The sequence below is a fragment of the Panthera tigris genome, chromosome C2 (genome assembly GCF_018350195.1).
Source record: "Panthera tigris isolate Pti1 chromosome C2, P.tigris_Pti1_mat1.1, whole genome shotgun sequence".
NCBI classification, from domain to species: domain Eukaryota; kingdom Metazoa; phylum Chordata; class Mammalia; order Carnivora; family Felidae; genus Panthera; species Panthera tigris.
In genome coordinates, this window is record NC_056668.1 from 108,859,377 (window position 1) to 108,931,465 (window position 72,089).

Here is a 72,089-nt window from a genome sequence, read left to right on the forward strand (position 1 = left end):
ATCCAAAGCAGGCTCCAGGCTCTGAGCTATCAGCACAGAGCATGACATGGAGCTCAAACTCAGGAACTGTGAGATCATTAACAGAGCCAAAGTCGGCTATTTAACTGACTGAGCCACCCAGGCGCCCCTGGTTGTAATTTTTTATGCCATTTTACGGTTTTCTAATAAAAAGAATGAATGAGCTTTTTAAAAACCTCAATTTGCTTGAATTTCTGCATTCTACTACTTACCCTCTAACATGATTAAGAAATAAAATGTTGTGGAATATTTTTCCATGCTTTATAAAACACATTACCTCAATATAAGCAACATCAACATATTACAAAATAAACAGCCAATAGATACTTAGTCCATAATGTGACACAACTATTGAAAAGTTCAATTACGACATATTATATTGTATATAGCATCTATAAGGACATGTTTTCTTGTCCATTGACTGGATACAGATGCTGTATTCTTTGGTTTGTTGCTGATCTACATGGCACAAGTATCTTTTGCGTAGGCAAAAAAAGCTTTTTTTTAACCTGTACTTTAAAAAGAAAAAAAATCCCCAAACTTTAATTTGTGGATTTGAGAAAACCCTAGAAATAAAGTCAATCTCAAATGTAGGATATTTCCAGAAGATTTTTAAGAATGTTCTCTCTGGATGGCTCTAAGTTCAGTAGACACTAGAGACTTAATCAACTGAAAAATAACACCTTAGCTGTACATTAAAGAAAAGAGAGGAAAGAAACTCAGTTATTATGCTTTTCAATGTTCTGATATTCTCAGACATTTGTTGTGTGTTCCTGAAAGATATCTGCACATTCTATAAGAAAAAGCAATAATACTCAATTCCATTCCCTTGAGATTAGAATTGGATCTTAATTATTTTATTTTTCAGAACTTAAAATCAATTCCCCCAGGCATGGGGCATTAATATATGGAATCATATGCTATTTGCTGAAAGTGAATTTCACAGTTAATGGAATCAAACAGACATGCATACTCTGGAAAACAGTGTGGAGGTTCCTCAAAAAATTAAAAATAGACCATATGACCCAGCAATAACATACTGGGAATTTATCCAAAGGATACAGGAGTGCTGATTCATAGGGGCATATGTACTCCAGTGTTTATAGCAGCACTATCAACAATAGCCAAATTATGGAAAGAGCCCAAATACCCATCAACTGATGAATGGATAAAGAGGATGTGATATATATACAATGGAATACTACTCAGCAATGAAAAAAGAATGAAATCCTGCCATTTGTAACAATGTGGATGGAAATGGAGGGTATTATGCTAAGTGAAATAAGCCAATCAGAGAAAGACAGATATTACATGTTTTCACTCGTATGTTGAAGTTGAGAAACTTAACAGAAGACCATGGGAGAAGAGAAAGAAAAAAAAATAGTTACAAAGAGAAAGGGAGGCAAATCATAAGTGATCTTAAATACAGAGAAGAAACTGAGGGTTGATGGGGGTAGGGGGATGGGTAAAATGGATGATGGGCATTGAGGAGGGCACTTGTTGGGATGAGCACTGAGTGTTGTATGTAAGGGATGAATCATGGAAATCTACTCCCGAAGCCAAGAGCACACTATATACACTGTATATTAGCTAACTTGACAATAAATTATATATATATATATATATATATATATATACACACACATATATATATATATATATATAAACATATATATATATATATATACAGAGAGAGAGAGACATTAAAATATAAACAGACATGGCATGAAGAAGGGTAAATCCACAAAATCCACAAGTAAGCAGTATGGAATTTCCCATTTGAGGACATGGAAAGAAATGACTAGGACATTAGACCATCAGATAGATACTTAACAAATGGTAGACTAAGTACTTACTACTAAGAAAAAGGGGAGAACCATGATTTTGGAAGGCACTACAAATAAACAGTTGAGCGTAGTGAAACTAAGGCATGTACTTTTTTTATCAGTGGTACAAAGGGAAAATGGATAGTGTTTCAAAAAGGTTTACATGCATTCATAGATGAAAATATTGAAATCAGTTGCCAAAAGAAAACATGGTTAGAATAAAACTGGACTGTTGGCTGTGAGATCTACACTTAATGTTAATAAATGCTTAATAAATGCCTAGTGCTACTGTTTACCTATACTAGTTAAAATCATCCTGTCAGTAAATATTGGAGATAAAATTTATTATTATCTCTATTTTGTAGAGAAGGAAGTGGAAGCACAGAGAGGTTAGAGATTCTCCCAAGGCAAGGTCTCCAGTATTTAGGAGAGCCAAGATTAAAACCTCCATCTAGAATAGTTGCAGAGCCATTGTAAGAAAAGATGGATGGAAGAAACTTGATAATTCAACATTTTCCTGAAGTTCAGTGGTCTTTTTTTCCCCCAAAGAATCTCTTCAATCTTATGGCCCCTTAATATGAACTGACTAATGTACATATGTACTCTTTCTTTCCATCAAGGTGCAGTTGAGCTCTTAGTGCATGGGTACCAGGAGAAGTGATCCCACCCCTCTGAACTTGACCCACTTCAATAGATGGGGATCCACCAGGGTTATACAGATCATGTAAAAATGTCAAAAATTCCAGCTCTATCTAAACATACCTCTGCCACAGAGGACCTGCAGAGAGCACAAGATATGAGAGATGGTGCTGTCTGTGACATATGAATTGTTCATGTGAACAGAAAAGAAGATAAATGCAAACTCAAACACTAAGGTCAGTTTTATATATTCTCTGTGATAACCACTGATAAAGGATGCAAGATGTTATAGACCAGGAATAGCATTCTTCAGGGGAACAAAGAGGAGAAGAATGCAATCCAACTTAGGTTCAAAATATCCACTCTGACTCTGATTCTGTTGAGTTCACCTCCTCATTCCCTCAGTCACTTGCCCCCTTTGAAGTTTCTCCAACAAGGTACTTTTTTGAGAAGATGACATTAAGGTTATCTGTGAACCACTGAACAGAACCTAATGTGGTTGTATTTTATGTTTTATTGCATAAATCCAATTTATAAAATTATGGTTATATTATACACTTTCATCTGATGAGCCATCATTGGCTGATCTAGTCTGATTATAACTAATCACACTTGCTGCTTCTATTCCAAATGACTAGTGCTGGCTTTGTAACACAATACAGTGCTGTGATCATCCTGAAACCACATTCATTATTAATCAAGGATGGTCATATGCCTGAATGACTCTATTCCAAAAACATAAATAATCTATCAAGATTTGCCAAGGAGTGATTTTGCTTCCTTCACTATTGGAATTATTTATTTTAAGATTTTTTTAGAAGCATGCAATTTCCTTCATTTTAATAAAGATCACTTATTCTTCCTCATGAGCCACCATTTTATAAATAACCTTCCTTAATGGTTAAAAAATGGACCTAACACAGCTCATCTTCTTCCTCTGTACTGAGTGTTATGTGCAATTTATGTCTCTAAATGATTGAAAAATGGGAAAGAACCTCATCTGTGGGCAGACTAATCAAGAGTTAGTGTAGTGTATGTGCTTACATATACTACTGAAATGATCAAGGGGCAGACGAGATGCTGTCCATTATTATAATTGTCTTTCTGACTTAGAATGAGGCTTTAATGTGAGTTAAAGTAAAAAAAGTATTTCCCTAGTAAAGTAAATATGGTCCCAAAGGACTGTAATTTTGGAATGTCAGACTGAAATCTACATTGTAGGTACAGATGTGGTTTCTGGCAACTACAAGTCGCATTGCAGGCAAACTTTCCTCTTCCAGAAAAAGTGCTGTGAAGTCTTTTCAGCTAACAGTTTATAAACAAACAATAATGAAGGATCTGAGCCTCTTTAGGGCATTTTAGAATCACATATTCTTTGAAGGAAAAAAGCCTAAGGAGATGTTTAGTGAAGAAATGAGTTAAAAGAACATAACAAAATTTTTGCATGATTTTATTTATGAAAAGAAATAGAAACTGAATAAAACCAACTACTTTTAAGTCATCTGTGGAAACAGCACCTGAAGGGAAATTCCTGCTCTACACATCACTTGGGAAAATGCTGGTTATTGTTTTTAGTTACTGTTTTATTTTGTTAAATTCACCATATTTTTTTCATAAAAATTTCTTTTCAAAGAAAGAATCTGAACTCTCTAATCACCTCATACTCTCTTGAAATAGAAAGTCAGGAGAATACTAACAATTATGATAGTATAAATAATAATATATGATTTATAAAACAAAAAAGTAACTTTCTTCTCTAAAAACATCAAGTTAACTAATGTATGTATCATAATTAATGCTAGCATTTTAATTTATTTTTTTATTATTTATTTTTTTAGTTTCCAGTGCTATTCTCCTTTTTTTTATATTAAATATAGTTTATTGTCAAATTGGTTTCCATACAACACCCAGTGCTCAATGCAACAGGTGTCCTCCTCAATGCCCATCACCCACTTTCCCCTCTCCCCCACCCCCCCATCAACCCTCAGTTTGTTCTCAGTATCTAAGAGTCTCTTATGGTTTGCCTCCTCCCTCTCTGTAACTTTTTCTTTCTCCCCTTCCCCTCCCCCATGGCCTTCTGTTAAGTTTCTCAGGATCCACATATGAGTGAAAACATATGATATCTGTCTTTCTCTGTATGGCTTATTTCACTTAGCATAATACTCTCTGGTTCCATCCATGTTGCTACAAATGGCCAGATTTCATTCTTTCTCATTGCCAAGTAGTATTCCATTGTATATATAAACCACATCTTCTTTATCCATTCATCAGTTGATGGACATTTAGGCTCTTTCCATAATTTGGCTATGGTTGAAAGTGCTGCTGTAAACATTGGGGTACATGGGCCCCTATGCATCAGCACTCCTGTATCCCTTAGGTAAATTCCTAGTAGTGCTACTGCTGGGTCATAGGGTAGATTTATTTTTAATTTTTTGAGGAACCTCCACACTGTCTTCCAGAATGGCTGCACCAGTTTGCAATCCCACCAACAGTGCAAGAGGGTTCCCATTTCTCCACATTCTCTCCAGCATCTATAGTCTCCTGATTTGTTTATTTTAGCCACTCTGACTGGCATGAGGTGATATCTCAGTGTGGTTTTGATTTGTATTTCCCTGATGAGGAGTGATGTTGAGCATCTTTTCATGTGCCTGTTGGCTATCTGGATGTCTTCTTTAGAGAAGCGTCTATTCATGTTTTCTGCCCATTTCTTCACTGGATTATTTGTTTTTCGGGTGTGGAGTTTGGTCAGTTCTTTATAGATTTTGGATACTAGCCCTTTGTCTGATATGTCACTTGCAAATATCTTTTCCCATTCCATCGGTTGCCTTTTAGTTTTGTTGACTGTTTCCTTTGCAGTGCAGAAGCTTTTTATCTTGATGAGGTGCCAATAGTTCATTTTTGCTTTTAATTTTCTTGCCTTTGGAGATGTGTAGAGTAAGAAATTGCTGCAGCTGAGGTCAGAGAGGTTTTTTCCTGCTTTCTCCTCTAGGGTTTTGATGGTTTCCTGTCTCACATTCAGGTCCTTCATCCATTTTGAGTTTATTTTTGTGAATGGTGTAAGAAAGTGGTCTAGTTTCATTCTTCTGCATGTTGCTGTCCAGCTCTCCCAGCACAAATTATTAAAGAGACTGTCTTTTTTCCATTAGATATTCTTTCCTGCTTTGGCAAAGATTAGTTGGCCATACTTTTGTGGGTCCAATTCTGGAGTCTCTGTTCTATTCCATTGGTCTATGTGTCTGCTTTTGTGCCAACACCATACTGTCTTGATGATTACAGCTTTGTAGTATACGCTAAAGTCTGGGATTGTGATACCTCCCACTTTGGTCTTCTTCTTCAGTATTACTTTGGCTATTCGGGTCTTTTGTGATTCCATACAAATTTTAGGATTGCTTGTTCTAGCTTCGAGAATGCTGGTGCAATCTTGATTGGGATTAATGCTAGCATTTTTATAAACTCCTTTTGGAGAAATTGAAGAATTCTGGTAAACAAATTATGAAGCAAAAATCTCTCCAAAATAATACATGTGCTATAAAATATGTGAAGTATTACAAAGGGCTAGTTACAAAACCTGTTTTGAAATAGTCATATTACTTCATTACAAATGCATGTTATTCTACTATTTGGGGAAAGTCCATTCAAAAGATTTAAAATCACTACTCTTCCAATCCTATTATCACTAAAGTAACTTTTACATTAGTTGAAAATAAGAAAACTAACATCTGCCATTTCTCTCTAAAACAAGAAGATGTCCACAGGAAGGACTGGAACAGGATACAACTGTCATAAGCACACCATATATTGACTGATGTATCTATCAGGTGTGCAGATATTTAATTTTGCTTCTCTCTATATGGACTTGATTTCTATTTTGAGTCCCCGTCTCTACCTGAAGGTAGAAAGACTAATGTAGCTGCTTATAATAAACTATTCAAATTTACTGTTCTCTTAGTCATTTAAATCTGAAACTCAGTCATGGAGGATTTTTCCTGAGGCTGATTCTCTGCTGAAAGTGTATTCAGTGGTTTGAAATTAACGGGTGACAGGTACACATATGAAATGTGTCTTAAATTTCCCCACAATGGGATCCATGAAGAGGCAACATCTACCACCTGGCCTGCAGCTCACAGTCCACGTGCCAGGTGACAGTCCATCTACCACCTCCCAGAATCCTTTTTACCTTCCAGTGCTAACTGCCAAATGTAGGCCACCTTTGGTCTCCCCAGAAAATATTTGGATATTCAACTACTTCTTTAGTGGATGTGGACTCTCTGAGGCTGTACTCAGACCTCCATCTATGCTTTCATACAGCCAGTTCTACTCTATTACCCACGCAGTAAAAGGAAAACAAGGAGGAACCAGAACGCTTATCCCTTTAATGCCCAGATCCATGCATTGTTATTACTCTTTATTTTAGTCCCAAGGAGGAGGATGGGGCAGCCCACACCTTCCCAGCTCAGAGGACATTCATATATTTGAGATACAAGGGAAAAAAACAGTTTTGCCAGATCCCATCTTCATTCAAATCTTTCCTGGACTATTCATTTTGATATTCTAAGCCAATAATGTGGCTTCTTCTAGTTTCTAATTTTGTACTCTTTCCAGGACATTGAGGCTCCCATCTATGAGCTCACATGAAGAGGACCACCAGGTGAAGGCAAAGGGAAAAAACAGAATGCTGCACAATTACATTTCACTGCATTATCATACAGCAGCAACCTACAAGATATGCCACCTGTTTGTCAACTGTACCAGCTTCCTTCTTTTCTACCTGCTCATGAGTCAGTTTCCCTAAGGCTGTCAGATAAAGAATCAGATACCAAGTCACTGGTAGTTAAAGAACACACTGAAGTGAATTCCCTAAATACATAGAGCCCTCTGATCAACTTCTTGGTCTTTTAAAAAAAATATTTTTAATTTTTAAAAATTGTTATTTATTTACTTATTTATTTATTCATTCATTCATTCACTCATTCATTCATTTAAGAGAGAAACAGAGTATGAGCAGGAAAGGAGCAGAGAGAGATGGAGACACAGAATCCAAAGCAAGCTTCAGGCTCTGAACTGTTAGCACAGAGCCCTATGCAGGACTGGAACCCACAAATTGTGAGATCATGACCTGAGCAGAAGTCAGAGCACTGTCTGAGCCACTCATGCATCCCAATCAACTTCTTTTTAATAGGTCTCCTGTAACCTACAAACCTGAGAGCTTTCACTGGGATGGGTCCCAGCCCTAACCTTCCATGGACTGGCTCAGGCTTATGCTGCCATTGTAGTTCTATGTGTTGGCAAGTGAGCAAGCAGAGAAATGAGCTACTGGCTGAACTCTAGGTTCTGGAGAAGGCTTAAATGGACTGCAATGTGTCTGTGGCGAGATCATGAGCAGGTAGGGTTTCAATGAGCTAGGTAGGCAGGAAACAAGATCAAATGCCAGAACTTTCTTTATCTCTTTCCATTTCACTGATCAGAAAGAATCTCTCAGGATAAACAAACAAACAAACAAAAATAAGAAAAGAGAGCACCCAAAATGAGTGCCAGTTGCTTGGTAGCCATGCAATGTTCACATATACTCATCAGCCATATTGAAACTTACAAACTGAAACAGAAACAACATGTTTCCACCTTCCTAATACAACTATCTCTTGTATCAGATTCATCATCTCATAAAAAGGGAAGACCCCAACTCCCACAAGTCACTCTTTCTATCTCGAAGTAATGCTCATTCCTCCTCCAGTAAAACCACAATTCCCCTTTGATATCCTTCAACTTAAAGATTATTACATTCACAACCCCCAATACGCTTTAAATTAAATAGTAGGGAAAGAAGAGATGAGAAAGATTAGTTAATATACACAAATGTCAGCATAATAAAGCAAGGAAAATATATGCATAGTTACTCTAATCCTCATTTTTCCATTTGATTATGAGGTTGTAGTTGGCAATTATAGCCTTGGTTTTTAGTACCTATTCCATGTTGTCTTTTCTCTCTGCCACCCCACAAAAGGACATCTCTCTTTATGATTCAGATCTTTACTGATAAAGGAACTTATTTCTTAGTTGTTTTCTCTGTAGTATGGATGAGCTCAAAGCACTCCAAGAATGCTAGTTTCTAGAACTAGCTCTCCTTACTCCCATTGTGAAACAAACACTATTTCTCTTTGATCATCAGAATAAATATCCCCACCTAATACAGTAAACACCTTTTTTGCCTGTAGGTAAAGAGGGACTAGAAATTCCAAATGGCCAGATGGCAGTCTTAACACCCAGTTCAGTGGAAATATTATGTTTCCTCATGAAAGCCTATATTATCTGTTAACCCCTCTAAATCAATATAATTTAAAGTTATAGGACTAGAAGCAGAAATTCTGTAAGAAATTGATAATGATAATAGTGCGAAGGCCATAATGACTTCTACCCCCCCCCCCCCCACCTTGGTTCTAGATACATGATTTCTGGTAAGAAAGAAACAGCACCATATACTGGTAACTAGTTATATTACTATCTACATCTTGTAGGACAGGGACCCATCCTCAAAGGTTTTGTTACCCAACTCACTGCAGAGTTGAGTCTTTAATCAACCATTCCCCCATGCTATCATGTCATCCACTGCTGTATGATAAAGTGAGTGGCAAGACAGTAAATCCTTTGTTAAAGTGTGAGATACCATGGTGTTGAATAAAATATTTAAAGATCTGTGGGTTAATCTAAAATTTATATTAGAAGGCAGAGGCATAGAATAACTAAACCTAAAACAATCTTGAAAAAAAATAAAGTAGAAGGTATCACTCTACCCATTATTAAACCCTACTATATAGTTACAGTAATTAAAATATTATGATATTGGTGGAGGAAAAGACATATAGATAAATATGACAAGAGTGCAAAATTCGGCGAAAGAAAAATGCCTTTTCAACAAATGGTACTGGGACAATTGGACATCCATAGGCCAAGAAAAAAAAACCAAACGACACCTCACAGACCACATACAAAAATTAACTCAAAATAGATCAAAGACTTAAATGTACAATAAAAACTATAAAATAGGAAAATAACATAGGAAAAAACCCTTTGGGATCTAAATCTAGGCAAAAGATTTTTTAGACTTGACCCCTAAAGCATGAACCACAGAAAGAAAAATTGAACAACTGGACCTCATCAAAATTAAAACCATTTTTGTTCTTTGAAACACCCTATTAAAGGGATAAAAATAAAAGTTATATTCTGGGAGAAACTATTTGTAAACCATATATATGACAAGAGTAGTATCTCCAACTCTCAAAACATAAAGAACTCTCACAACCCAACAGTCAAAAAAAAAAGAAGAAGAAGAAAACAATTAGAAAATGGCCAAAAGCCATGAAGGGACATTTTATGCAAGAAGATACACATATAGTAAATAGGCAAATGAAAATATACTCAATATCACTAACTATTAGGGAAATGCAAATTAAAACCACAATGAGATATCACTATACATTTGTCAGAATGGCTAAAATTAAAAAGTAGTGATAACCCCAAATGCTGTGGAGAATGCAGGAAAACACTACATCCCTTATATATTTCTGGTGAAATGGAAAATGATACAGCCACTTTGGAAAATGGTCTGGTGGTTTCCTATAAAATTTAACATGCAATTCCCATATGACCCTTAGGTACTTATCCCAGAGAAATAAAAACTTACATTCATACAACCTATACAGGACTGCTCATAGTCCCAAACAGGTAGCAATATAGATGTCTCTCAATAGGGGGACAGTTAAAGAAATTGTGATGAATCCATACCACAGAATATTACTCAGCAATAAAAAGAAATGGATTATTGATATATACAATAATGTGGATTAAATGCCCGGGAATTCTGCTCAGTGAAAAGACCTACTCCCAAAAGGTCATATGATATTCATTTATAGTACATTTTTGAAAATATAGAAATGCAGAAGAGATTAGTGGTTATTTCAGGAAACAGGAATAGAGGTATGGAAGAGAGGTGGGTATGGCTATAAATGAACGTTGACTATATCAATGTTGGTATCCTAGCTGTGATGGTACTCATGGCAAGAACATGACAAATAGAAAAAACAAATCTGTATAGCAACTATCTACTCCAAGAAAGCCAAATTCCTGTTCTCTCCATGAAAGAGAGGTACAATGCAATCAACCTGTATCAGACAATAGGTTGGTACTCCTGGGGGAATGGTACCATAATGAAGTCTCAATACTAGACTCTGCTGTTTTCAGGTTAGGCACTCTACAAAGATGTTATCCAGATTAGCCTTGGTGAAGGGAAATTTCCATTGTCAAGGCAATAAAAAATCTTCATGTAAATCTTTTACTTAGAGTCCACTGAGAAAGCATTACAGTTTATAAGTACTGATTCCCATCCATGTAATGGGTCCTCATGTCCACCTGATTATTGAGAATCTCCTCTGCAGTACAGGTCCTTTGCTATCCTGGTTTTTTTTTTTTTTTTTTTTTTTTTTTTTGGTTTTTTGGTTTTGTTTTTGTTTTTTCTGTTAGCATCTAACTTCTTTTTTTTTTTTTCCTGTATGCCATTTGTTTTCTTTAAGTCAGTTTCATGATTCATCCAAATGGGAATTCTATTTTCATGTTGTTTTCATCCAATCTGACATTCTTAACTTTCAATAAGGAACCTTACTCATTCACATTATAGTGAGGGAAATAAAGTAAATACATGCAGTAGCAAGAAACATGCTAGCATGATTTGTGCACCATGTACAAAAACAGTATCTTTGTAGGAGTCTGTGAATTGTGCCTAAAAGCTTAATGACCATAACACATCTAAATATAAAGCTATTGAAAAAATGCTAGTTAGTGGGTTAGTTGTCTAGTTTTGAATCAAAAAATATGGTTATTACAGTGTTTAAATAATATATTGCATATATTAAAAATGCTACAAGATAATTATGACTTCGTATTTGAGTCATCTTTGGAGTTTTCCAATATCATTCACAAATTCATTTTCATCATCAAAAAATGAGTTAGAAATCAGACAGAACAGTAATACCAAACTCATTTTATGAGTGAAAAAGCTGAGATAAGTAAGCAGTTGGATATTTGTGCAGGAGGCTCAGAAGTGAGGTTGGGGCGCTGAACCTTCAGATAGGATGTGATCAGCATTAAAATGGTACTTAAAGTTATGGAAATGAAAACGATCCCAATGGAAAGAGTGTAGGAAAAAGGCAAGTCAAAGCACTAAGCCTTGGAGCATTGCATAATTTGGGTATCAAGTCACTGAGAAGCAACAAGCAAAGGAAGTTGAGAAGGAGCATCTAGATAAATAATCAGCCAGCCTCCTGGAAGATATGTGCAGAAACGTTTTAAGGAGGAGAGAAGTGAGAATGAGCCAGTGGGTTTAACAATGTGAAAGTCTTTGATGAATTAGAAGGAAGAAGCCTGGTTTCCTACCAACCAAACAACTTCTTGAAGGAGACACACACATAGCAGCTATTACCTATATATCCTTCCAGGAAAGCTAGTCACTTTATTCCAGATTATGACAAATAGAGATGCAATAATGATGATGTAAATAATAACCCTGGATTGAGTATTTACTCTGTGTCTAGCACTGTGTTAGGCATTTAGAAGACATTAACCTTGTTGACATAGAACTTATAACCATCAATTTGTAGTTGAAGAAATTACCTGCTGGTTTGCCTATGAAGAAACTGATGTTCAAAGAGACTAAATGATATGCTGAAGTCATTCAGTTAATAAATAGTAAAGCCAAAATTTGAATTTGTTTTTTCTTGATTTCAAAGTCTATACAGTCTACTATGCCACAATTAAATATTGATAGAAATATGCACCTACTCATATGCATGTGTCATTATAATAATAATTCCAAGAAAACAAGGAAGATGAAAAAAGAGACACTGGAGGGAAAATTTTATGCTAAAAGAGCCAAAGCCTGCAGGGAAGCCTGCGTCTAAACAATTAGTGTTGGTTATTATCGAAACAACATGGACATTTTGAAGAAAAAATAACTATATTTATAACTAGCTCAGGTATCCCTCCATAATATCATTAGAACTGTTCCAGTTAATTAAAGGAAGACAATCTTGCTTCCATTAATACACACATACTGCCCCAACCTTCTTGGATTATTAAAGATATCATACCAGCAATCATTGTCAGAAATCAAAGTTTCTATCAATATGTCAATATGCATTTTTCTACCCTGCACCTATCTGTACGAGGATGGAACTAGGTTCATGGTAATTTAACAATCTCTGTGTCTTTGTCTTTCTCTGTCTCTTTCTGTATATATAATATTATATATATTTAGAACTTATTTCTTATTATATAATAATTATTATATATTTATTAATGATTATTATATATTTATGTTATATTTTTATATTTATATTATTTATATTAAATATTTATATAATATTTTTATATTATATATTAAAAGTAATATTAAACATTATAAAATATTTATATTATATTATATATTTATTACATTATATATTATATATTATATATAAATATATAATATATATTATATTTTATATATTTATATATAATATAAATTTATATATAATATTATATATTATATTATACATTATATATATAATCTATATATAATTATTATATTATAGCATAATATAATGATATTATTATATAAATAAATTCATGTAACAATTAATTAATATATTAGTATTATATATTATATTGTATGTTATATATAATGATTAGAATTATTAATATATTAGAATATATTATATATTATATATTCAAAGATAATAATATATAATATGTTATATAAATTTATATATATTATATATAATATAATATATATATTTAGAAAAATCAATTACATACTTATAATATGAAAAATCAAGTACTTGAAAAATCAAGTACATATTTATAATACCCTAAATATACATTTAGAGAGAGAGAGAGAATATTGAGAGAATATATATTGAGAGAAAGACCGCAAAATCTTACTCACATTAGTCATTTTATATTTTAATCTTGCCACCAATTCACTAAGTAGTAGTTTTGTTTTGTTTCTTTGCAGTCATTTATTACAGAAATTTTGCTATTTAACAACTATAACCCCACTCATGAACAAATGAAACTGATAAAAATGTTTTTAATCAAAAACTTTTCTGTTCAGTTTTTTTTCTAATTGCGAATTAAAATGTATATGGATATTATGGATATGATTTACTGCCCTTTCTTTTCATTTCTCCTGTAAGTCTACTTTAAAAAAAATAATATTTATTCATTTACTTTTGAAAGAGAGAGAATACAAGCAGGGGAGGGACAAAGAGAGAGAGGGAGACACAGAATCCAAAGCAGGCTCCAGGCTCTGGGGTGTCAGCAGAGCCCAAGAGCCCAACACAGAGCTCGAACTCATGAACTGTGAGATCATGACCTGAGCCAAAGTCCGAAACTTAACCAACTGAGCCACCCAAGAGCCTCTGTAATTCTACTTTTCATTTATTATTTATATGAGTTACTTCCAGTAAGCAATCACTTGGTGCTATTGTAAATATAAAACTTAAAGAAAATATAAACTGAAAATATATGCTTTAAAAAATCACAACCACATCACACTTTCATTATAAATTAATTATATCATAGAGAAAAATGTTCATTCTTGGGTTTTATACAAAATATTTCAGTAATACAAGAAGCCAAAGGAAGTACTTTAAGATTATAGATTTAATGTTGGCATTGTTTCTAAAATAAAGAAAAAAGGGAACTAGCATTTGATTGCCCATTATATACTGTTAACTTTGATAGATATTTCAATGATTTATTCAATAGATGTTTACTTCTCTATCTTCCACTGTGGACTAGGCACTATACCAGGTAATAAGAATGCATCAGAGAAAAAAAGAAAAACAACAAGAAAAACCACACTTGTGAAGGTTTAATTCCCAAAGCAACCCCCATCTTCAGTATTATCTCCATTTTCTAAAATGGAAAATGCAAGGCTAGAGAAATTTGTCAACTTGTTCAAGTTTGCACATCTAGTGATGGGGCAAAAAGCAATCTGAATTCTAGATTTCTCCAAACTTCCCTCTTTTTTCAACTGTGCTACAGCAGCTCGTCTTTACATACCAACTGCCTACAATTGACGAGAGATTTATAGATCTGCTTTTTCATTCCCTAGAATCAATTTTTTACTCCCCACAAATCTAATACCAATAAAAACAACATTAATGGATTTTTTTCTGGATTTAGACAAATGGATTATAGAATTCAAAAAGAAAAGTAAATAAACAAGCATAGCTGGGAAACTCCTAAACAGCAAGTACAATGAAGGCACACTAGCCATACCAGACCCAAAAACATATTATAAAATTTATGCAGTAAAAATGTGGTATTTGTGATTAAATAAACCAATGAAAAAGAATAGAAAATTTAAAACTACTTGCATATGGATCTATCAAATGAAATATAGTACCTGTTTATGGAGACGTAATTCACATACCTAAAATCTGTAGAATTCAATGATTCATGGTATTTTCACAGAGTTTAACCACTATTGCTACATTCTTTTTTTTTAGTTAAAAAAAATTAATGTTTATTTCTGAGAGAGAGAAACAGACAGAATCTGAGTGGGGGAGGGGCAGAGAGAGAGGGAGACACAGAATCCAAAGCAGGCTCCAGGCTCCAAGCTGTCAGCACAGAGCCCAATACAGGGCTCAAACTCACTAGCCATGAGATCACGACCTGAGTCAAAGTCCGTCGCTTAACCAACTGAGCCACCCAGGCACCCCTTTACTACCTTCTAATTATAGAACATTTTAGCACTCCAAAAGGAAATTTTGCACCCATTATCAGTCACTTATCATTAGACTCCAGTTCAACTCAAACTCTTGTAGATTAGATAATCACTAATTTACTACTCGATCTCTATAGATTTGTCTCTTCTAGACATTTCATAGAAAATGAAATTATCCAATATGTAGTCTTTTATGACTGGCTTCTTTCACTTGTAATGTTTTCACTTGTAATGTTTTCAAGGTTCATCCATGTCATAGCATGCATCAGTTCTTCATTCTTTTCATTGCTAGATAAAATAATATTTTATGAGTATATCATATTTATTGTCCATTCATCACTTGCTGGACATTTGAATTGCTTTCACTTTTTGGCAATTATTTAGAGAACTTCTTTGAAAATTCATGCACAAGATTTTGTATATGCTTATCTTTGTAATTCTCTTGAGCATATACTTAGGAGTGGAATTGCTGATACATGTGTAACTCTGTATTTAACATTTGGAGGAACTATCAAATTGTTTCCAAAGATGGGTGCACCATTTTACATTCCCATCTGCAATGAATAATGCTTCCAATTTTTCTACATCTTCGCTAACATTATCGTCAGTCTTTTTTGTTATAGATATCCTAGTGAATGTGAAATGGTACCTTATTGAGATTTAGGTTTACGTTTCTCTAATAACTAATGATGTTGATCATGTTTACATGTACTTATTGATAATTTGTGTATCTTAGAGAAAAGTTTACTCAGAACCTTGGGCGCTTTATTTTTAAATTTTTTTAATGTTTATTTTTGAGACAGTGTACAAGCAGGAGAGGGATGGAAAGAGAGGGGGACAGAGGATCCGAAACGACCCTGGACTGACAGCACAGAGCTCAATGTGGGGCTTGAACCCACAAACCATGAGATCATGACCAGAGCCACCCAGGTGCCCCTGCCCATTTTTAAAATAAATTATTTACCTTTCTTCTTTTTTACATGAGTATTTACAACTATAAATTTCCCTCTGAGTACTTCTTTAGGTACATCTCATAATTTTTGGCTTTCTGTGCTTTGCCTTTACTTACCTAAAAGTATTTTCTCATTTCATTGATGAATTCTTTGTCAACTCTTTGGTTACTTAGAATTATATTTTAATTTCCACATATTTGTGAATTGCTCTAAGTTTTTTTCTGATATTTATTTCTAATATAAATTTATTATAGTTAAAGGGCATACTTTTTATAATTCCAATCCTTCTAAATTTATTGAGGCTTGTTTAATGACCTAGCATATGGTCTACTCTGGAGAATGTTCCACATACGTGAGATTAATGTGTGTTCTGCTGTTGCTAGGTGGAGTGTTCTATGAATGTCTGTTATGTCTACTTGGTTTATAGTGTTGTTCAAGTCTTTTATTTCCTTATTGATCTTCTCTCTAGTACTATTATTGTCAATGGGTTATCAAAATCTCCAAGTATTATTGTTGAATTGTCTAGCTCTCTCAATTTTTGTGATTTTGCCTCATGTATTTTGGACCTCTGTTGTTAACCGTATATATGTTTATAATTGTTATTATCTTCTTGATGGATTGACCCTTTTATCATTATAAAATGTCCCTTTTTAGCTCTAGCAACAAGTTTTGTTTTAAAGTCTATTTTCTCTGATTTTAATACAGTCACTTCAGCTTTCTTATGATTGCAATTTGCGTGTTACATTTTTTCCCATCCTTTTACTTTCATCCTATTTACCTTTGAGTCTAAAGTATCTACTATAGAAAGCATATAATTGACTTGACTAATACATTCACATTTAGTTACTAATGATATGGTTGGATTCAAGTTTGACATTTTGTTTTTTGTTATATTTTTATTTCTGTTATTTGTTCTCCTGTTCCTTCTTTTGCCTATTTATGAATTTAGAAAATATTTTCTAGTATAACAAAAATCCCTTAATTACAATTATTTTAAACAATTATTTTAAAATAATTTAAATTTAATTTTTAAATATATTTTTAAAATATTTTTAAAATTACTCTCTATACTAGTGGCTTGGTGGCTTGTAATACATAACCTATCAAAGGTGTTTACTAACTTAATTCTAGTGAGATATATAAGCTTTATTTCTATGAAGCTCTATCTCCTGTGTGGGGGGGGGGGCAGGGTTATTTTTTATACTTATATCTATGTTGTGATAAATCCAAGAATATACTGTCAAAATTATTATATTATGTAATTTTATCTTCTCAAGTAGCTGAAAGAAGGAGGGAGAGTATATATTTATAGGGTTTGCTATATTAACCTTTGTATATACTATTACTAGTTATTTTCATTTGTTTCTGGGATTTGAGTCACCATCTAGTGTCTAATAGAGCTGTGTTCCCACCAACTTCCTTTGTGCTATCATGGTCAAATATATTTCTTTATGTTATAGGCTGAACAATAAAAACATATATAGTTCAATACAATTTCTTTTTAATTTTACTGAAATTAGAAATTACTGAAAAGAAATATGCAATTATGTTGTCTTTCTAATTACCTACATATTTATATTTACTGATATTCTGTTTTCTCCTGAGGATCAAATTACTGTCAGGGGTCACTTGCTTTCATTCTGGAGAACTCTCTTTAATGTTTTTTATAAGGTAGTCCTACCATCAATGAATTCTTTCAGCTTTTGCTTATCTGGAATGTCTTTTTTTTTTTTTTTTCCATTTTTCAAAGATAGCTTTGCTATTTCTCCACATCCTCGCCAACACTTGTTTTTTTGTGATTTTGATTTTAGCCATCCCGACAGGTGTGAGGTGATCTCATCATGACTTTGATTTGCATTTTCCTGATCATGAGTAATGTTCAGCATCTTTGGAGAAATGTCTGTTCATGTCTTCTGCCATTTTTAACTAGATTACTTGGGGGTTTTTTGTTGTTGTTATTTTGTTTTTTGTTTGTTTGTTTTTTTTTTTTGGTATTGACTTCCATAAGTTTTTTATGTAGTTTGGATACTAACCTTTTATTGGAAACATCATTTTCAAATATCATTTCCCATTCAGTAGGTTGTCTTTTAGTTTTGTTGACTGTTTTCTTTGCTGTGAAGAAGATATTTATTTTGATGCAGTCCCAATAGTTTATTTTTGTTTTTGCTTCCTTTGCCTCAGGAGACATATATAGAAAAAAAATTGTCATGGCCAATGTCAGAGAAATACTGCCTGTGCTCTCTTCTAGGGTTTTTATGGTTTCAGGTCTCACATTTAAGTCTTTAATGAATTTTGAGTTTATTATTGTGTATGGTGTGAAAAAATGGTCCAGTTTCATTTTGCATGTAGCCATCCATTTTTCCCAACACCATTTGTTGTATTCTTGTCCTTTCCCATTGCATATTCTTGCCTCCTTTGTGTAGTATTAAGTGACCATATACTTGTGGGCTTATTTCTGGGCTCTCTATTCTGTTCTATTGATCTATGTGTCTATTTTTGTGCCAGTACCATATTGCTTTGATTACTATAGCTTTGTAGTATATCTTGATATCTGGGATTGTGATGCCTCTAGTTTTGTTCTTCTTTTTCTAGATTGCTTTGGATATTCAGGGTCTCTTGTGGTTCCTTACAAATTTTAAGATTATCTGTTGTAGTTCTGTGAAAAATGTTTTTGGTGTTTTGATAGGGATTGCATTAAATCTGTAGATGACTTTGGAAGACATTTTAACAATATTTGTTCTCCCAATCCCTGAGCATTGAATATCCTTCCATTTGTTTGTGTCATCTTCAATTTCTTTCATCAGTGTTTTATAGTTTTCAGATTATAAGTTTTTCACTTTCTTGGTTAAGTTTATTCCTGGGTATTTTATTAGTATTGGTGCACTTGTAAATGGAATTATCTTATTAATTTACTTTCTGCTGCTTCATTATTAGCATATAGAAATGCAATGGATTTCTATGTAGTGACTTTGTATCCTGTAATGTTACTGGATTCATTTATCAGTTATCACAGGTTTCTGGTGAAGTCTTTAGGATTTTCTATATATTGTATCATGTCATCAGCAAATAGCAAAAGTTTTATATCTTCCTTACCAATTTGGATGCCTTTTATTTTTTTTTCTTGTCTGAGAGCTGTGGCTAGACTTCCAGTACTATGTTGAATTAAAAGTGGTTAGAGTGGACATCCTTGTCTTATTCCTGACCTTAAAAGAAAAGTTCTCAGTTTTTCACCATTGAGTATGATGTTAGCCATGGTTTTTCATATATGAGGTATGTTCCCTGTAACCCTGCTTTGTTGAGGATTTTTTATCATGAATGGATGTTGCACTTTGTCAAATGCTTTTTCTGCATCTATTAAAATGCTCATATGGTTTGTATCCTTTCTCTTGTTGATGTGATGTGTCACATTGGTTAATTTGAAAATATTGAACCATCCTTACATTTCAGAAATAAATCCCATTTGATCATGGTGAGTGATTTTTTTAATGTATTGTTTATTGTATTTGCTAATTTTTGTCAAGGATTTTTGCATCTGTTTATCAGAGATATTGGCCTGTAGTTCTTTTTTGTTGTAGTGTCTTTATCTGGTTTTGGTATCAGGAAAGGGTAATTCTGAGTTCACAGAATGAATTTGGAGAATAGTGATTAACTCTTTCTTAAATGTTTGGTAGAATACACCTGTGAAGCCATCTGATTCTGGACTTTTGTTTGTTCAGAGTTTTTTGATTATTGATTCAATTTCATTGCTGGCAATAAATCTGTTCAAATTTTCTATTTCTTCCTGCTTCAGTTTTGGGAGGTTATATGTTTCTAGGAATTTACCCATTTCTCCTAGGTTGTTCAATTTGTTGGCATATAATTTTTCATGAAAATCTTTTATAATCTGTGTATTTCTGTAATGTTGGTTGTTATTTCCCTACTTTACTTTCTTATTTTGGTTATTTGAGCCCCTCCCCCTTTTTATGAGTCTGACTAAAAGTTTATTGAGTTTATCTTTCAAAGAACCAGTTCCTGGTTTCATTGATATGTTTTATTTTTTTAGTTTCTATTTTATTTCTTTCTGCTCTACTTCCTTATTATTTTCTTCCTTCTACTGGTTTTGGGTTTTGTTCGATATTCTTTTTCCAGCTCTTTTCAGTATAATGTTAGGTGGTTCATTTCAAATTTGCTTGCTTCTTGAGGTAGGCTTATATTGCTTCTTGAGGTAGGCCTCTTAGAACAACATTTGTTGTATTCCAAAGATTTTGGACGATTGTGTTTTCATTTTCATTTGTCTCCATGTACTTTTTGGTTTCTTCTTTGATTTTTATTTCTTCACCTACCCATTCATTGTTTAGTAGCATGTTATTAAACCTCCATGTATTTGTGTTCTTTCCAGTTTTTTCCTTGTGTTGATTTCTAGTTTTATAGCATTGTGGTTGGAAAACATGCATAGTATCACTTCAATCTTTTTTAATTTATTGAGACTTATTTTGTGGCCTAACATGTAATTTATTCAGGACAATGTTCCAGGTGCACATTAAAAAATGTGTATTCCTCTGTTTTAGGATAGAAGATTCTGATATATCTGTCAGATCCATCTGGTCTAATGTGTCATTCAAATCAATAGTTTCCTTGTTGATTTCCTGTTTGGATGATCTACCCATTGATGTAACTGAAGTGTTAAAGTCTCCTACTATTATTATATTACTGTTGATTACTTCCTTTATGTTTGTTATTAACTGCTTTATATATTTGAGTGTTCCCATGGTGGATGCATAAATATTTACAATCGTTATATCTTCTTGTTAGATTGTTTCCTTTATGATTATGTAGAGTCCTTGTCTCTTGTTACAGTCTTTGTTTTAGAGTCCATTTTATCAATGTAAGTAGTACCACCTCAGCTTTCTTTTCACTTCCATTTGCATGATAAATGCTTTTCTATCCCTCTGTTTTGTTTCTTTTTTTTTTTTTTTTTTTAAACTTGAGAGAGAGAGAGCCAGAGTGAGAGAGAGAGAGCATGTGGAGCAGAGAGAATATCAAGCAGGCTCTATGCTCAGTGTGGAATCCAATGCAGGGCACCCTGGTATCATGACCTGTGCCTAAATCAAGAGCTGCATGTTCAACTGACTGAGCCACTAGGTGTGCCTCCATCCCCTCACTTTCAATCTGCATGTGTGCTTAGGTCTGAAATGAGTCTCTTGTAGGTAGCATATAGATGGGTCTTATTTTTTTATTGACTTTGTCACCCTGTGTCTTTTTATTGGAGCATCCAGTCCATTTACATTCAAAGTAATTATTGACAGGTATGTACTTGTTGCCATTTTGTTAATTGTTGTATGGTTGCTTTTGTAGTTCTTTGTTCTTTTCTTCTCTTGCTCTCTTCTCTCAGGGTTTGCTGGCTTTCTTTAGTGATATACTTGGATTCCTTTCTCTTTATTTTTTGAATACCTATGAATGGTTTTTGATTTGTGGTTACCATTAGGTTTATATATGGCATCTTATGCCTACAGCAGTCTATATGAAGTTGATGGTCACTGAAGTTTGAACCCATTCCTTATGTCTCCCCTCACCATGTTTTAGGTATATGGTATCATTATTTAGATCCGTGTGTGTGTGTGTGTGTGTGTGTGTGTGTGTGTGTGAATCCCTTGACTAATTTTTATAGATATAATTTTACTGTTTTTGTGCTTCCTATTGTTCTTACTCCTGCTTATGATCTTTACTTTCCATGCAGAGTTCCTTTTTGGATTTCTTGTAGGGCAGTTTAGTGGTCATAAATTTCTTAAACTTTTGTTTATCTGGGAAACTCTTTCTCTCTCCTATTCTAAATTGTAGTCACTGGATAGACTATTCTTGGTTGCACGGTTTTTTCTTTTAGTACTTTGAATATATCATGACTCTCCCTTCTAGCCTGCAAAGTGTCTGCTGAAAACTCAGCTGATAGCATTATGGAGTTTCCCTTGTTTATAACTGTTTTCTTTGCTCTTGATGTCTTTAAAATTCTCTCTTTATCATCACTTTTTTTTCCATTGTAATTACTATGTAACTTGGTGTGGACCTTGGGTGGATTTTGTTGGGGGCTTTCTGTGCCTCCTTCATCTGGATTTGTTCCTTCCTCAGATCTGGGAAGTTTTCAGTTATTTCTTCAGATAAATTTTTCTGCAAACTTTTCTCTCTCTTCTCCTTATGGGATCCCTATAATGCAAATATTATTATGCTTGATGGTTTTGCTGGGTTCTCTATGTCTATTTTCATTTATCATTATTAATTTTTCTCTCTCCTGGTCAGCTTGATTACTTTTCATTACTCTGCTATCCAGGTCACTGATCAATTATTCTGCTTCCTCTAGTCTCCTGTTTATTCCCTCCAGTGTATTTATAATTTGAGTTATTGAGCTCTTCATCTCTGATTCATTCTTTTTGTTTTCTATCTCTGTTAAGCGTCTTAATGAGGTCTTTCACTCTTTTCCCAAGTTCATTGAGTATCTTTATGACCATTACTTTAATTCTCTATGAGGGAAATTACTTATCTCTGGTTCTTTTAGCTCTCTTGCTGTGATTTTTCATGTTCTTTCATTTGGGATTCATTCCTCTGTCTCCTCCTTTTTTCTAACTTTATGTGTCTGTTTCTATGTATTAGAAAAGTCAACAATGTTTTCTACTCTTGAAAGTAGTGGCCTCAAGAAGAAGAAGAAGTCCTATAGTGTCCTGCATTGTAATGTCTCCTATTTATCAGAACCTGGCACTTCAGGGGTGTCTCCTATGTGTGTTGTATGTGCCTTACTATTGTGGTGGAGCCATGTTTGCCTTCAGCCTAGTTGTCTGCAGTGGCTCTTTGACTGTTGTGAGCAGGGTTTGGTCTTTGTGTTGTTAGTGGACCAGTCTGAGGCTGCCTTAGGCTTGAGTTGAGACAGACCACATGTTTGCCAGAGATGTGGTAGCACTGAAATTCTGGGTGCTCTCTCTGTGTTGTCTCCTGAAAAGCTTGCATTGGTAGGTCAGGCCTAAAGTCAAACCAGATATCTGCCCTCCTTTCCCCACAGCTGGGGCTTCAGTCAGACTACTGTGTGTGGTTATCTTCCCCTTTCTTTGGGGTAGGAGTCACTTTGCAGTGGTGCTGATCCCTGCCAGGGATGCCTGAAACCTTCCAGGCTTGTGACACTGCTTTGGATGGGCTGTGGTTAAGGGCATATTGGAGCAGGTCTGCAGGAGAAAATGGGAGCAGGGCATGAAGAGTTGGCAAGGTTTGTGCAGGTCTGCTGTGGGAGGGGACATGAATCAGAGGCGTAGCTGGAGAGGGTGTGTCTGCAGAACATGGGGAGTGCATTGTTAGCAAGTTAGGTAGCCACTGCACTGGTTCCTGCAGGTGTTTATGTTTTGGCTGGGGGGGTGGGAAGGGGAGAGAAATGGCACCTGCCAGCTCCTTTGTTCCTAGAGAATTCACCAAATGATCTCTGTCCCTCCAGCACACATATTATTAAGCAAATCTCCCTCCTGTATATCCCAGGGATTTTTCTAACTGCTGCTTCTATGCTGTATTTCTGAGGGGCTGTTTTTTTGTGCTGTCTCATTAAGGGTAGGGACTCTGTTTTCTTTCACTCTCCTGGCTCTCTCAGAGCTGAGCCCACTAATTTTTAAAGTTCTAGGTGGTAAACCCCACTGATTGTAAGAAGTCATGAAATTATGCCCTTCTGGTTTTCAAAGCTATATGTTATGGGGATTTAACTTCCCCATGCAGGCTTCATAGTCTAAGAGTCTATTTTTCTCCCCTCTCCACGTATATGGCCTCTATTGCTCTGCTGGACAGTCTTGTGGGTCCATTTAGTTCCTTATTAGGTCTTTGCCCTTCCTACCCTCCTTGATGTTCCCTCTCCTCTACATTCAACTGTGGAGAGTCTGTTCTCCCAGTTTTGGGGTCATTTTCTGGATTATTTACACTGATGTGGGTGTTATCCTGTTGTATCCATGGGATGAAGTGAACTTGGGGTTCTCCTACTTTGCCATCTTCCCCTCAATTCAGACCATAGTTTTGGAAAGAAGTTAGCCATTAATCGTACAAGTGTTCCCTTGTATGTGATAGGACATTTTCTCTTGTAATTTTAAATATTTTTTTCTTTGTATTTGTTTCCAACATTTGACTATAATGTGCCTGGGTCTGGATCTCTTTGTGTTTATCCTGTCTTTGTGTTTATTGGGGTTTGTTGAACCTTTTGGATATATAGATTGATGTTTTATATCAAATTGGGAAGTTTGTAGCTATTATTTCCTCAAATACTTTTTCTTCCCCCTTTTCTTTCTCTTCTTCTGGTATTCCAGTTACACATTTTGATGCACTTAAAGGCAGCCTCTGAGGTTCTCTTTATTTTTCCTCTCTGTTCTTTAGAATGCATAATCTTTATTAGTCTATACTCAAGTTCAAATCCACTCTATAAGTTCAAATCTACTCTTGAGCTCTAGTGATCTTTTAATTTCAGTTATTGTGTTTTCCAAATCTAGAATTTTCATTTGGTTCTTTTTAAAATAATTTCTACATTTGCTGTGACATTGTCATTATATCTCTCTTTAATTCTTCAAACATGGTTTCCCTTCAGTTTTTAAACATATTTCTATAGCTTCTTTAAAGTCTTTGTCTGATAAGTCCAATATTTAGACCCCTTCATAGGTAGTTTCTATTACCTGCTTTTGTTTTTAATATGGGTCACACTTCCCTGTTTCTTTTCACATCTTACAATCTTGTGCCAAAAACTGGAAATTTTTGATAATATGTTTATCCTATAGCCACTCTGAATACTGATTCCCATCCCCCATGTTTGTTGATATTGTTTGGTTGTTTATTTTTTAGTGACTTGACTAATTTGATGAAGTTTATTTTCTCCAGAGTATGCAGTCTCTGACATCACTCTTATTGCAGTGCAACCTGGGGACTACATACAGCCTTCCTGAGCACCAGGAAATGAGTAAGGTTTTAACTTGCTTTCCTTGACTATCTCTTTCCCTGAGCTCCCCATTAAGTTTCTGGTTGGTCTTGCTTTATTGGTATCACATGGCACCCTTAACTTCCCTTAATTGCTATGTAATTATTGTATTTTAAAAATAATTGTTACATAAAATTTACATGGTCTCACCCAGTTGAAATTAGGCTCCTTGGCAGGGGCAGGTTGTTGTCAGGAAGTTCATTTTGTAGAAGTATTTCAACTGATAAATGATAGATATAGAATGTTACCACTCTAATGAATGAGTGGATTTACACAATGAATGTCAAATGTTGCTAAAATCATCAAAACTGTCAACCAGTTAATTTTTATCTCCAAGTTGAAGAATACATCTTTCATCTTTGAAGTATTCTTGTGAAAGTGGGAAAAAAGTCTTATTAAGCTTCTGGATCTAACTATGATGTTTTGGGATATATAAAGAAAAACTTGTTAAATGACACCACAAGAATACATTGAACAAAATCCAAATGTTGGCAGTGCCACAGGATGAATCATTCCCTTTCTTTTTTTTTTCTTTTTTTTTATATTCTTTTTTTTAATTTTTTTTTATTTTTTTAACTTATTTATTTTTTTTTTAATATATGAAATTTACTGTCAAATTGGTTTCCATACAACACCCAGTGCTCATCCCAAAAGGTGCCCTCCTCAATAACCATCACCCACCCTCCCCTCCCTCCCACCCCCCATCAACCCTCAGTTTGTTCTCAGTTTTTAAGAGTCTCTTATGCTTTGGCTCTCTCCCGCTCTAACCTCTTTTTTTTCCCCTTCCCCTCCCCCATGGGTTTCTGTTAAGTTTCTCAGGATCCACATAAGAGTGAACACATATGGTATCTGTCTTTCTCTGTATGGCTTATTTCACTTAGCATCACACTCTCCAGTTCCATCCACGTTGCTACAAAGGGCCATATTTCATTCTTTCTCATGGCCACGTAGTATTCCATTGTGTATATAAGCCACAATTTCTTTATCCATTCATCAGTTGGTGGACATTTAGGCTCTTTCCATAATTTGGCTATTGTTGAGAGTGCTGCTATAAACATTGGGGTACAAGTGCCCCTATGCATCAGTACTCCTGTATCCCTTGGGTAAATTCCTAGCAGTGCTATTGCTGGGTCATAGGGTAGGTCTATTTTTAATTTTCTGAGGAACCTCCACACTGCTTTCCAGAGTGGCTGCACCAATTTGCATTCCCACCAACAGTGCAAGAGGGTTCCCATTTCTCTACATCCTTACCAGCATCTATAGTCTCCTGATTTCTTCATTTTGACCACTCTGACTGGCGTGGGGTGATATCTGAGTGTGGTTTTGATTTGTATTTCCCTGATAAGGAGCGACGTTGAACATCTTTTCATGTGCCTGTTGGCCATCCGGATGTCTTCTTTAGAGAAGTGTCTATTCATGTTTTCTGCCCATTTCTTCACTGGGTTATTTGTTTTTCGGGTGTGGAGTTTGGTGAGCTCTTTATAGATTTTGGATACTAGCCCTTTGTCCGATATGTCATTTGCAAATATCTTTTCCCCTTCCGTTGGTTGCCTTTTAGTTTTGTTGGTTGTTTCCTTTGCTGTGAAGAAGCTTTTTATCTTCATAAGGTCCCAGTAATTCACTTCTGCTTTTAATTCCCTTGCCTTTGGGGATGTGCCGAGTAAGAGATTGCTACAGCTGAGGTCAAAGAGGTCTTTTCCTGCTTTCTCCTCTAAGGTTTTGATGGTTTCCTGTCTCACATTCAGGTCCTTTATCCATTTTGAGTTTATTTTTGTGAATGGTGTGAGAAAGTGGTCTAGTTTCAACCTTCTGCATGTTGCTGTCCAGTTCTCCCAGCACCATTTGTTAAAGAGACTGTCTTTTTTCCATTGGATGTTCTTTCCTGCTTTGTCAAAGATGAGTTGGCCATACGTTTATGGGTCTAGTTCTGGGGTTTCTATTCTATTCCATTGGTCTATGTGTCTGTTTTTATGCCAATACCATGCTGTCTTGATGATTACAGCTTTGTAGTAGAAGCTAAAGTCTGGGATTGTGATGCCTCCTGCTTTGGTCTTCTTCTTCAAAATTACTTTGGCTATTCGGGGCCTTTTGTGGTTCCATATGAATTTTAGGATTGCTTGTTCTAGTTTGAGAAGAATGCTGATGCAATTTTGATTGGGATTGCATTGAATGTGTAGATAGCTTTGGGTAGTATTGACATTTTGACAATATTTATTCTTCCAATCCATGAGCAGGGAAGAATCATTCCCTTTCTTAAAGAATAAATCAAGAAGTAAAAGAAAACACATGGGGAGAAGATAACCTAGAGATTATTAAAGGCTTAAAAGACCTATATCAATGGATCTTCTATAGATCCTGATTTTAGCAACTTATAAAATAAAGTGAGACAATCAAGGAAATTTTTAACACTGATAAAATGTATATCATTGTGTAATTATATTTAATTATTTTTAGATATAAAAATCTTACAGTGGTCATTCTTTTCAAAAGTATTCTTATGTTTACAGATATACAATGAAATATTTATAGATAAAATAATAAGTTGTTATACATGCACTGCAAAATGATCCAGAGATAGAAAATGTGGAGAGTTAATGATGAAACAAAATTGGTAATGAGTTTACAATTGTTGAAACTGGCAAAGGATTGATTCATAGCATCCTTATATTATTTTGAAATTTTCCATAATAAAGAGTTAAAAAATAAGCAACACATATTAACCAACTGTGTACTCATCATCATGTTAAGTAATGTTGAACAATAAAATAACTATACATTATGACTTTGCTTTTTTATCTAATTCAGGTGAGAAGATTAAAGTCATAAAACAATAAAAATCAATGGAATTAAAAGTTAAAATGTTTGGTGCAGACTGTAGGTACCCAGAGAGGAATTAAATTCCTGAGGCCTGGAGAAGTTAGAAGATAAAAGATTCAAGTTGGTATTTTAAAGGATGAAACAGATATGAACAGATAAAAGGAATATAGAAGAGCTTGGGCAATTTACTAGATTCTGTAAAGGTTAATAAATAAAAATCTCTTAGTATTTTGCTTGGGATATACTTCCCAATAATCCACCCCTGGGTTCTCCAAGGCAAACTAAGAAGGTTTAAAAACTTCAGAATTCTTCCTTGAATTAATCTCTGAATATTAAATTATGGAAATTTCATCAAGTACACATAGTCCTTCTGTCATCATATTTTAAAGGTCATCTCTTGTTCTCTTGAAGAAAAACTGTCTCTTACCAGTAAAAATCAAACTGAAACACCTGTTTCAAATCAAAGTAAAGATGGAAGTCTTTCCCTGCACAACCTGCCACTTTACAAAGGAAGTCATTACACAAGTTAACCAGGAGTTAAATGTATCCTTAACTCTCATAGGTAAGTACAAAAGAAGCATACAAATAGAAGGTATGCTTTGTACAATTCAAAAAGAACTTATGTCCACATAAGTGGACATAACTATTTGTGGCCCCCATTAGACTTCCCATCTGGATTAGAGAAATAGTTCTTCCAATTTTTGGCTTAACCATAATTTATGCACCAAGTCATTTCCTTGCTAGGAAAAGAAAAAAAACCTATGTTTATCCAAAACCATCTAGTAAAACAGTTTATAAGGTGTGAAACTGAGACCTAAAGAGGCTAAACAACTTATGTAAAGTCAGTTATTGCTTTATGAAGTAAAGCAAGGAATAATACTATAATGAGTCTAACCAGTAAGGGAATAAGGTTATTATTATTAAATATATAACAAAATGTAAGACACATTTTATATTATGTATATTTTCCCCTCTCAAATTTCATTTTAATTCTTACCTATTTTATCACACATTTTTGCATACATATATGCAAAGGTTTTTTTGTTTTTGTTCACCTGACAGGAACGGTTTCACTTGATAAACTAAGTTCATCTTGAATGTACTACAAAGTCATATAGCACACTGCATTAGTTTTCCACTCATCAATTCTGCCAAACTTCTTACTATTAGAACCACAGGTTTATTCAGGTGGATAGACATATGGTTTCAGAGGGTTTAGTTCCTCTCTAGCACCAATGGATGAAATTTCAATAACTTAAGCAATGGTTCTCCAACTAATGTCAACAGATAATATTCAATGTTATCAAAATAAATATCAAAAACATGACAATATTTTAGAAATAGCAAAGTCATTTTCATAAAAATATGAATGCACTAATTACCTTTTTCACTGTGTTGACATTTGAACTGATGATGCATTGGTGGATAAAACAGCTAGCAATTCAGTACAAAGCAAGGCAATGGCCCAACTATATTAGAAGTCATTGTATTGTTCACCACCACACAGTCAAGTAAAAAATGAAAAGAAAATGCCTTTTCACTTAAGAATTTCCTTCATGAGGTAATAACAATTGATGTTATTAAATCTTGATTCTTGAATACCTGTCATTTTAACATTCTTTGTGACAAAATAAACCAACTAATATGTAATGGGTTTTTTGCTACACACATAAAGCCCATCTACTACATTCCAAAGTGCAATAATTGGTTCAAGGAAAAGTATTTATGTGATTGAGCTGAGAGCTGAATTAGCCATGTTTTCATGGGACAGCATTTTTATCTGAAAGATGACTCACAAACTAGTGTTATCAGGCTTCAGTGTTGAGTAGAAATTTTCTCAATAATAAACCAACTGGGCCACTGACTTCAAGGAAATCAGTTGTTAACATTTGTGGCCATTACATTTGAACTTTCAAGTGAAAATTCAAATTTTAGAAAGCATATCCCCTCCTGTGAGCACACACAGGTTCCAAAACTTAAGGGCTCTTCTGATGAGATCAGTGATGATACTAAAAATGTGACGATGTCATATTTTGATATTATATAAGAAAATGTGTCAACACTTGGGAGATGTGTATAATCAGAGAACAAATATTTTGTAAATGACCAATTCAAAATATTACCAAATCATACATGGACAAAAGATCCATTCAAAGTGGAGAACAGACCGATAAATTTTAATGTAACAGAGTGAAAAACATTTCTTGAAGTTGCTTCAGATTCCACATTACAACTAACCTCTAATATACTAAAACTTAGCAAGTTTTGTTGTAGTATCTAGGATGAATTGCTACAATTATCTGGAAGGCTATTAAAATAATCCTCCCTTTCTAACTATGTATCTCTGTAAGGCTGGATTTTCTTCAATATAATTCAATCAACAACATATCACAACAGATAGAATAAAGAAACATGAGGATTTAAAATTTTCTTCTATGCTAAATGTTAGAGACTTACAAAAATGGAAAATATGCCACTGTTCTCATTAAATATTTATGAAAATAGCCTTTTATATAAAAATATGTCATTTATGTTACCATATCATGGGTTTATTGTTATTTTTAAATCAGTTAGTAAACAGACACTTCAAAAATTTACCAGTTTCAATTTCTAATACTGGTAAATTTTTTTAAAAATTTTTTTAATGTTTATTTATTTTTTAGAGAGATAGAATGCAAGTAGGGAAGGGAAAATACCTGGGAGAGATTTTATTTCTCTTTGAAAGGGATATAAGAAAGTGAATTGTCCTTTTGATACTTTATACTATTGTATGAGTATGTGTGCTTGGTGCTGCGGCAGTCATTTAATGACCATGAGAGGACAAGCATGAGGACAAGAGCCAACAGGTAGAAAGTAACAAAACAGAAAGATTGAAGGACACTGGATCTTTGACAACTTAGTTAAGTATCAAACCCAAACCACCTCCTGACTTCTTTTTATGTGAAATAGCAAACCTACTTCTTGTCCATGACTTTTTGAGATTACTCTTTTTCTTTTCTTTTACTTGCAAAAAGATCATCCTAAGTAACACAGAATGTTTAGGTGTGTATATTATTTTAGTGTTTCCTTTTGTAATTGCTAGTTGACATTTACATGATGGGAATCTGTTTAATATCTATGTTAACAACTAAAACAATTATGATTTAATGTTGAATAAAATGGTTTACTTAACTGGTATTTATAGCAACATGCATATTAATCATTCACATACTTAATACAATATTTTGTTGGATTCCATACACACAAAGTTGCTTCTAATTATAATTTAGTTCCCCTGCATGGAGAGACTGCACAGTATAACACAAATGATTATCGTGGTTTATATGAAATTGGCATTAGCTCTCTACAGTCCAAAAACTTTAATATGTATTCCAGATGTACCTTTATTTTTTATTTGCATTGTGACCTTGGGTTTAATCTCATATTTAATTTTATGATGATGTAGTTTCAGATTTGTATCTTTATTTAATCTGCTTCAATATTTTGACTTCAATACCAAAGTAGAGCATGCCCATAAAGATAAGTTTATTAGATAAAGCAGTATTATTAAGAGCTGCAGGGCTTAATTTGCCAATTTATGATAATCAGATTTCACATTTTAAGAAACATTATCTAGGGCAGGGATTCTCAATATTGGCACTGTTGATATTTTAGGCCAGATAATTCTCTGTTGCAGGTAGCTGTCCCATGCATTATAGGATGTTTAGCAGGATCCCTGGCATCTACTCACTGGATGACAGTAGCATGCACTCCCTTTCTTCCACCCAGTGTTGACAATGAAAAATATTTACAAACATTGCCAAATGTACCCTGGGCAGGGGGAGGGTTGTAAAACTGCCTCCTTTCCCATTGAAAACTTTTGGTCTATGAGATAATTTAAAAAAAATCCTGATTTGGTCTGCCACTTTTAGCATAACTCAGAAGCATGACTATGTCTATCTTGACTATCATTTTTTTAATTCCTTAGAAACGATTGCTAAGGTTGTTTACCCTTCTCCCTCCTTACTACCCCATCTTGAGGGGGCCAACAGCCTTAGGAAACAGAAGGCATAAGTAGCATGCTCTAGAAAGGAGAGAGAGAGGAGAAAGAAAAAAAAATGATTCCTGCATTTCCTTAATTATGGTACTAAGTATCCATTCTTTAAATACCTTTATCAAATGAGTGGTTATATTTTTTTATAATTGTTTAATTCTATTAGTTTTTTAAAATATAATTTATTGCCATTGTATGTATGGCTAACATACAATGTATACAGTGTGCTCTTGGTTTTGGTGGTAGATTCCTGTGATTCATCATTTACATACAACACCCAGTGCTCATCCCAAGTCAGTTATGTTTAATTATAAATGTAAGTTAATGATTCATGATTGCTGGTCTACATGTGTTATCATTGTAGTGATCTTATCTAACTTGCTCAAAATTGTGTCCCCAGATTCTAACAGTTTTTCCATTCTTGGTAGACATTCAGTGTATAGCTAATAAATCAATAAATGAAGTTCTCATTACCTTACCATGACTAAACAAACCCACCAATTAGTAGAGTGCTTGTTTAAAAGTTCTTCTTGTAAGTGGAGGGCATCTAACAAAAATATTGAATATTGCCATATAAAAACTTCGACATCAGGCACCCTCATTATCATCAAAGTATTCAGTCCAAAGAAGATTATAAGCCTCAAACAACTAACTGTAAAATGTAAAGCAAAACATCAACAAATTAATATAAAAATAAATGTGAAGTCCTATGAGAACAGAGAGAGAGAAGAAATGACTTGAAGATTAGGACACTGAAAGAATGAAGTGATAACTGGATTGAGCCTTTGAGGAGAGGACTCTTACAGGCTAAGGGACAGTGTGAAGAAAGACTTTAAATTTTGAAGACACCAAGGAGAGCTTCACTAAGTCTGAAATTAATATGTCAGTTTTCTTTTGCTTAGAGTTTGTATGAAATATATTTTTTAGTCCTTTTACTGAGTTTTGTACCTAAGATGTGTTTTTTATTTAAAAAACGTGTTTCTTATAAACAGCATGTAAGCCTTTTTAAATCCAATCTGATAATCTTAGCCTTTTACTTGTAATATGTGGCCCATTTATATTTAATATTGTTGTTTATAGTGTTGGGCCCATATCTATTATTTTATAACTTGTTTTTTATTTAGCTAATCTATTCTATGGGTTTTTTTTTAATTTCTTGCCATCTCTTAGATAACTTTTTTATTCTCCCATATTGTATTCTTTATTACTTATACACTGTTTTGCTATTCTTTGTATGTTTGACACTCTGGGATTTTAGGATGTATCCTTGATAATTGTCTAATACAAGATATTACTTTTACCACTTCCACATTAATGTTAGAACCTCAGAAGACTTTAGCTTCATATATCACTGCCTACTTTTTGAGTAATGATTGTCTTCAAATTCAATTCTACATATGTTTTAAACTTCCCAAGGCATTACTAGAATCATTTCTGTATAGTCTACATTCATTTATATTTATCCACATATTCATCCTTTCTGATACTCTTAATTCTTTTCTATGTACACTTGTTTCAATTTCCTTCTGCCAAAAAAGTTTCTTTTACATTTCTTTTAAAGCAAGCTTACTGGGAATGAATTCTCCCATTTTTTAGCACAAATATCTCAGTCATGCTCCTTGGTATTTACCCAGAGGGACTAAAAACTTATGTTTACACAAAAAGCTGGATGTGGATGTTTATAGCAGGTTTATTCATAATTGTCAAGCTTGGAAATAACCAAGAGGTTTTTCATTAGAATAAATAAATGGAAAAATAAACTGGTATATCTAGGCAATGGAATATTATTCAGTGCTAAAAAGAAATGAGCTATCAAGCCATGAAAAAACATGGAGAAAACCTAAATGTATATTACTAAGTGAAAGAAGCCAATCTGAAAATGCTATATACTGTATGATTCCAATTATATGCCATTCCCCCCAAAAAATCAAACTATGGAGACAGGAAAGAGATCAGTGATTACCTATGGTTGGGAGTGAGCACAGGGGGTAGATGAACAGATGCAACACAGAGGATTTTTAGGACAGTGAAAATACTCTGTCCAATAACATGATGATGGATACATGTCAGTATAAATTTGTCCAATCCCATAGAATGTACAATACCAAGAATGGAAATCTCTTTTCTTTCCTTCCCTTCAGTGTTGCTGTGAACCTGATCTTCTCTAAAAATAATTAAGTCTTAATAATAAAAAAATTAAAAAATAGAGTGGAGAACTGATCACTTTCATCTAATTATGAGGGACTAAGCTCTGGGAGTTGGCAGTTGAGATATGATTTTGGTAAGATTCAGTCTACTTACGATTTGTATCTGTTCCTGTGGTATGGCCTTCAATAGGCCCTTAATTGAGAATTTAGCGTCTTTGTCTTTTTAGTACTAAGAAACTGGCATTTCCACTCTTCAGAGTTATTTGAATTAGGTTTTTAAGTTTTTGCTCTACATATCTTCAGAACATGGCAAAGTCTTGAGATGGGGATTGGCTGTGTGTTTGAGGTGTCTTGGGTCTCTAATTTCGTCACTCTAACCCACATAAGTTCAAAAACTGTGATTGTTTATCTGTGTCTTAGCAGCAGCTCTCTGTCTCCACACTCATATTCTAAGGCTTTTGTTTATACCCAGAATCAGCAAATGTCCTCAGAGAAAAAGGAAACTACAGATCTTCAGTCTAACTCTGAAATTACCTGTTTTTTCTGGATTTTCAGTTCTAAGGCTTTTTACTTCAGCAGCTCTCTGACACCTTAAAAAAAGCATTTTTATAATTTGCCTAGATTTTCTAGTTGCCGTGAATATTTCATCCTGCCCTGAAGCAACAGTCCTAAAAGCCATATTACCTTTATTTAGAGAACTTCTAAGAGTATGCAATTAAATTTTATATCTTTCCTATGCTACAGATTAATTTTTCTAACTGCCTTCAACACAATTTTTTTTTAATTTTAATGTGTTCAAAATAGAACTAATCCTTCTATTTTCCCATTATTATAATAATTGCATCAGATTCCTGATCACCATCATGTTGGGGGTTAGGGATAGTTGCAATATTAAACAAAATTGCAATAATTAATGATATTTAATAAGAATATGTAATAATTATTAATATTGTTTCATAATTAAACAATATTAAGCAATATTAAGCAAATCATCACTGAGAAGATAACCTTTGAAAAAACACCTGACAAAAAGAATAAGCTATGGAAATGTCTGGAAGAAGAGAAGAAGGAATAGCAAATTCAAAGAAACTGATACAAGAGTGTATCTGATGATTTTGTATAATGGCAAGCAGGTTGATATGACTGGGGCTGAGTGAGCAAGCGGAAAGTAACAAAGGTTAAATTCAGACCAGGACTTATTTAAACATTGTCTTTAACTCTTCATTTTTTATCAATACTTTGCATCCAATATTTCTTATGCCCTAGAGGTTTTACCAATTAATTATATTGATATACATTGCTCATTTACAATTCTGTTACCACCACTCCCATTTATCTCCTATTGTCTACAGATAATTACCAATCAGAAACTGATCCTCCCAGTCTTAGAACTCCCCACTCCAAATAAATTTCAAATAAAACATTTTCTTCTGCCACAACCAGTATCATGGTCACAGGATAAGACTTCAAAGATTCCTAAAACTCTGGATTTTTCCAATACTATATTTGAATAGGTCAATTAAAGAGGAGGAAATGTCCATTTTCTACAACAGGTGATTGGGTTGTTTGAATATGAGTGACTACCCTATTTTAATGCTTACCACAATATTAGAAAACAGTGAGAATTGTGGAATCTACTTAGATCTATTCAAAAGTCAAATGGATTTCTGAGTATAAGACTGTGCTAGAAAATGAATGAAATTTTAAACTTCCTGTTGTTGGGAAAAATCTAAGTAAAATAATCATTTGGCCTCATGACTTCTTGGCAGAAATTTCACAAAAAACCACACAGTGCTCTGCATCCTAGAGACGCATTTTGAATTTCACATTGTTGTCAGTTATTTTCACATATACATTATACTGATGCATACTGCTTTCACAAAATAACCAAACACGATTATTGGTTTTCTAATGAAAAAGTGATTTTTAAGACATACAAGAATAAGAGTGTCCATATAGCCTCCACTTCCTGATTCTTTCATTAACACAATTAAAAGCTCATTCTGTGAGCTCCCTATATATCCTTTGGGAAAACATCTGTTGTTTTCTGTTACACAAATTAACATCAATATGCCTTTTCAGCCCTGGGCTTGGATTGTCTTCCTCTAATTTGGCACATTTAAGAATCTTATCATCCCTCTGTTTGCAAAATAATGGTTTCAAATACTTAATAAATAATGCAATATTATTTGTAGCAAAAATCAAAGAAACCAAAAGATATGTTTGAAAATAACAGCACAACAAATCTGATTTCTGAGGGAAATGTTAGAAGACTTTAATTTTTTTTTTTACTTTTTATTTTTGTAAGAGAGAGGCAAAACACTGCTTCCTATCATCAACATTTTAATTTTTCCTGTGGAGCAGGAAAACGAAAGCTGCTATGGCAAGGGAGAAAGAAGAAAGAGATAAAGAAGAATGGTGGGTAAATTTTCACACTATGTATGCTAGATGCTAAGTTCTAAAATATTTGTGATATAATGTAAAGAATGAAACATATTATGAAAGAAGTTAAACAAAAGAAATGGAATATTTAGTAGATTAAGCACATTTCTTCTGATGTTTTAAAAATCCATGGTTGATACAAAGTAAGAAATCTATGCAATAATAAAACACTAACAAAATGTCTGTTTTGACTAGATTAAAAAAATTAACACTTGCATTTTTATATAAAGAAATATGGCCAAAACAATGGTTGCAGCTGTTATTGTAGACACTATGTATATACATTATATATAGATACATATGCAAAATGTAGAATATAACATTCTAACAGCTATATTTTATGGGTTGCAGGAAAATCATGACTAATTTGTTGATTTGTTTGATTGTTTAGAATCTCAGAAAGCTGTTTTTGAATGTGAAGTAAAAGGAAATTTAGTTTTTGAGATGAACTGTGACTTGTGATTTGAAAGCCTGCTCAAGAGACACCGGTTGGCTCAGTCGGTTGAGCATCCAACTTGGGCTCAGGTCATGATCTCCCGGTCTGTGAGTTAGAGCCTTGTGTCAGGCTCCGTGCTGACAGCTCAGAGCCTGGAGTCTGCTTTGAATTCTTTCTCCCTCTCTCTGCCCCTACCTCACTCTCACTTTCTCTCTCTCTCTCTCTCAAAAATAAATACACATTCATGGGGAATAAGCTTAGGAATTCCCTGAGCACGGATGGGTTAACAAGGCATAAAGAATTAGAAAGCCAAAGGACTTACACACCCAAGTTTGGGTAAACAAGATTAGGTAAATAAGATTAGGTAAACCCAGCAAAGGCCCCCAGTATAAGGACAAAGATATAGGAATAGAAAAGCCTCGTGATGAAAGCATCAAAAATGAGGTAAGCAAGACTAGGTATTCAGGGAGAAGTGCCCCCCAACTTAGTACAATAGCAGAAAACTGTTTTCACAGGAAGGAAGGACCAAATTAGGTAAACAGGTAAATAGGGCTATAGACTGCTGCAGGGTGAAGTTGCCCAGAGGGGAGCTAATTAGCAAAAGAAATGTGCCTTGTTGACCCTGAGGTAGCATGCTCTGTCTTTCTTGTCCCCTAGGCTAGTTTAGGTAAACGGAGGTGGCCCCTCTCATCTGCTGTAAACAACCTTCTGCCCAGCACCAGAATTTTGTTTTGTATTGACCCAAACCCCTAACACCCCATATCTTCAAAACCCCCTTTTCCCCCATGCCCATGAGTTAACATTCACGGTTTCATTATCTCTTTGAAGGAGCTGCTGTATGTAAGTGGAGATACAACATAACTGAGTCCAGGTTGAGACCTAGATGAAAGAGAAAGAACAAAGCAGACTCTAATGGTTTACACTTCATAGATCCTCAGGTGTTGATTTGGGGTGGTTTTATGAAGAAGGTGAGTCATTGGGAGAATTTTCAAAAAGGCTGAGGCATCATTGGGCAGAGAGGAGTAGAAAAACCATTCTAGAAAAGAGTGGAGAAGAAACGGTGTTATATAAGGAAAATGCAAGGCAATTGTGAGAAGATGAAAAGATCTTGGGAGGTGATAGTTCCTCTTTGCTAAGTTTATTTAATGTTGAATTGAAGAAGCACTTTAAATAAAGAACTTCTCTCTCTTTCTCTCTCTCTCTCTCTCAAACTACTCCATTTACAAGTACAAATAAACCTTCTTAAAGTTTTCAACACTTAAAAACTTTCCTGAACCCAAATCTCTCATACTATATATCAAGACAAAGACAAGTCTGAAGTCCAAAGCTCTGAAAGCTGAGATCTTATTGGTAACTCATTTGATGGCAAAATCTGATCTGGCATGAACCTACATGAAGCTACGCATAGTCTTTCTTTATCCCACTTGATAAGACAATCCATAGGTTTGACTACAGAATATTAAAGTGCTTGGAGGGGCACCTGGGTGGCTCAGTCGGTTAGGTGGCCCACTTTGGCTCGGGTCATGATCTCGCAGTCAGTGAGTTCAAGCCCCGCGTCGGGCTCTGTGCTGACAGCGCAGAGCCTGGAGCCTGCTTCAGATTCTGTGTCTCCCACTCTCTGGCCCTCCCCCATTCATGCTATGTCTCTCTCTGTCTCAAAAAAATAAATAAATATTAAAAAATAAATTAAAAAAAAATAAAATAAAATAAAAATAAATAAAGTGCTTGGAGTCCCACCCCAGACCCTGCTGGAGGATGTTGTAGGATAGAGTTGGTTTATGTATTATATTCAATATACAGGTGTTAACTTTTAAAAATCTCAACATTTCTGAAGTCTGAAACATATTTGTTTCTAAGGGCTTCAGATAAAGGACTGTGGTCCTATTAGAATCAGCTCTCATCCTTGCTTCTCCATTTAAATAATACCAATTCTTTTTTTATTTCGTGTTTTAAGGTAATTGCTTTCCCCTTTAAATCAATGCTGTGAATTCCCTATGACTTCTTTTGAACTTTCTTCAAATTCTTTATGTTTCTTTTAAAGTTACTGAATCCAAATTTGGATATAAAACAGAAGTGAACATCTGAGCAGTTCTTATTATATGGTTTATTACCATTTACTCATTTTCATCATCTAGGAGTATTTTTTAAAGGATTGTTTTGCTCTCTATTCAAAGTAGATTAAATGGACAAAGTCCTTCCTCAATGTCAACTCATAAATGATCAGTATCCAGTTGGTGCTTTGCATAGAATAGACTGTCAAAAATGTTTCTTGAATAAATCCAAACATGGCTGATTATTAAAGCTCTATTCTTATTTACACAATGCTATCTCATGCTTTTTAAAATGCAATGCTTTTATACATATGTAACTTATTATGATTCCTCTGTTTTCTTCCTCAATTTGATGTCTTTTTTTTTAATCTCAAATTATGCCACAGTAAACCTGTCCCTGCTAAGTTTTATTTTTGATGAATCCTCTTTATTAAAGTTGTTTTGAATTCTATGCATATGTCCAAGATAATATATATTGTTCTTAGGATCATCTGCAAATCTAATATATATTCTCAGACACTTGTTTTATTTTCTAAAGGGATTACCAAGAAAGGCATAAGTTGATGTAAAATAGGAAAATGTGAAATATTTAAAAATATTTATTTTATACTTGGTCCTGCTACCTTCATTCTGTCAGGGAACACATTATAAAGATAGATTCTCAAAACTGACAATATTTTCACTTTATAGACATGACATCAATATTTAGACTATGGTCCATTACAGCTGAAAAATAAACATGGCCTCTATCCCCAAGAAACCCATGGTCTATTGAGAAGGTAAACACATGAACAAATAGTTCATTTTCAGTGCAAATTCAAAATGATTTTGAGTGCAATCACACAGGTTTGTTTTAGGAATTGTATTTTGGGAAAGTTTGAAAGGAGAGTACTCCAGCAGAACATGATTACACTTCCCAGGATGAAGAGGAAGGAAAGATGTTTTGAAGATATGAAATAACCAGAACAAAGGCACTAGTAACAAAATAAACTATAGGGTACACAAATACACAGAGACATAAGGGGAAATTTTTAAGGAACTCTGAGCCAATCAGTGTGACTAGGTAAAATACAGATATGGGTCAAACCAAAAAAGGACCATCTAAGGCTGTGGTAGGTCTTTGGGCTTTGTCTGAAGACAGTGAAGCACATTGATTCAGAATCTTTGCATTCTAGAAAGAGATATTTCTGGCTGCATTGCTGAGGATAGATGGAAGGTTTGGGGACTGAATTTGGGGTGAAGTGGTTGTCACATTCAATGAGAAACACTAATGGCTGAAGTGAAGTGACCGCAGTAAGCACAAAGCAGACAAGGGACAAGGGATGGTGAAGAGGAATTTGTCTGTGAATACAGTGTGAAGCATTGGTAGTTCAGAATCAGTCATGGTGGGAATACTTACATCACAGAAATTGGCTCCCCCATCATTCCCCCAAGTCCTTCCTAAAGATTTACCAGCATATCATTGAGAAAATATTTGAAATAGAAACAAATTATATTGCACATTTCTTTGGTTTGTAAAAGCAGTCATATATTACTGGCACGAAGACCAAGTTGGCTATAAGTTATTTTAATTATTTGGAGTCTTTTACAAAAGCCATCCCTTCTCTCTGATGTGCAAAAGGAAAGAGGAAAAGAATGAGTTATGGGGTTATTGCATGGCTGGAAAAAATGCTGAAGAGGCTTCTGCAGGTCTCTGGGGTTTCAGGCAGCTCCTGAATTGCCAGACATGTTTATATTGGCTTAAAAGAAGGTTTACAGTTGGAGTTGCCTACTGAATTTTTGAGTTTTATAATGTGGACAAACAAAATAAGTACATACTAAAGAAAAGAGTTACACTTAAGAATGTTGCCTGAAATAATCGTCTCTGTAATAGAAACCAAAGGTTAATCTTACAATTCAGTTGGATTTATTTTGAGTGTATATATGTTATAATTATTTGGCATATAGGTCTGTAGAAAGCCACTCCTGAATATATATATTTATAATGTTACCTGACCCTTCCATTCTGAACAGGGATAACTAATTGATTTTAGTTTCTATCTCTGGTTGTAACCGCATTTATAATAGATTAGCTGATGTAACCTAGTTAAAGTTTACACTATAGTCACAAAAATGAGAATTTGACACAGAAAGTAACTTAAACAATATATAAAGGCTTCTCTTTTTCCCTCCATTTTTCATGTTAGAGACACTTAATTTCTGCATGTTATAGTTGCTGTTCCTTTCCTCTCTCTTCCTTTCTTTCCCTCCCTCTTTCCTTCATCCTTCCTTTCTGGCCTTCCTCTTTGTTTCTTTATTAGATTTTTTTAAATGTTTTACTTCTTTATTTTGACAGAGAGAGAGAGAGAGAGAGAGAGATAGCACACATGAACAGGGGAGAGGCAGAGAGTGAGGGGGGGAGAGAGAGAATCCCAAGCAGGCTTGGGTGATGCCAGCACAGAGCCTGCTGCAAACTGTGAGATCATGACCTGAGCCAAAATTAAGATCATGACTTTAACCAATTGAGCCACTCAGGTGCCCATCTTTATTAGATCTTAAATTAAAATTTTGAGTTGGTAATATAATCACGTTTCAAATTTTTCAAAAATAAAACTCAAGTATATAGGGGACAGGAACCCCTCATATTCTATCCTTCCTGTCCCCCCCCCTTTCTTACTCACAGGTGACAAGTGTGACATGTATTCTCATTGCTGTTTTAACTATGCCAACCATGAAAATTCATTAGCATTTTATGTATTAATTTTTCCCCTTACTTTTTGTAAGGATAAGATGCAGTATAGGAAATTATCTAGAACATCTGCCATGTGTAAGTCACTTCAGAGTGCTATAATAGTCTCTAGACTGGGTGATTTATAAACAACAAATACTTGTTTCTCACAGTTTTGGAGGCTGAGAAGTCCAAGATCAAGGTGCTGGCAGTGTCTGGTGAAGACCTGCTTGCTGGTTCATACAGCAAGTCTTTTTGCCATCTCACATGGCAGAAGGGACAAGAGAGCTCTCTAGGGTCTGTTTTATAAGAGCACTAATCCCATTAATGAGGGCTTCATCTTCCCAACCTAATCACTTCCCAAAGGCTCACTTAATATTTACATCACACTGGGGATTGGATTTCTACATATGAATTTAGAAGAACACAAATATTCAGTCTACAGCATCCCACTTATGCCTGCATAATTTACGTATAGGTCTTTGATGACCTATTTTCCAACAGGGCCAACCAGTCAGGGTCAAGAGGCTAGTGGGATTTTAATAGTCCAGTTTTCTTCCCCCCTTTCAGTCTACCTGGTAATTATCAAGGGTAACAGAGCTGAGATTTATCAAAAGTTAGAACAAAAGTAGATGGGATAAAGTAGACTCCAACATAAGGGAGATTGTCAAGGTCAAGCCTTTGTAAGAACTGCTCCTTTTACATGGTCACTGCTTTCCTTCTACCAGGTAGTTCTTCAAAATGAGGAGATGGGGGAGTTTCGTAGTTACAGATGAAAGGCCATAGCTACAGAGAACTAAGAACTCTCAGGATGGAAAAACCTCTGGAATGCTAGACAATCAAGGGCAGGGTACAAAAAAGAATGAAAGCAATTTGATTTGAAAGATATCCAAATACATCATCCATCCATCCCAAAAGTATATTTCACCGTTATTCAATCTAGTAATTCATGGGGTTTTCTCCACTGGTTTTATGTTAATAAACACATGAGCAACATTTTGGGAAAGAATAATTATTTCTTATACCCAGTCTAGTAATATTAATAAAATGTATTTTTCTCTTCTATTTTTATAAATAACATTGTTGATATAATGTTTCTAGAATATATTTTGTTTTCTAACTTAATTCTTAAATCTATTTCTTTTCTAACCTCTATTTTTTTTATTTATGCTTTTTTCCCCATATATGTATTCGCCTTTGTTACCCACACTAGGTTCTTTGTTTTCAGAGAAAGATGGCATGTGGATACATTATAAAAGAAAATACTTGAAGTAGAGAAGTATTGATGGTAACATTTCACTTGAAACTTTTTCTGGAACAATATGGCTACAAGTAAACAAATTAAACAATTCAAATAGAGAAATGTTAGAACTGACATTCCATCTGGGATAATGGCCACTTGAGTGCCTTGGGGGTTGACTATTTTCATGAAATAGCTATACTATTATTTTGCTTCCTGATCTGCTTGCGTGGGTGTGCATTCTTTCCTCTTCTCATCCTTTCCTTTTTAAAATGTGCACTGTTTTTAAATCTCAGATGCACAAACAGATCATGGCTCATAAGTTTTGTTTGGTTATGACTCAGAATTATTACCTGTTGGATTGTACTCACCAAACTGTCAAGTTTTCAGGGGGAAATAAAAGTAAACCTCATCATATTTACCAAAATGTAGAAGTAGACATTGTGAATTATAAAAAAGCAGGTTTCAAAGCAGTGTGTACAGTATGACATCATTTTGTTAAAGAAATACATGTCTTTATAAATATTTTTTTTCCATATAGTAAGATCTGGAAAGACTTGTACTAAGGTATTAGCTGTGGTGATGTCTGGGCAGTAGAAGTATTTCCTCATTTATCTTCCAAAAATTTTTATAATGTAATTTATCAGTACATGAACACGAGTGTGTCAGGTATAAACCCTCACTACTCTCTCACATAGGTTATACTTACCTGTAATTGCTAATATTCTTCACCTCCTACTTTTATGTTATCACAGAAATTCATTTCACCAAAATAAAAATGTTAGTAAGATTATTCAGCCACTCAGGTAATATGCCAAAATAGTCCTTGGTGCTGGGATATAGAAGACAAAATACATGTAGATTCTTACAGGATAGTGGGGCAGAAAAATAGAAATATGAGGATTGCATTTACCACAGTATGTAATGATTTTACTTATGTACCTGTCTGTTGTTTGTGTGTCTTCCACAGTAGATAGTAAGACCTCAGCAGGCAAATTTACCTTAGTCTTCCCAGTGCCCACAATAATGTCTGGTATGTGGCAGGCAACCAATAAATGAGTTGAATAACTAAACTGATCAAATACATACGTATTTGATGTAGCTAGAACTACAAAGTAAACAAGTAGGGTGATGATGTAGACAAAAATGGGAGATCAACTTTAACTTGAGTGTTTAGGCTTATATATTAAGCCAAGATCTGATGGAAGAGAAGAAAGAAAAACAAATAAGTCAAAGAATATTGATGGTTTTTTTTTTCTTCTAATTTTGTTAACCTTATTTCTTTCTCTTATGTTTTGAAAAGGAAGTTTTGAGTACTCTGTAGATACACTTCAGGAAAATGTCTTTTTCCTATCCCCTCAGATACCTCCTCAGAAAACATACTGATAATTGTTTGAAAGAAAAATTGATATTTTTTGATATGAGAGGCATACTTGACATACCTTTCTCCTCCTGCTTCTGAAATAATTTCTAGAAAAAAAACTTATTTATTTATGATCTTTGAGTCACTCAAAACTATAGATGGTGTTTTGGTTTGGTCTATTAACAAATTTAAATGAATTGTAGATCGATTACATTTTACCTTTTTTCATAAATATTTTGTTAATAACCAGATAGGCTATTATCAAAAAATGAGTTAGCAAATTTAACACTTTAAAACCAAGGTGTGTGTGTGTGTGTGTGTGTGTGTGTGTGTGTGTGTGTATCCCAGAGACAGAGAGAATGGAAGAGAGGGAGGGAGGGAGGAAATTAGGAAGTAAGCAAGTGAGAAAGAAAAAGAAGAGAGAGAAGATGCTAATCCTGATGACAGTGGCAAAAGAATAGATCCTATGCTGGTCTAGCTTTTCTTATTCATTTCATCCCATGTTATTCTAAGTTCCCTAAAAGCAGGTGCCATAAGTGAGTGAAGCAGCCTTAGGCTTCCATATACCATTGTGCAGGTGAGCAATTCTAAGGAACTCTGTTCACATTTGTAATCTTTGTAGATGAGTATATCTATTAAGACAACTTTCCAGGTGATAGTAGTAAGTTATCTTGAAAAAAGGCAGCCCTTTCTAATTTCCATGAAGGAGTCATTTGGACTAGTGGTAGAGCAGGGACTATGGATATTGGGGAGGAAGGTATTGCTCTGTGGGGGCAACTGTTACCCAATGGCAATCAATTGTTTTAGTGCCATTCTATGTCATTATATCAGATGTCATTCTATGATTGAAGAACATGGATTTTTTTTTTCAAAAGAAGCTAGAAATATAGCATTTTATGTGAAATCTAAGTTTTTAAATACTCGCTCAATTAGACACTTAAATTAATCATGCCCACAGGCTAGATGTTGCGCATGAGTTACTGTTTGCAGACCTCTGCCCTTGACCCTCACAAACTCCTCTTTGGCTTGGATGGGTGCCTTTTGCTTCAGGCATCTGTTGGTGAACGTTCATAATGCAACACTTTCTTCTGAGAAATTTTTGTCTAAGTTCCCTGTTAAGGCTGTTTTCTCTATAGAGTTAATGTCTTGTTCATTCACTTCCCTTCTCATTTCACATTTGAAAGCCCTTTTGGAATGGAATAATCTCTTTACTTACCCAGCATGACATCACTTCCTGCAATTCTCATAAAACAGCTCTTTGTCCCCTCCACACTAGCTTTGCAAGTTACAGCTGAAAGACTGCAGGCACAATACTGAGCAAAATTCACTAAAATGGCATGAGTGAGGAAACAGCTGTAATTTTTAAATGTACAGTATACACACACATATATACATTCTATATATGTATGTATATATACACATTATATGTAGGTATATATACACATTATACTTACATTTATAGAATGTATATATGTGTGTGTATACTGTACATTTAAAAATATATACACATTATACCTACATATATAGAATGTATATATGTGTGTGTATATATACATTATACCTACATACATAGAATATATGTATACTACATATATAGTATGTATATATACTGTATTCTGTTTTATGTATTATCTATACATTGATATATAAGTATAAATTTATATATTATATATATTATATATAATAAAATAGATATTGTATAAAAATTTTATATAAATGGAAAATACATATCTATGTTATAGATATTTATATATAATCTATAAACAGAATCAATAGTATATATAGCAAAAGCTATAAAATATGTATATTCTATTTTCTGTATTACACACACACACACACACACACACACACACACATAAAGAGGTTTATATAAGGAACTGGTTTGTGTGATTATAGAGGCTAACAAGTCTAAAATTTGCAGAGGGGCGCCTGGGTGGCTCAGTCAGTTGGGTGTCTGACTTCAGCTCAGGTAAGGATCTCGCGGTCCGTAAGTTTGGGCCCCGTATCGGGCTCTGTGCTATCAGTTCAGTTCGGAGCCTGGAGCCTGCTTCGGATTCTGTGTCTCCCTCTCTCTCTGCCCCTCCCTCTCTCTCTGCCCATCCCTCACTCATGCTCTGTCTCTCTCCATCAAAAAATGAATAAATGTTAAAAAAAATTAAAATTTGCAGAGCCACTGTTCCAGTTTGAGTCCTAAGGCCTGCAGGCTTCTATAGAACCAGCAAAAGGCAATGTCTCAGTTTGAAGACCATTAAACAGGAGAAATCTCTTTTCCTGGGGAAGCCCAGCCTTTTGTTCTATTCATGCCTTTAAACTGATTGGATGAGGCCCACTCACATTATGGAGAGCAATCTGATTTACTTAGCCTATCAATTTAAGTGTTATCTCATCCAAAAACAGTCTCACAGAAACACCCAGAATAATGTTTGACCGAAAATCTGGGCACCCGCCCCGTGGCCCAGTCAAATTCACACTTAAACTAAACATACCATATTCATTATAAAGAAATACTCTTTCTTGTCAAATAATAATATAATCATGCTAGGAATTAGAAAAACAGAAAGAAAACATAAATTATCAATGATAGGAATGAAAAATGATACTTTACTACAGACCCTAAAGATGTTAAAAAAATAAAAATATGCTTGATGATTTGGATGAAATGGATAAATTCCTAAATACATGTTCCTAAAATTGACAAGAAAATAAATAGAAAATTTAAATAATGAAGATCTATTTAAGAAATCAAATTTGTTAAGTTTTTCCTACAAGGAAAATCCTATTTAGGCAACATAATTGATGATTTCTTCCAAACATGAAAAAAATAGTAACAATAGGATTACTCACAATCTTTCAAATAATAGAAACAGAGAGAAAACTTCACAACATGTTCATGAAGCCAATATAGCCTTGATTCCAGAACCAGATATTATAAGCAAAATTATAACCCTGAAGAAGGCAAGGGCTTAGAAGAGTCAGGAATAAAAAGGGAAATCAATAGGGCAGAAACAGAGCAAATAAGCGGAGCAGGGGATAAAATTGGAGAGAAATAGTGGCCAGCCATGTAGGGCTCTACAGGTCATGGAAGAAGATTCTGAAATGCATTAAAGTCAGTAGTCATAAGTTTACTTACATTCATATATTTAACCTAAATATGAGATTTCATGTCATAAGTAAATTTACAAAGATGAATCTTCACTTAATATCACCTCAATGTAATATTAAAGATTATTCTTTATTGAATCTTTTTAAACTTTTAAGAAATTATGCTCATGTCTCCTTTGAAACAAATAAAAATATTAAATATTAAATATTTTCATTTGTATATCATATTATGACAAATTTTAATAGTATTTTTTAACAATACAAAGTGGTTACTCTTAAAGGTACATATAAGTTGTATTATGAAAAAGCACATTGCTACCATCTCAAACATCTTATTTTATTGACTAATTTTCCCCTCTTGGCACTGCAAACTAAAAAAAAAAAAAAAAAGGTGTCCAGTAGAATTTCCTTCCTTCCCTCTCTCATCTGGCACACTCTCTTTTTGTCCTTCCCTATCTTTTTCTTTCCTTTCATGGAATGCATACTTGAGGTCAAAATGTAGCTGAACATGTCAAAGGAAACTCCTTTTACCTATCAAGTATAGTAGAACTAGGATTTTAACAAGTCAAACAAGAAAAAAAGGTTACCATATTAGCACATGAAGATAAAGCGGTTCCAAAATTTTTGAGTCGATATATGATTACAAGAATAATTCTGAAATCTCAAGCTATGTTGACAAAACTCTGTATAACATTTGATTGTATCTGACCACAAAAGTATATTCCCTTTTTTGAAACTGCTTAAAATCAAAGTCATGACTACCATCGATGAGATCTCAGTACAGGCTATGTGAAGCTAGCCAAAGGGCGGGGGGAGGGGGAGGTGGAATCTGTTTTTTAACATGGTAAAAGTTTACCTCCTGCTTTCACAAAGTGCGCTGGTCAAGAGGATCTACTGATTTACTTTCTGAGATGACTCAAAGTTATCTAGGCTTCTCCTAGTTGTGTCTGTCACCTTTGGCAGTCCTTGCTCCTCACCATGTGGATGAATGAGAATAAGATCATGAGGACCTTCTAGAAGTCAGGCAGAATACATCTTTCCATTTACATTCCATTGATCAGAACTAATCATATATCCTCATCTAAATGCAAGTGATCTGGGAAATGTTGTCTTCCTGTGTGCCCAAGAGAAAAAGAAAATAATCTGGTGATCACATAGCACTTTACTGGCACAAGCTGAAAGTGCATATGCAAAAATCATTAGTGAAGGCCTCACAAATAAAATATATGACAATTCTCATTTAAAAAAAATTCATATCATAGAATTAGAGGAGATGGAGTGGGGGGGAGTCAAAATAAAGAGACTATGCCTCATTATCATTTATAAATTGACTGTAAGGCTACCTATATCCACAAGTAAACAGAGTAAACAATAACATCATTTGTTTAGCTTCTAGGCTAACCATATATCCAAACTGCAACTCTTTTTTAAAAAAAAATTTTTAACATTTATTTATTTTTGATAGAGAGAGAGAGACAGAATGCAAGCAGGGGAGGGGCAGGGAGAGAGGGAGACACAGAATCCAAAGCAGGTTCCAGGCCCTGAGCTGTCAACACAGAGTCCGACGTGGTGCTCAAACTCAGGAACCGTGAGATCATGACCTGAGCCGAAGTCGGATGCTCAACAACTGAGCCGCCCAGGTGTCCCAAAACTGCAACTCTTAATAGGCTTTTCTCTTCTCTGGGAATATCTCAGACTGCTTTGCAAGATAGACAAACCTTGAACAAAAGTGCACCAAGGTCTGTTATCTTGCTCAAAATAGTGAATCATGGAGGCCTGTGCTTCAAAATAACATTTTCTTCCAACTACATTTAAAAATGCATGTATATACAGACATATACATGTATATGTATGTATTTGTGTGTGTGTGTGTGTATGTGTGTGTGTGTGTGTGTGTATTTCTGGGAATTATGGAATACTTGAATCTGTTTTAGTTTGCTAAGAAATGGAAAGTGATCATCTCTATGGCTCAAATAAATAAGCATCAACGACCACAAAACTAAGATCCAATGCTTGTCAAAAAATTTAATAGCAGGGAGTTAGCATGTAAAAAAATTAATTATCTTATGAAAAGCCAATTTCTCTCTGCCTTCTGCAAGGGATATCTGGGTTAGTAACTCAAAACACTAATTGCCTGAGTTTAGAAACTCCTGGGATTCATAAGAGTCAGAAGGTCAAGATACTAGGACAGGTAAGTGAAGGCTTGTTGGCATGAACTAGCAATTGGTTGGGTCTGGCATGGCAGGTATTTTCTATTAAATGAAAGGATGAGAAGGGAAAATAACCCAAGGGAAAGCTGAGTTAAAAGCTGGTGACAGCAGGAGAGCTTAGAGCAAAGCAATCATTAAAAGCCCTTTGGGGCTGGCTTCTTTAAAAGAGCTTGCTGATGACATGTTTCATGGTCCTACCCAATTTCTTTTTTTTTTGGTTTTGGTTTTCCTTTGGAGACAGCAGTTCACTGCTGGCCTCACTTGTGTAAACAATATGCACTTTTCGAAGCAAACCTGGTGCGTGTGGAAGGCTCAGGTAGATGAGATCTTGGAGAATACCTTTTCCTTTCCGTGTTTGACCCTTTATACATTTCTCCTGAAACTCAGAGCTGGTTTTCCTACCTGCCCCCTCTCCTCTGTTTTCTTTTTCTTATGTGCTCAATTTCTGAAGACACACTCTCCAGCCAACCAGGTAGTGCTCTATCCTTCACAGCTTCCACAGCCCCAGGGGGAACAAAGCCAAGTGACTGCCTCCTGAAAAGGCATCTCTATCAGTGTTGAGGTAGAAGGACAGTGTTACTAGGGAGCATCTCTGTCCTAAAACATTGAAAATCAGTGCCTTTAGGATTCAAACTGCATTTTAAATTTATTTCTTGATGTTATTATAAGAGTAATATGCTCATAAAAATAAAAACAAATATAGAACGTAAAACTCTTCTCCTGCATCCTCCCCCAGTCAGAACAGTTTGATATGTAGTCTTTTCCAGAATTACCCTATGTGTATGTAACCATGTATATGCCATACATACATCTATCTGTGTACTCATCTGAGATTTGTAAATTGAGTTATAGTTTACATAAAATAAACTGCACACATTTTAGATGTACAATTTAATGAGTTTTATAAATATATACTCCTGAGTAACCATTACCCCAGTGGAGATATAGGACCTATCCATCATGCCAGAAAGCTCCCCTATGTTCCTTTCTAGCCAATTTCCATAGTTCGAGAGGTAACTCTTACTTAGATTTCAAATATCACAGATTAGTTTTGCCTTTTTTTATACATTGTATGCCTTTAAGCTTTCCTTTGCTCAATGCAATGCTTTTGGGTTTCCATCTTGATGCAACATATATCAGTAAACTACTGATAGTCCTTTTTTTTTTTTTTTTTTTTGGACGAGTAGTATTCTATTTTGTATGAATCCACAGTTTTTTAAAGATCTTCCTATTAATGGAGATGTACACATATATAATTTTCTATACACAAAAAGGTTTGCACTATGCAACAATTTCCATGAATTTCTTTTCATTTTTCCATTCAGAATTATGGAAATGCTGGACATGCTTCCCTAAATGTCCCTGTGACTTAACTGATTCTTTACCAAGACTTCAGTCTTCCTTCATACAGATATACGATGTGATATATATTATATACTTGATCCCCTATCCATAATTATAATTATAATTATAATATAATTATAATAATTATAATTATAATATAATTTTAATATAGTTTTATAAATTAAAGTTATCCTTGCAAACAGTTGCAAAAGTTTCCATGGTGAAGATGTGTGTCTAAGACACACTACAGAATATCTAAATCAAAATCAAAATTCTTGGGGTGCCTGGGTGGCTCAGTCAGTTAAGCATCTGACTTCAACTCAGGTCATGATCTTGCGATTTGTGAGTTCGAGCCCCATGTTGGACTCTATGTTGAGAGCTCAAAGCCTGGAGACTGCTTCGGATTCTGTGTCTCCCTCTCTCTCTGTCCCCACCCCCCCCCCCCCGCCCCGCTCATGCTCTGTCTCTCTGTCTCTCAAAAATAAATAAACATTTAAAAAAATCAAAATTCTCTCACTTTGCAACCCCATTACCAAGATAGGACCACATTTGACATGTTTTGTTTTGTTTTGTTTTCTTAAATAACAAACTAGTAGTTGTGAGACCCTTACTGTAAATAAGAATACAGATTTCAGTGCTGGTTTTATCAGCTTTAGAAATATCTCTTGGTTCTCAGATATGAAAGATGAGGATTTTAGTATTTTTGTACTACTCTCACCTCTTTTACCTGTCTCTACCTCCACATTTATATTTTGGTTATGTTGTTATTTTTACATTATATTTGCATTCTGTTCTACAACAATAATTAGTTCTATTCAGTCTGTCTAGAATTTGGCTCTTTAAATGTAAACATATATAATAGTGTTTCAAATCTATCACGATATAAATGTTTTCACTAAAGAACTAAGTTGTATAAATAGGACAAAAAAAGAAATAAAAAGTAATATTATATCAATAAATCCCTATTGTTCAAAGGTGAATATTTCATGGGTTGGAGAGTGGAGTAATCCATTGTTTCTACTTTAATCAGGTTGTTAGTATCTTATACTTTATAATCAACTAGAATTGGTATTTTTATTTGTTTGTTTGTTTGTTTTTGGTATCCCTGTTTCATTTTGTGGAAATGTCTCCAGACAGATTATTTTTTCTTGCATAATTATTAACTTTGAGTCTTTGCATTTTCAAAATATTAATTTGCCACATATTTGAGAGTTGGGAGGGAAGTGCTGAGAGCCAGAGGTCTGATGTCCTCCATCTAGTTCTCTCTCCTTCACAGAGAATCTTCATTTTCTCTTTGAATGCTTTCAGGGTTTTTTTCCCCTTTATTCACAGTGTTCTAAAATTTCTAGCACCTACCTATGTTGGGGCTTCATTCATTTGTCCTGTCTGCCACTTGGTGGACTATTTTTACCTCCCTCTACTTTCTTTTTCTTTATTTAAAATATTATTTCTTCTTCATTTTCTTTGCAACCAGCCTTTGCATCTCCTTAAAACAGATGGTAGAGCATCTAAATTGATTTCCTTATGTGTGTTAATGTTACCTTTTCAGTCTCTGTTTTGGGTCTACATTCTGAACAACTTTTCCTATTTATCTTCCAGATCCAGTATAAGGCTCTGTCCATTGTTTTATTCAAATCACTGACTCTCTTTTTTAATTTCAGCAATATTTTAAATTTCAATATAGTTGTTACATGGTTATGCTTTTTTATAAAGATATGTTATAATATTTAAAAAGTTATATGGGACTTACTATGTTTCAGGCATATTTTAAACATTCTGTATGTAACAACTCACTTATCCTCACCCTCACCATAACGTTGATTCTTAATTCTATTCCTAACCCCATTTCACAGATTAAGAAACAGAAACACAAAGTTAAAATGTCTTGTCCAAGAACACGGGTGACTTCAGTGACCATGCTTCTAACTACTGTGCTGAACTTCCTTTCGGTTTATTGTTGTAATATCTTCACAAATATTTCTTAAAATACTAATCCAATGATTTAGTAGGGATTTGTTGTTGCTGTTGCTATTCTAATTACCTTTTTTTCCTTTAAGACTAAAACTCTTATGTTTATATTAGCTTAATCAGTTAATTCAGTTGAATGCATTAATGTAAATATGCCAATGAATATTGATCCTAAAATAAAGTACAGAATTCCCTACCATAACCTGTGGGGTCCTGCAAGGCTGGCCCATATTGCTCTCCAATCTTATCTCCTTTCCCTTTATGCTTGTGAAGCTTCAGTCCTACTGGTCTTCATTTTTCCCATTAACTCTTCTAAACACTTGCCCTCTATATAGAGGTTGTTCTCTCTGCCTGGAATCCTCTTTCCCCAGTTCTTCGTTTGGCTGGCTTTTTATCATTCAAGTTTTCCTGCTCAAATGTCCTCTCTTCAGAAAAAATCACCCCAACCTTCCAAACCAAAGTGGACTCCATCTTGACATCCTCTTTCATTGATAAAAAGTAACACAATCCATAAAAAACATGCTATTTTCTTAGTTTACCTGTTTATTTTTTAAACCCTATCTAGAAAATTAGGGCAGAGACTTTCAGTACATCCCACACACCTAGCACTATGCCTGGAGCACAGCAGGCAGTCTTGACTTGACTTGAACTTAAGTTGAACTGAATAAGCATCACTGCTCAAATAACTAGTGTTCCTACCCAAGTAATTGAAACATAACAACCAATCCTCACATCTATTTGAATACATAAGGAGAAGAACAAATGCAGGAGAATGATGGCAAAAGCATTTTTACCATTTTATATTAAAAAACTCACAATGATAAGATCTCTTACCTATAAAATCAAGCAATATATTTTAAATGAAAATACCTTACTTCAGCTGAATGTTCATTGAGAATAAACTCTGTTTTTCTTTCCATTTTCTTTAGGTACAGTTGTGTTTTAATTAAGGACAATATCTTACACTAGCAGCCTTTGGGATATATTCCATTGATCAAAGGTGAGAAACAAATAGGTGACATTTATAAGGACTCCAAGGCACGTATGTATTTCATATGAAAGAAGACCAATTTAAAGTCTCACAGTGTGGTGTTACTAATGGTCCTCAGCTGGGCAACCTTCTGAAAAGTTCAATTTTGATTAAAATGCAATTACTTTTCTGTAAGTAATGGAGAAAGGATCGACTCAGAGAATAGAGGAAAGGAAACATCAGGGAGGGAGGGGAAAGAGCAGCTACTAAGTGACATGTAGAAATTGGAAATACAAATCTTGAGAAAATTCTTCAGTTAATATACAAAAATATTGCAAAAATGCTGTCTTCAAGGCCATAGTTTGAAGGCATGGCTATTTTAAAGGGCAATTTTGTTAAGGCTAATAAGCCAAATAATTTCATATCTAATATAGCCAATGAACTTCATATATTCTAAAATAGCTTCATAATATTATGGCAATTCCTTTGGTAACTACTCCCAGGCATCTAACAATTAAATAAAAAAGACTCCAAACCTTCTCTTTTACATAGTCACTAATCAGTTCATGAGATAATCTTTTGTTTTTCCAAATTTCTAAAATCTAATTTCTCATCATAATGAATGACTTCAAGAATAGAGCTAATGTCATTTTTTAAAAAATATTGGCCAGACAGTCTCTTTTTAAAGGTTATTAGAAAGCCAACTTCAACCAAAGTAGTCAGGCAAGAATTCTCTCCCCTCACTCTGATGAAGGTAGATTTATTTCTGAGACATACTGAATAGGAGAGGATGTGGATTTGGGCATACCACATCTGGCAGAGGGTGAGGGTGAGGAGCCACACTGAGAATAGGGGGACTAACTGAGTAGTTGCAGGCTGCGTAGTAAGTCCTTCCTCCATCCCCTCCAGTTCCCTTGCCTGGATTAAAGAATATAGATAGCTAAGCCTACTACCAATACATACATACGCACACTCACACACACACATGTGCATGTGCACATGCACACATGGCAGATCACTAGAAGATTAATCTCTAGAGAAACTTCATGGGTCCAGACAAAAGACCTACATATTTGGGGGTGCCTGGGTGGCTCAGTCGGTTGAGCGCCCAACTTTTGGTTTCAGCTCAGGTCATGATCTCATGTTATGTGAGTTCGGGCCCCGTATTGGGCTCTGTGCAGCTCAGAGCCTGCTTGGGATTCTCTCTCTCTCCCTCTCTCTCTCTCTCTGCCCCTCCCCTCGTTTACACACACTCTCTCTGTCTCTCTCTGTCTCTCTAGATAAATGAATAAAATTTAAAAAAAAACTAAAAAAAAGACCTACATATTTGTATACTATCCAAAGAGAACAAAGTCCAAAAGAGAAACTCAAGAGGAGAGCAACACTTTAGGAACTGACAGAAAAAAATAAAATTTAAGACAAAAAAAGAAGGAAGGGAGGGAGAGGGGGGAGGGAGAGAAAGAGAGAGAGAGAGAGAGAGAGAGAGAGAGAGAGGAAAGAAAGATGGGTGGAAAGCAAGAAGGAAAGAAAATAGGAAAGAAGGATGGAAGGAAGGAAGGAAGGAAGGAAGGAAGGAAGGAAGGAGGGAGGAAGCCTGTGAGGCAGTAAAAACACCAGAAAAGTAAGCCGTAAGTGCTTACACAAGCCAAGTGTAAGGTGCTGCATAAGCCAAGTAAAGATGACACTGTCCAGTATCAAATGTTGAGTAGAGGTTAAACCAAATGAGAAGGGAAGCATGCCCATGGAATATCACCACTCTTTTGTGTGTGTGTCTGTGTGTGTGTGTGTGTGTGTGTGTGTTGTTTTGTTTTGTTATTGTTGTTGTTTTGTAATATTTTCAAGAGCATTTTCATTAGAGTACTATGAAGGGAAGTCAGATTGTGGATGGAGGACTGAATGAGAAATGAGAATAATGATAAGTAATGTAGGCAGTGCTTTCAATATGTTTAGCTATAAAAGAGAGGAGAGACTTGGAGGAGGGGCTAGAGGGGTTGGAAGGGATGAAGTGTTGGAATGAATGAATGGTTGTTTGTTTGTATTTGCAATGTTGTTTTTAAGGAAGAGGCTTATAGCCACTAAGTCCTCATTGAAAAAAGCAAGGGGCAAAGAAATTGAAAAAGAAAAGAGACTGGGTAAGTAATGAAGTTAGGTTATGGAAAGAGACAGAACAAGAGGCCAGGTGGAAAGAAGAATCCATGCAAGAGGAGGAATTCTCTTCTAATTTCACAGGAGGGGAAGAGAAATGGGAGACTTGCAGTCACAAGTAAGTTTGTAGAACTTGGTAGCAAAAAGGTAAAAGGGATTCTTTCTCAAATTCTGGGGAAGTAAGTGATAAGGTTACACACTGAGAACCAGGAACAGTAAGGAAGAGATTTTAGAGTTGTCGAGATGGAGAAGAAAAGCATGAATTGACAGAGAACTAGCAAAATTGCCAATGTTTGAGTTGAGATTGGAGGCTGGATGTATTGTGTCCTGAATAAGTTTCATGGTCTGACATTTACACAAAGTATCACGAAAAATTAGCAGGTTGGTGAATGTTTCACGAGACAGGTACAATGGGAGGAGAATGAAGTAAAGGGTTTGAGATGTTCATAAGATTGGTAGAAATAATGAACCATTGACCCTAGCTTCATAGGGAAAAATATGAATGCAGGGTAGAGCTGATAGGGAAATATTAACAGCCCAGTATATCAGTGGTCAAAATGAGATAGAAGAATTGGCATGTTGAGAGTAAACTGAACAGACAATAAGAAACTTAGGAAATGGCACCTCCATACACCTAGAAATAATCCTTGATGCTACCCCTATTACCATATCTAGTTCATAAGCTGTTCTCATTAGCTCCACCACAACTAAAGTATTTCCTGAGTCTATCCATTTTTCACCCATCCTCTGCTGACATCTTTGTTTAATGCACAATTAGACCACTGGGACATCCTTCTAACCCCCAGCTCCCAGTTTCTCTCCCTGATCTTTTCATAATGCTGTCTCTCCATAATAGCCAGAGTGACCTGCTCCAAGTTCAGTACTTTCTTAAGTGCTTCCAATCACACTTATGCGTGAATGTATAAACAGAGAGATTTATAGGATGGATGTATTAGTGTCTGTTGTTTTTACTTGCTGTGCATCTATCTATTCCCCCCAATTTTGCTTTGGGAAATAACCTAGTCTTTCCTTCATAAAGTCTCATTTAAATGAGACTCAATTAAAAATGTCAGCCAGGGAGTCCCATCCACTCCTGGCATGTGGCTCAGTCAAGCTCATCATTCTTCTTCAGGGAATTTCAATCTTGACCAGAATGATGTTGAATGAGGAAAACTATTGGAGCTGGTTCATGTTAATGGTTACACACTAAGATTTTCCCTTAATTCCTACATACCTAAATACCTGGGGCAACCTATTTTCTTTGCTTTTTGAGAGATGGTTCTTCAAATTTTCCTTCCCTATTGTGAGTTACATCATAGGTTTCTAATAAATCCTTTTTTTAAGCATAAGTTGAGAAGAGTCCTTTTGTCTTTCTCTGCAACCAGAGAATGCTTACTAAAAAACTAGAAGTGTAACACAATTAGAAGAAAACATATTTATTTTAATAATTATAGAGTATGCTAGGTGCAAAACAAAATATCAGAAATTCTGAACAAAAAATATATAAATTCTTTCAGAACTAGTTCTTGTCTTCAAGCAACTTAAAGGGAGATAAGGAAAATTATCAAATAACTTTATTTCAAGACAAAATGAGATTAGTGGCAAAAGAAATATAGGTGAAATGCTGAGGGAAATTGTGGAAAGGGATTCCTCCAGTTGGGGCAATTGTGGCAAAACCAACAGTTGGTCTATGCTTAGGATTTGGGCATGCTGACTTAGGAAAGGCATTCAGGATCAGCATAGCAATGCAGAGAGATGGGAAAGCATCAAGTATGTGTGGTGGTCAGTATGTAGATCAATTTGCTACAGCACAGGGTTCATGAAGGAGAATAATGAGTAGTGCATTAGAACTGAAAAGCCAGGCTAGGAGAAGTCTGGGTTGGAGTTTGAAGGCAATAAGGAGCCAAACACTTTCGTGCAGAGTTGTTTAGAAAAGCAAGGTGTGCAAAGTCATGTGTGATGTACTGAAGCAAGTTAAAGAACAAATTAAAGACACAACTTTCAAGGTATTGTGATGGTTCAATTAAGGTATTATTAGTACTAGAACAAAGAAAATTTCAAATACTTTCTATTTAACTGATGACTGAAAGGTAAGAATCAAAAAAAGGCAGTGAGGTCTTGAACTGAATAAAATGCTGAACTTGATAAAAAATATTCCACAGCTCTGTACTTCAAGCTCTCGTTTCTCTGTCTTCCCTCTCCCAAGTTTCAGTTGTCCATCTTTAGCTGCCCATGCGTTTTCACTTGGATAGGCCAGTGTTATCATAAACTAACATACCTAAAAACAAATGTCTCCTTTGATCCTCTACCCCATGAATCATCTTCCCCCCCCCCTTTTTTTTTTACCAAACTTAGAAACAGCTCTGCCTCTTCCTGTCCTTCAACTCCCATTCATCTCTGCATCACAGCAGTTAGGAAAGACCCTTATTCATTCATGCCTGGTTCACTGCAGCCTCTTCCTGATAAATCACACTGCTCCCATTTCTCCCCACTACACAGCAAGACATCAATAAACTCTGCCTAATCTAAAGTTGATAAATTAACCTGACAAGCGCAATGCAGCTTTCATTGCCATATGGACATGCTGAAAACACCTAAAAAATATTACTTCCATGCTCAAAAAATTATAACAAATCCTACTTGCTCCAAGTAGGTGGTGGGTGAGAATTACTTTTCCTATTCTTTTGGATTTCTAAGGTCCACTAGGTTATGTGCGTGTGCATGTGTATATTTGTGTAAATGAGGGAGTGTGACTGTGCACACACTAATAGAGCCAAAGGAGATAAGAGATAGAAACCTGGATTCCCCAGGAGGGGGAAGGAAGGCCATATTACTCAAGTAGACATCACCTTTTATCTTCCAACTGTGAGGGCTATGATGGGGAAAGAAGGAAAGTGAAAAGGCAGCTGCTCTACTTGTGTCTACTAGGGGGAGCTCCAGCAGGTTAAAAACCTCTGCTTATCTGTTCATGTATTCAGCTGTTTCATCTTCAGAGGTTTCTATTGATTCAACCTATCTACATAATGTCCAGCTTTAATCCACATTATTCCAAAAGGACAAACCCTGTGTATCAACAGATGTTTACAAAAAATACTGGCTCGACCAGGTAACTGCAGGCACTGACACCTGGAAATCATCAAAACACTGGAAAAGAACTAGATTCATTCATGTAGAAAAGAAATAGCCAAAGGTAGTTTAGTATGATTTTAGTATATACTTAGTGCTCACTTAGAGATTGATAACCTAAGAACAAGAAGAAATAATCTCAATGTCTCCAGTTTCAGTTAAATACTCATTGAAAAAAATATTTTTAAAATGTTGTGTAGGGCGCTTGGGTGGATCAGTTGGTTAAGCATTAGAATTCGGCTCAGGTCATGATCTCATGGCTTGTGAGTTCGAGCCCTGCATTGGGCTCTGTACCCTGCATTGGGCTCAGAGCCTGGATCTTCAGATTCTGTGTCTCCCTCTATCTCTGCCCCTCCCCCGCTCATTCTCACTCGCTCGCTCGCTCTCTCTCTCTCTCAAAACTAAGCATTAAAATTAAAAAAAAAATAAGTAAAATTAAAATGTGTAATCATCTTTTATGTCTTTAAGGGAACAAAGGCTTTGTTTGATAGTAGGGCTGAGGTGCCGTCCTGTCTGAAATCAGGCTGAGAGACAGGATGGGAAGAGAATGACAGACTTGTTAACTCAAAGCCCAGCACCCTGACATCTTGTTGCAATTCTCTGTACTCAGGCCAGGGTTAAAATGAAATAGCAATGTTCCCAAGAGTAATAAGTTCAGAATGAGCAGATTTGTGGATATTTCATACTGGTACTGAGTGCAATGGGTACAGGAGAATAGGATGACAGATGTGTTTGTTATAAGATAAACAGTTCATCTGAATGCATGAATTTAATAAAGAGACTCTGAAGTATTCTCTCCCTCTCACTTTTAAGTATTCTCTTTTGATATTGCTAGTCCATTTAGAGATATATTTTTTACGAAGTCTTACAATAGATTCTGAATAAGCTCAGGTTACAGCCTATGGTTCATTACTCAAATGTCTCCATGTTGGCAGTTTCTGACTTCATCGTTATTAAAAATTTGGCATTGTTCCAAACATCTGGACTCTCTTATAGTAAAAATCAAAGCCACAATGGAAACTGTGACTAAAGCCACTTTAATATATATATATATATATATATATATATATATATATATATAGCAAGTTTTTACTAGGGTATATGATTATTTTTCATTCTGCTCTTTGAGTCTTGTTCTTTTCTTATCTAATCTCCAAAACGTAATTCATTAGAACTACAACAATGGACTTCACTGTAATTGCATTTTCTCCTGAGCTAAAAGAAACAGCTCTCTGTGGCTGTAGTAAAGTTGATCTACAGAGCTTTCCCATGTAAATTTGTTTTGTGATAATGAAGCAGCTATATATCCATCCCTCTTTTAGTCAAAATTTCTTAAAGCTAATATTCACTTATTTATTCACTCAGCATGTATTTACTGAGTATCTACTAAATGCCAACATTGTTAATATTCAATGATTAGCATAAATTTGTCCCAGCCCTCAAAATAGCACGTAATATTGAAATCCTTGACTCAGTTATGAGCAAACAGGAAGGTTATTTTATTCTTTTGAATATGTATATTCATAAGAATTCATATATATCTGAATATATAGGAATATAAGACTGGCTTTAGCTACTGGTATCCTTTATATTGATTGCTAGAAACTCTCAAGTGGTAAGGTAAAGGATAAGTGCAGGAGACAGACTTTTGCATATCGCACAAAGGTATTACAATTGTTATGTAGATGAGGAATGACACTTGAGTAGCTGTAAGACCATATAAAAGAAAGGGGGAACAACTTGCCCCAGGAAGTAGTTTTTAAATTAGAAACAGAAGGATAAGTAATTTTAAAAAGATGGAATGTGGTAAGTTTAAGAAGAAAATTTGAGGCAGCAGGTATAGTATTTACAAAAGTCCTATGGTAAAAGGGAATGCAGGATCTTCCAGTAACTGAAAGAAATTCACTTCAGCTAGGGACAGAATGAGAAAGAGTGAGGGAGCATTGGGAATCTAAGGCTGGGACTTTTGTTGCTTGCTCATCATTCTCTTCATATGACTCCAAAGTATGGAGTCATCTGACCAAAGGGGAAAGTTCTATAGCGCATTAGCTGAAGTTTGTTGAGTGAGTTCTACAAATGTGTCCCTATCTGACTGAAAACTGAGTAGGACCATATAAAGTGGTGAATGGTACATTGATGATCACCGTTCTCAAACTCTCCCCCTTTTCCCTGAGGCAAGGTTGGAGGAGCATGGAGTTTTAAGTTCCTAATGGAAACCAAAGTTAAAGCATGTCTCCAATCACCTGCTGCCCCTGTCACGCCACATCTCCCCACCCCCCTCACACACACTCATACACCAGGTCCTCCAGCATGGTGGAGTAAGAGGAGCAAGCCATACCCCAAGGTTCTTTGAGGTAAGCTGAGCCACCTACCAATAGGCCACAAGGGCAAGCCAGCCCCCAGGATGTCCGCACCACTGGCAGCAGACATCACAGCTCTAAGGTTACCAGTCCTTAGAGTCAGCTACTAGTATGTCTGTGAATGTATATGAATAACTTGGCCCTCTTTTTGACCATAACTGAGTAAAAAAAATGTCAGGAATACCTGCTACATATAATTGTGATTACAGAAATTACTGGGTAATTATTTAATATCTCTCTTCCCTGCTGGAACACAAATCCCCCTAGAGGAGAGACCATCTTTCCTATTCATCACTGTAGGCCCAGTGGAGTGCCTTGCATGTAGTTATCACCCAAAACTGCTCTATTTTTGTTGATGACATAATGGTGTCATTTCCTTTGATGGGAGACAGTGAAGAAAGAGTATGTGTGGAGGGAAAGACCAGAAACCCAAAGCTCAGATGAGAAACCTAGGTCCTGGCTATCAAATAGGATCACTGAATTAAGGACTGTATTTTGAGACTTGGGACTGAATAAGATTGTAGAGGAAGTAAGGGCAAAGTGAGACAACAACAGACAAAAACGTAGAAATGATACTTTCAATCTAATACAATAAAAAAGAGAATAAAGAAATCTGGGGCAACCAAAAGAAGAGGCACTTTACTGGGGGTGTGTAGGACAGGTTAAAGTGATCCAGGAAAGGGAAAGTGTAAAGGGTGTTAGGAACAGAGCAAAGGCTATAAGCTAAAGCAAGGGATTGGGAGGATGAAAAGAGTGTGTGTGCTTGTGTGGCACAACATCTGAGAGGCCAAGTGCCAGGCAGAGAATGAGACAGGTAGCAGAACCTAGAGTGCTGAGCCATGTATGTGTTTTAGAAGGATCTCAAGTGAATTATCAGAATGTAATATGGAGGCTAACATACGTAACATATGTAATATAACTTACAGCAAGGAAGAAGCTAGATGGTGATAGACTATGGAAATAAATGGAGGGTAGAGGGAGACCCAGGATCCAGAATCTTGAGTAGTTCCTATAATAACCCCCTTCAGTGACTTGGGCAAATATTTGTTGAAAGAATGAAGTAAGGAGGAATCAGTTAATCAATCCATGCATCAATGAATTAACACAATTTCAAGGAGGTTTCATAATTAGAAGAAAAAAGATAGAATTGTTATTTTAGAAATGAACCATTTAGATATCTTAAACAACAGGAAAAAAGTATTTTTAAATTGTCATACACGCAATGTAAATCATGTAAAAAAAGGTATTTTTCTTCATTTTTTTTAACCATAGAGCAAAGAAGTTAGGGAGCACTCTTGTGACTTTACAAAAGTAGATATTCAAAAGCTTGAAATAATATAGACCAAATTTTGTTTTTTCTTAGTAACTCTTTTATTTGCATTTGTGATTTTTTATTTATTTATTTTTTTATATATATATACTTTATTTATAGTCAGAAAATTCATCCTGCTCTAAGGCCCAGAAAAAGTAAAAGTATAACACAAAGATATGTAGCTAGAGAATAAAAAAAAAACAGGGCAAAAACTACTTAGTGTTGTGCTTGTTCTAGAACCAAAGCACTGCCATTGTGCTCACAACATTATAGTTTTGAATAAAATTAGATTAATTGAAAAATAAATACTTAATTAGCACCCCTTCAAAGCTGCTCAGAAATCTGCCCTGATTTCAGACATGAAAATGTTTGTACTTCATTAATATTGCATCACACCAATGAGCATTTATAGCTTTGAAGAGCTTAGCACTTCATAGATTTGCTCTTTTGAAAAATTTTAAACCTCCTTTAAAGTTATTTACTTAAGGCAGATGGCATTTTCTGCCCTTTCTTTTTGGTAAAAGATTATTTGATCCAAGGTAATGAGAAGTATCCCTCTGAGGTTTGAAGCCTCATTTTCCCCCCAGATAGAAGCATACATCAGAGGCACATTTCAAGACTTTAAATTGCTTGGTCAAATAGCTTGTGCATGGTGAATATTTGTTGGTTGGCTGGTTTATTGGATTTACTGATTAACTGAAATATAAATTGAATACATTTACAATTCTAGGTAAGATTAATAAAATGAAATATGGTTGTTAATCAAATAGAAATAAATTGGCAATGAGCAGCCATGGAATCCTGAGTTTTACAACTTTCACTTTAAGAAAGTGAAAAAATTTTAAAGTTTTTATTTAAATTGCAGTTAGTTAACATACAGTGTAATATTAGTTTCAGGTGTATAATTTAGTGATTCAATTCTTACACATGAGACCCAGTGCTCATCACAACAAATGCCCTCCTTAATCCCCATCACCCATTTACCCCATCCTCCCACCCCACTCCCCTCTAGCAACCCTCAGTTTGCTCTCTATAGTTGAGAGCATGTTTTATGATTTGCCTGTCTATTTTTCCCTCCATGTTCTTTTGTTTCATTTCTTACATTCCACATATGAGTGAAATCATATGGTATTTGTCTTTCTCTAATTGATTTATTTTTCTTAGCATAATACTCTCTAGCTCCATTGATGTTATTACAAATGGCAATATTTCGTCCTTTTTTATGGTTGAGTTATATTCAACTGTATATGTATGCTACATCTTCTTTATCCATTCATCAGTTGATGGACATAATTTGGCTATTGTAGGTAATTCTACAGGGTGCACATATCCTTTTGAATTAGTATTTTTGTTCATTTGAGTAAATTCCTTGTAGTGAAATTTTTGGATCAGAGGGTAATGCTATTTTTAACTTTCTGAGGAATCTCCATACTGTTTTCCAGAGTGGCTGCATCAGTTCTCATTCCCACCAACAATGCAAGAGGGTTTCCCTTTTTCCTTTCCAATGCCTGTTATTTCTTGTGTTGTTAATTTTAGCCATTCTGACAGGTGTGAGGTGATATCTAACTGTAGTTCTGATTTGTATTTCCCTGATGATGGGTGATGTTATTAGAAGTCCTAGCCACAGAAATCAGACAACAACAACAACAACAACAACAAAATAAAAGGCATCCAAATCAGCAAGGAAAAAGTAAAACTCTCGCTATTTGCAGATGACATGATACTCTATATAGAAAACCTGAAAGATTCAACCAAAAAGTTGATAGAATGGATACATGGATTAGTAAGTCATAGGATACAAAATTAACATACAGAAATCTGTTGTATTTCTATACACAAATAATGAAGCAGCAGAAAGAGAAATCAAGGAATCAATCCCATTTATAATTGCACCAAAACCCAGAAGATACATAGGAATAAACTCGACTAAAGAACTGTACTCCAAAAACTATAAAACACTGATGAAAGAAATTGAAGATGACAGAAAAACATGGAAAAACATTCCATGTTCATGTATTGGATGAACAAACATTGTTAAAATGTCTATACTACCCAAAGCTATCTATACATTTAATACAAACCCTATCAAAATACCACCAGCATTTTTCACAGAGCTAGAGCAAACAATTTGTATGGAATTGTTTGAACTTTGTAGGGAGCCACAAAAGATCCCAAATAGCCAAAGCAACCTTGAAAAAGAAAAGCAAAGCTGGAGGCATCACAATTCTAGATTTTAAGCTATATTAAAAAGCTATAGTCAACAAGAAGTATGGTTTTGACACAAAAACACAGATCAATAGAACAAAACAGAAAACCCAGAAATGAAGCCACAACTACATGGTCAATTAATCTTTTACAAAGCGGGAAAGAATATCCAATGGAAAAAAGAGTCTCTTCAAAAAATGGTGTTGGTTATCCCCAAAGGCAAGGGAATTAAAAGCAAAAATGAACTACTGGTACCTTATGAAGATAAAAAGCTTCTGCACAGCAAAGGAAACAACCAACAAAACTAAAAGGCAACCAACGGAATGGGAAAAGATATTTGCAAATGACATATCGGACAAAGGGCTAGTATCCAAAATCTATAAAGAGCTCACCAAACTCCACACCCGAAAAACAAATAACCCAGTGAAGAAATGGGCAGAAAACACGAATAGATGCTTCTCTAAAGAAGACATCCAGATGGCCAACAGGCACATGAAAAGATGCTCAACGTCGCTCCTCATCAGCGAAATACAAATCAAAACCACACTCAGATACCACCTCACACCAGTCACAGTGGCTAAAATGAACAAATCAGGAGACTATAGATGCTGGCGAGGATGTGGAGAAACGGGAACCCTCTTGCACTGTTGGTGGGAATGCAAATTGGTGCAGCCGCTCTGGAAAACAGTGTGGAGGTTCCTCAGAAAATTAAAAATAGATCTACCCTATGACCCAGCAATAGCACTGCTAGGAATTTACCCAAGGGATACAGGAGTGCTGATGCATAGGGGCACTTGTACCCCAATGTTTATAGCAGCACTCTCAACAATAGCCAAATTATGGAAAGAGCCTAAATGTCCATCAACTGATGAATGGATAAAGAAATTGTGGTTTATATATACAATGGAATACTACGTGGCAATGAGAAAGAATGAAATATGGCCCTTTGTAGCAACGTGGATGGAAATGGAGAGTGTGATGCTAAGTGAAATAAGCCATACAGAGAAAGACAGATACCATATGTGTTCACTCTTATGTGGATCCTGAGAAACTTAACAGAAACCCATGGGGGAGGGGAAGGGGAAAAAAAAGAGGTTAGAGCGGGAGAGAGCCAAAGCATAAGAGACTCTTAAAAACTGAGAACAAACTGAGGGTTGATAGGGGGTGGGAGGGAGGGGAGGGTGGGTGATGGGTATTGAGGAGGGCACCTTTTGGGATGAGCACTGGGTGTTGTATGGAAACCAATATGACAATAAATTTCATATATTGAAAAAAAAAAGGTGTTGGGAAAACTGGACAACAACATGCAAAAGAATCAAACTAGACCACTTTTTTACACCATACACAAAAATAAATTCAAAATTCCTAAATGTGAAACAGGAAACCATTAAATCCTAGAGGAGAACCCAGGCAGTAACCTCTTTGACATTGGTCACAGCAACTTCTTACTAGATATGTCTCCTGAGGCAGGGGAAGTAAAAGAAAGAAAAAAAAAAGTATTGGGACTTCATTAAAATAAAAAGCTTCTGCACAGTGAAGGAAGCAATCAATAAAACTAAAAGGCAACCTACAGAATGGGAGAAGATATTTTCAAATGATATACTGATAAAGGGTTAATATCCAAAATATATAAAGAGCTTATAAAACTCAACACTCAAAAAAACAATAATACAATTAAAAAATGGGTCAGAAGACATGAATAGACACTTTTCCATAGAAGACACACAGATGGCCAACAGAAGAAAGTGAAATCTTCTTTAAACTTTAATTTGAATTCATAATGTGGAATAATGTTGTTATTAGTCTAGAAAGATAGTCTAAGAAGCTTTATTTTTAGTTTAAAAATATAGGTTTTAAAGACCTGAAAATAATTTGTCCAAAGTTAGAATTCTCATACTAGAACCAAGGTCTTCTGAACTGTTGATACAAACAAATGAGTTGTGAACATGTACTGGAAAGCAGCCAAGACCAAGAAGCCTAGTTCTGATCTTGGGTTCTAGCCTCATTTTTGCCATCAGATAATGAATTTCTTTGAAATCTTTTTTAAGTAGTGTAGTCCAAGGGGTGCCTTGCACCAGGGGGTGCAAGCATCTGACTTCGGCTCAGCTCATGATCTCACAGTTTGTGGGTTCAAGCCTCATGTCGGGCTCTGTGCTGAGAGCTCAGTGCTTAGAACCTGCTTCAGATTCTGTGTCTTCCTCTATCTCTTCCCTTCCTCTGCTCACACTTTGTCTCTTTCTGTCTCTCAAAAATAGATAAAGGTTAAAAAAATTAAATAATGTAGTCCAATGTCTTACATACTTCCTGGCACACGCTAGACACACAATAAATGTGCGAAGAATGAATAAATGAATGACTGAATATGCTTCCTATTTATGCCTCCATGGGAAATTCACTCAAACCTTCTAAGATTCAATGTCTCCAAAGGAGATTAGATTATTTCAAAGCTCAGTAGATATGTAATTGGACCATCATTGCGGTCACTTCCTCCTCTAAAGTTCAGTGGCTCATCTTGAATATTACTATGATGTTAAAGCTACTTTCTAAATTCAAATATAAAAGCAACCTTGTTTTTCACAAGGTTGAATATGTCTTCTAAATTTAGGATCCTGTATTTTTGTAATTATCATTAAACGTTTAATGACTTGATTTGTATGTTCATAACTATTCTTGTAATTGAATAGAATTGAATATACTCATGTGTGTGGTAAGGGAATGTTTTTCTTTAACTATTCATTTCAGTGATGTTCTAAGAGAGTTTTATTGAAGATCACTAAGATATGTTTTAAATAAATGTAGTATAAAAACTATACTTATTTTCAATATTTGGGAACTCCAGTTTCAATTTCTGGTCAACCAGAATCAAGACAATCTGACTGAGTGATAGATTCATATCATACTTTTTAATATCCTTCATTCTGGGAGCAAGATATTCAATATCCTTTATAGATGACTCTTTCAAAATATATTTTGACAGTAAGATACAAACCTAATCTTGGAATGTTCTCTTCTTCAAATTCAAAGTTTTATGACGCTCTGCTTATCTAACTAAGCTACGAAGATTTAAAATGATTAATATTAATAGCAATTTTATTCATCTTTAGTCTACATACAAAAAAGATTAAATCAAAGTCTTTATAAAAGCTATAGTAATATCTTGCTGATCTTAAAGTCATATAATGGTAACCTCAAGTGTTCAGAACCTGAAAATCCATTTAAAAAGCCCCTTAACAGATAAAATATTCCTTAAAAATATTATATCCCTCTGTCTCTTTCTTATAACGACACTCATAATTGCATTTAGGGCCCACTTGGATAATCCAGAATAATCCTCCCATGTCAACATTTTAAATGTAATTACATTTTCAAAGTTCCTTTTTCTTTTTAAGATAACATTTGCAGGTCCCAAGGATTAAAACCTGGTATCTGTAGTTGCCATCATTCAGCCTACTATGATAGGGTAGATGAAAATTAAGTGCACAAAAATTCTTGGTGAAGTTGCCAGCACGCAGTAAAAAGCTATTCACTGAACATTTTAAAAGTTGAGTGCCTATCATGCATGAGCCTCTATAGATATATAAGTGAAAAAAAAAAAGATGAAGCCCTTCCCTTCAAGGAGTTCTCATTTTAGTGTGGGAAACATATAACCAACAATGAATAGATAGATAGATAGATAGATAGATAGATAGATAGACAGATACATAGGACAAACAGACAGATAGGTAGATAGAGATAGGGAGATAGAAAAATAGGTGAAATTATGGGGAAAATAAAGCAGAGCAAAGAGGCTAAGATACACTGCAGTTTAGAGTGACTAAAGCCATACTTATAAGATTGTGCAATTAAGTGGATATATACTTATGGGAAAAAAATCCATCAAAGATAGCCATTATCATTATTAGCATTTATCACAGTTTATTATTCTATATTTATCTATATCATGATTTGTTTAACATTTGGTTCCCTAACTAAATTTCCATAAAGGCAGGACTGGGTCTATCTGAGAAACTGCTGCACTTTTGGTGTCTGGCAGAATCCTTATACATAGGAGACACTGAACAAATATTTGTAGAATAACTGAATAAAAATAACCAGAGTAGCAAATATTTTTATCTAAACAAGATGACATTATTATAATGTTTTTAATCTCAGACTTACACTTCTGGCTTTGATTAGAGTAGCTTGAAACAGACAAATGCTTCAATTATACAGTTAGATATACAACAAACAGTAAAAACCCACATCTGTTTGAAACCAGAAAGCTCTGAAGAGAACTGGTATGTGGGAGGCCAAGATCAGAGAGAGAAGAGAATCTCAAGAAAGGTGAACTGATGTTTTTTGAGTCACTTTTTCCCTTAAGGCATTTGCCAGTTGTAAGCATAGGACAAGAGAAGCTAAGCAGAGGAATGATAGCTAAGAGCCAGAGATTTCAGTCTATATTTGGATAATATCAAAGAAATAAAGAGATATTACAGGAGTTTTCCTACTGATAGTGACCAGTACTCTGTTGTCTGACACCAACTGGTGTCCAACAATTCCATTCAGTTCTGACACTAGCTATCTGGAGTTAGCTCAGACCCCACAGATTAAGGGCTCAGTTCCACAAGACTGCTTCCACTTTAGGAAATAATACTCTTATTAATAATAAGATAATTATAATAAAATATATAATATTTAATAATTATATACAATAAGATAATAAGAATGCATACTCTTATTTCTGCCCAGCTGGCTATAAATTCTGGGGTACTCATGACTCCACTTCAGGTCAATAATTCACTAGAATGACTCACAGAACTCAGGAAAACAATTACCTTACTTTTACTGACTTATAAAAGTTACAACTCAGGCACAATCAAATGGAAGAGATGCATGGGGCGAGGTATGGGGGAGGGGCACAGAGCTTCCATGCCTTCTTCAGGTACACCACTCTCTCAGTACCTCAAAGTATTCACTAACCCAAAAACTCTCCAAACTTCATCACTTAGGGTTTTTTTATGGAGGTTTCATTACATAGGTATAATGGATTATTAACTTAATCTTCAGTTCCTCTTCTCTCCCCAGAAGGTTAGGACAGGGGGCTGAAATATCCATGTTTCTACTCAAATCTTGGTCTTTCTGGCAACAAGCCCCCATTCTGAAGCTATCTAGGTGCTCACCAAGAGTCATCTCATTAGAACAAAAGACGCTCCTATCACTCCTATCATTCAGGAAATGTTAAGAGTTTTAAGAGCTCTATGCCAACAGGGACAATGACCTGTATTTTTCTATGACACCACAGATATAAAAATTCAATTTAGGGCCTAATCGCCACTTCCAGGAAGATCAAGTAGATAGAATTTATCCTATTTCATCCACTAAAAGCTCTGGACATTATATATAAAACAAATTTAAAAGACTCATATGACCATATGACCCACATACTCAGCCATTTTATTCGTAGGTATTTACCCAGGGGAAATGAAAGCATGAGCCCATACAGACTTTACACAAATGTCTATGGCAGCTTTTTCATAATAGCCAAAGTTGAAAACAATCCAAATGTCCATTAATATGTAAATGGATAAATAAATCGTGGTATAGCTATCTAGTGGAAGAGTACTGTGCAATAAAAATGAACACAAAAACAGGAATGAATCTCAAATTAATTTTGTTCAGTGAAGGAGGCCAGAGGAAAAGCTACTACCCATTGTATGATTCCATTTATATGAAATTTTAGGAAATTTGAACATAATGATAGAAAATAAGAACACAGTGGTTGTTTGGGGGTTTGGGGATAGGAAAGGGTGGGAGAGAACAATTAACAAAGTGCTAGTAGGAAATTTGTATGGTTTCATAGATAAATATATGTATCAAAATTTATCAAATCATATATACTCTAAATATGTGAAGTTTATAAGACATTAATTAGACTTCAAGAAAGGTATTAAAAATTAATTCCATATTGGTCTATGTGAACATGCAAACTGTAGTAAAGGCTCCAGAAGCTTATATATCAGAGTGATATGCATGATTCTAGCTCTCGGAAAAAGGTTGGAATTGGGGTTGATAATCAAAGTGGAGTTTTTCATTATCTGTGGTATTTTAATCCACAAAAGAAGAACACAGTTATTTTAAATATTTTTAAATTATAAAACAATGTGACAAATTTTATTATACTGGGAACCCAAATTAAAGAGGCAGAGATGGCAGAGGAAAACGACTTTCAGAAAAAACTTTGCAGAAGAAACAATACTTGGTCTCAATCTTAAAGACTAAGTAGGATTCTCTGAGGGGAGACAATCTAAAGATAATAAGCAGTATAAGAGAACATCGACTGAGGGATCAGCGCTGCGTAGTGCTAGGGTGTGCTGGAGCTTAAGGTGGGAGGGGTAGAGGTCTGTGCCAGGCAGAGAGGATCTTGCAAGCGATGGTCAAAGTGTAATGGAGCCTAGAAAGAATGGGCAGCCGTTAAGAGTTTGAAGTGGAAACATAATACAATAAAATTTGTGTTTAAAAAAAAAAAAACAATCACTCTGATGGCACTGTAAAAAAAGATCATGATGATTTGTACAGAAGAAGAGTTCCCAACCTCAGGCATTAGAATGAAGGGGGGAAAAAAGATGAACTTAAAAGACTATTGAAGTGTAAAAGGGTTTCATGTGTTTTAGGGAAATACAGTAGTTTAGAGATTAGGTGATTGGGGAAATTATGGCACAAATAACACAGAGACAAAGAATCTCTTTGTTGTGTTATTTTGTTTTATTTTGCTTTGTTTGTGATTTAGGTTTACAGAGGTGGAAATGGTTGGTTCTAGGCAGAGATTTTTGAGATTTTTGCAACATTTATGGATGAATATAAAAGCCCAGCAATTAGGAGAGAGGTTGGGTTATTAGCCAACAACATGAATGTATTAGCTGATACCAAGAGACTGGCCAGAATCACCCAAAGAAAACATGCAGAAAGAGAATAGAAATTAG